Raw genomic sequence first — 72,089 nt, 5'->3', positions numbered from 1 at the left:
TTGGTGGTAAGGGGTTAATGGCGCCGGTAAATGTGCCAGAGCCGTCAACCCCTTACCGCCACATTACGGGTTCTGCTTGCGGGACACGCTAAGGACGCCTGGTAAAGCCAGCCTTAGCGGGTCCCGCAAGCAAACCAGGGTACTAATAATGGGCCCGTTATTAACAGGACTGTTGTTAACACCCTCCCCATTCCCATTGAGCCCTATGCGGGTTCAAATGGGAAAGGGGATGGGTTCCTTGAATGAGAAATTACCTGGCCCTTCAAGGTCAGAATGGCCCGGTAATTCCTCATTCAAGGAACCCGGACCCGGTACCCGTTAAGGGGGTAGCCATGCTGCTAGTAGCGGCATGGTTACCTCCGACCTCTTCATGACCCCCACTGTCTCTGGTCGCCATAGGAGACGAAGCAACTGAGCCCATGGGACCAATTTCAAATAGACAATCCCTCACCTCGTCACAAAGCCCAAGGGTAAGGAATTCAGGCTCTCGGTTTTTAGCTGGTAGTCTCCACCCCCATCCCCCTTTTTACTGGTGGCCATGGACACAGCAGTAAAATTCAGGAGAGGTAATCACCCCCGAGCTTCCAAGGAAGGAAGTCACCTGGAAAGGCCCTAGTGAATCACTCGAGACTCACGTTAAAAAAGACGCCCCACTAGTTTCAGGATTCAACAATCACTGGGGGGTATCACAAGCAGCAGCAAGCAGCAGCGCTCTCTCTCAGGGAGAGCTGTCACAGCCTTGTATACAAAATACAAAAAAGAATAAAGGGAGGACGTTCCTAATATGTCAGTGCTTCCAATAAACAAAAGTGTAGATCTTATTAGGTTATATGGGCAACAAAGGACGGGAGTCTCAACTCTCTAATAGCCCCCAGCCTCCGGCCCAGGGCGAGGTATCCCGCGGCTTGTAGGAGGATTGAATAGGTAAGCAGAATTCCAGAGCCAAGCTCTGAGCTCTGCGATACTGCGCTGGACACTGAGGAATCCCTGGAGGCCCCTGGAGCTGCTAGCGTCTGCGGCTAGCACGCATGGTTTTGAAAATGGTTTCAATGGATCTATTGGCTGCCGTCACTCCGTGGCCACCGTGGACATGGAAGAGGAGCTCCGTATGGAGCCCCAATTTCTATTTCCATGGTGGCCATCTTTGGACAGTATTTTCATTCATTGAATTGGAGGTGCGAAGTGGCCCATTCTATGAATGAAAACACTTTTTTTAGCACCCCGGGTACCGCTTGGGTAACCCAGAGTACTAATGGCCTTAAGACCCTCTCTGGCCAGCAGGATCAGGTCTTATCAGCCCGGGATCCTTGTAAAAAGCCCTTGGTTCGCTTGGGCCTTTAACTCGGGCCCTGGGCCAATAAGACCCGATACATTGATACATTTCTAAAACCTATGAGTACACTCACACCATCCAAACCTTTGAGAACCACGTCTTTGATCATGCCAGCCAGTGGTTAGTCACGGTGCACATAAAATCATAGCACACAAGCATACCGAAGGATCAGGTGATTGAATGCATCAGAGATCACCTTACTCAGTTCAGGCTGCAAGACCATGTGCTGGACAACTTCACTACAACTAATGATTCTGGCTCTATGCTAGAATTACTTTGAATTTAACAGTCAGTATAATTTACAAATAATGGGAACCGCGATGGGCACGGTGCTTGCCCCTGTCTTGCCATCCTTTTCATGTCCAATTTCGAAACAATTAACATTCTTTCTGACACAAACCCCTACAAAAACCACATCTTGAATTGGAAACAATATATTGATAACATCATGTTAATTTGGTATGGGAAAGAGATGGAGATTAAGTCTTTCCTAACATGGCTAAACAATGTAGATACAAATATCCAATTCACAATGGAGTACAGCAATGTACAGGTCCACTTTTTGGACCTCAAAATCCAGCAAGAATCTGGGGTACTCAAATGCTGTCTATACAGAAAAGCAGGGGATAGAAACACCCTATTGTATTTCTCAAGTGATCAACCATGCCACCTCTGTGAGAATTTACCATACGGACCATACCTCCGGATTCGGAGAAACTGTGCAGACCTGGCCGACCTTTACAATCATGCAGATGATCTGGATGCTAGGCTGACAGAAAGAAGTTACCCAAAAAAGCATATTAGCAGATCGACAAAGCAAGCACACTTTACCAATAGAGATACTTTACTAACCCAGAAACAACTGTGAAAAAAATGCCAGATGAGCCTAGAATAACATGTGTCATTACACATGGTCGACATACCTTCCAGGTTAGGAAACTCTTGCAATACTGGCCCATAGCAAGATTGAGTTTACCAGATGAACCAATGTCCAAGTTCACCTTTAAATGTGCAAAAGATCTATGTGACAAATTAGTACGTTCAAGGTTTTGGAGACCTTCACCTCGAGCAGGTCTATAGGATCTGAGAGCTTCTGTTGCCCATTACCCGTGTGGAAATTGCGTAGTACGCAAGTTCACTAAGAAAATTAAACAGTTCAACATTGGAGACTGCATATGGACATTAACTAACTTAACAAACTGTAAAACGAAGCAAGTAATATATTGCATTGAATGGCTCTCTGGCCTAAGAAATGTAGGCCAGACTACCCGGCCAACACACAGCAGGATCTTAGAGCACAGGTCCAGAATACATTGCAAAACCACCCCTTGTCAACCACTACATTGAGTACCAGCACACAGCTAATGACATCTTCTGGTGAGTATTAGGTGTAGTTAAAGAATCACCTAATGTTTTAAGGAGCCTCCTACAAAAAGAACAGAAAAGATGAAAAAACTCCAGGACTCAGCGCCAGTGTAGAGTTGGATTGTTTAATGGCACAATCTGTTTGCACAATCTACTGTGCGAGCCCTCTACTCGATTACGTGTTTCGGCTCCCACGAGCCTTTATCAAATCAGGGCTACATTCATTATACAAACCAAAAAAATGTTTTGTTCATAAAACACACAATATAATAGGCAAATGCATGATTCAATTGCACACATTGTATATACATTGATTTGTCACAAAATATATAGCACATTGTTATTCGACAGAGAAACAGGGGTTGGTGAAAGGGAGGATTGAGTGGGTTGGGAATATTCAAAAATAAAGTCATCATATCAACCATAGTCATATCGTGTTCAATTAATAATCAAAAGAAAAACAAAATACAATTGTTTCAAAAGACGAAAAAACAAAAAAAAGGGGGAAACGGAAAAAAGAAAAAGAAAAGCCAATTAGTTCTGACAACGATGAATACTATTTAGATCTTTCAAGATGGCGCCGGCTGCATCTAACATTCGAGCAGCCGACGCGAGAGACTACAGAGCAGAACAGTGAGTTTCTTCTTACTCTAAAACACTCGTGTATGCGAGGAGTGCTTTATAATGAGCACGGTTTCTTCATGAGAATGCAGTGCGACTAAGCGGCACGCGTTCGTATTGTAATTAAATACTCGCGAAGGCGAGATTCATCTTCAATATATGTTTGTGCATGAATTAGATATAACGGCATAGTGTGATTTTACATTTTTAACACCTGTGAAGGTGAGGTCTATTTTTTGGTAAAGGATACGAGTATACCATGAAATGTAACTTTATACTTTGTTAGTCATACAATCGCGAGGTTGGTTCTTGTTGTGAAAGAAAGGCGCAATGCAGGTTGGAAAATTTGTGAAAGCGCCACTAGATCTTGCTATGTAAGAACCTATAATGGCCTTCCCACAATCCCACTAATACAGGTCATTTTTAATTTTTGTGTTTACAGAATTTCGACTTTGTGATTTGTCCCTATAACTGTTTCAGACAATGTTCCTATGGACCTTTTTGCTACTGGGTAAGCCCCAGGCATGTACCTTATTTGAATTACAGCATTATACTCAGTGATTTGTCTTTGTAGTAACGGAACTAATGGGCTTTTCTTTTTCTTTTTCTTTTTCCGTTTCCCCCTTTTTTTTGTTTTTTCGTCTTTTGAAACAATTGTATTTTGTTTTTCTTTTGATTATTAATTGAACACGATGTGACTATGGTTGATATGATGACTTTGTTTTTGAATATTCCCAACCCACTCAATCCTCCCTTTCACCAACCCCTGTTTCTCTGTCGAATAACAATGTGCTATATGTTTTGTGACAAATCAATGTATATACAATGTGTGCAATTGAATCATGCATTTGCCTATTATATTGTGTGTTTTATGAACAAAACATTTTTTTGGATTTGTATAATGAATGTAGCCCTGATTTGATAAAGGCTCGTGGGAGCCGAAACGCGTAATCGAGTAGAGGGCTCGCACATTAGATTGTGCAAACAGATTGTGCCATTAAACAATCCAACTCTACACTGGCGCTGAGTCCTGGAGTTTTTTCATCTTTTCTGTTATTTGTGTGGACGGTATGGGCTTAGTATCCGTCCAAATCCAGTGACCTGCGACTATTTGGATGACAACAATATCCTAACTAATGCTTTTTCAATAATTAATTTACATAAGGGATTGGAAGGAGTCGCCTGCTGGAGCAACTTCAAACCAAATAAGCCCCATTTTTCTCCTACAAAAAGAAGCCCGCTGGATCCATAGATTGGAAACACACATTAAAGGGCTCAACGAAGAGTTCCTTCCTCCTCTATAAACAGTCCTCTTTTCGAACGACTGCCTCCAGTGGTCTGATGTCCCTGTTTGGATGCACATAACCTACAACCATGTGGACATCTTTTTGCCCTTATTATTAATCTTGACGCCAACAAAATGAGGGCTATTCAGACACTAGCAACTAGTAGCCATCATGGGTGCTACACCACAAACCCACAGCAAGGTCCATCAAAACACTTATTTGAGCCCTGCTCACACCAACAATTTAAGAGCTCTGACTCTCACGTGTCCCCAATTTGGACCAACTTTCGGTACCTCCGTTCAGTACCATGGGTGCTCATAACAAACAGCTAACCATGAGTTGCCATAACACTGGGTTTCACATGTGCCAGCCAACAATCATACTAGGCATGACACAGAGGCAGATGCCAGTTTACAACATGCCGGTCCGTCCACTTAGATCAGGCTACAATTTTATTGTGACCATAGGCCACATCACTCCAGCTCACGTTCGCATTTGGTACGACACAGACGCAGGTGGCTTACACACGACGCAGTCCCGCATCCATCGCTGCCTTCTATGGGCCACAACACAGTGGACTCTGTAATTATGGCAGCTGCAGGCGTAGCTGCGACCTGCTCTTTTCTGCATACACACAGGCGTCCCATTCGCACGTGCCTCTTGTCCTCCCAGAATCACACGTATTACATAGCGATAAAATCAATTGTTCCTTGATGTACGTTTTTTTACTGTATTGAGCTTTACATGACAATGCCTAAACACACCAGCCCGTGATGTCATAATGCATGGAGGCGATGTAACTTTTCAACCAATGAACATGGCCCCTATGGTTATGTTCCAGTTAACGTTTTGCATTCCCATGACAACGGCTACTGACTTGCTATAGTAGCTAGCCGCACGCGGAGATGAGAACTCTGGATGCGCATAATCAGAGACAGGAAGGAAGGTCTGCGCTCACTACTAAAACTTGCTCCAGTAGACAGCTCTTTGAGGCGGATCATTACTGATACCTTTTTATCTCTTTAGTCGACCAATCCCCGGCGACCATGAAATTAACAATCCTATTCCATACAAAAGGAGACCACGTCAACATTATCATGAACTCCTATCTGTCCATGGGAGCATACATCTGGGGAGTCTTGGAGTTACAGAGGTATGATTGCACGCTCTGACTTCACTATTAAGCCTCAATACAATGCCAACAGCACTGTCTGCAAACTGCGACTGTTACAAATGCCACATGCCATTTTCCCATAGGTTTCTATCCATTTAACTGGCTGGACCTGCATGATGAATCCATTTGCCAGGTGGATGCAGAATAATAGACCCCTATCATACAAATCAGGTATGTAGTCCTCCAAATGCGAAATCCCTCTCATTAACATGTGTGTAGTGGAGACAACCACAAACTTTCTACACTATACATTTTGCAGAAACAATGAACATCAGATTATTTTTGACTTCCCAAAAGAATTCCATTTCCCTCTCCCCCTCTGCACTGCGTCCACTGTACTGAAGAGTTCAGCCTTGGAACTCCCCACCCCACATTCCTTACAAATGTAATGAGCACGTTTTTGGGGCATTTGCGAATCCCTGGACAGTGTCTCGAATCTAAACTAGTATCCCTTCACCAGAACACACTCACACGTCCTGACTGGTTTCTTTGTCTGCTTCCCCCTAGGGTCCGGTTCAAATTCGCCCTGGCTCTACTATTTGCCAACCAGCTGGCAAGATACCAAAACGTGTACAAGTGCCCTAAAAACCCATAGGAGCACCCCAATTAAGTTATGATGTGTACATACACATAGGCATACAGACCTGGACATGGATATTCACTTACAATGTCTTTGGTTTAGAGGCACTTCGTACAGCTTGAGATGTCATTACCTGTACCTTTATTACTTTATAGAAAGTATTGATGATTCAAATTGGGTTTTGTTTACCCTCTTTACAGAGATTAGGATGTGTTCCCTGTCTCAATCTAAAATCACTTTTGCTTGTTCTATTTTCTCTTTTCCCATAATTTCAGGATCTGTTTCCTGTTCTCCCTCTCTTTCACCAATTATACCCCCTTTTTTAAATATTGTTTATGTTCTTGAAAGAGTGACCTTTGGGTATTTCCAAAGGTGTTGATGTATTATAATCATGTTTAGCTTTAACCTTTTTTCTTATTATGTGCTTTTCTTATCTTGTTTGAATAACACATTTCAGACTGAGAAATGAAGCGACTGCATTCAGTTTGGTCTTGGGAGACTATAACGTGATATCACGATTGATACGCGTGACAGATGAAAATACAAAGGAATTTATTGATGAATTATTCTAATTGCAGCGTGGACCTTATAACCATTATTTAGGATTGGGTCTTAACGCCATATTATAACCCTCTATGACCCCACAATAGTCACTTCTCTAGTTATGACATCATAGCTGTACCGTTCTATAATGATCCCCTGGTTTAGAACATCTACTGACAGGAAGCATAGCTCAGGAGAGACTGCTGACTTTGGGATTTCACCTTTCTCTCTGTGTAAAAGCTCCCAGGTGCCCAAATCAAATTCCAGCCCTTGTAAGCAGTAACACATGTTCCTCATGTCAAGGCACCTGCCAAATGCTTCAAGATTGAGAATGCCAGTTATTGTGGTGTAGAATAATGTTTCCCATTAAAGGCATTTTAAGGATCTGAAGTCACGTCAGAGCTGTGCTCTATACAAAACTTCTGCTTACTTTAAATATCAGAAACGTCTTTAGTGACTGATGATAATATGCTTACCATGTATAATTTGGAGTACATTATTATGTATAACACAGACAACTGTTGACATCACAGGGCCTCTTGTGCTGCTCCCGCCTAGAGGAAATAACTTTTGTCTCTCATGTGATTGAGCATGAGTGATGGTGCTCAGTACGAATACAGAGATGTTTGGACAAGATAGGGCTATGCTTTTGGAAGGGAAGGCATACGGGCTCCATAAAACAAGCATTGGCAAAGCCAACAATTTTGACTTTTGTGTAGGCATGGGATAGGCATTTGCTAGGCACTGTTATAATGGAACTACCTGGATATAAGATGGCAGCAGCTGGACGGTGGTGCAAATATATCGGCACCTGATCTCCCTGGAAAATGCCTAACTGATACCTTTACACAAGCCACATGTATTGGCTTCACCAATGCTTGTTTGTAACAGAACGTCAATGCAAGGAATGAATGCGAGGAAACACATATTGCTTGTAAATCAAGTGACCAAAGGCCTGATTGGTTAAGTGCATTTTTATCATATCAAGAGCTCATTTACATTGGCCATTGATCCATTAACTATTAGAAAGCTGCTTAGAAATAACGCTGGCAGGACTTATGCAGCACACAGTTTGATTTTACTGCATGCTGAAGCTAGCCCAATGAGATTTCTGAAGAGTGTTTTTTTGGGCAGCAAGCAGTGGTCGAAGTGGGCGGGAGTGGCTGGGAGTGGTGCTCCTCTACTTTTTTTTTTTTTTTTAATGTTACCATTCCTATACTTCTATTTTAAAAAGAAAGCGCTCCGGAGCGGTTCTTTTTAAAACAGCACTTAGAACACCCGCCTCTCAATGTTTGGAAACGGTATTACAGCACATGGTCTGTTTTTTTGTAAAATAAATATCTCCTTGGGTTTATTCACCTCACCCTGTGCATTGTTTCTTGAACGGATCTCATGTAACATCTTTTCACTTTCCTTAATTTCTGATGACAAGCACTTTTCTTCCCAACATGGCTTTGAATAGCCTTTATTCCAAAGCAGGTTATAGTGTTATGCCTTTGAAATTAGAGGATATTCAGGGCAGCACCTTATCTTTAGGATGTTCCTGTGGTACCAATAGATATAACCATAATGGTGCGGCGGGGGCTTTACTGCCTGGTTATGGCACTGTGGTCTATGTTAAGGCCCTTTCTCCTCCACTCTGGCATATAACATGGACCTAGGTCATTATCAGGCAGTAACCACACCCACCCCAAGTCATAGCAGTAGTTCTTAAGTGTACAAAGCGCTCAATTTTAGTTTGTAGCGAGCTTTATTTATACTTGGAACACTATATCTAACCTTGAGGCCTTGCATCACAGTATTTGGAAAACATATCTGTGTGGTTTTGATTTAAAATCAAATTCTTTCCTGCATTGTGATTTTTGAAGCTCTAGTGTCCCTTATTTGGGCATATATTTATACTCCAGTACACTGGCCTTTCACACATTCTTGTCACTTTTAGGTGACCAGCAAATATTTATCTAGATTCCTGTCACGTGTGTGATTTAAAACAGTAATTTCTGCCTTTTGAAAGAATGTTTCTTAAAAGTAATGAGTTAATGGTAATGAATAAGTCTTATCTGATTTAATACGCTTCTTAACCCTTGTATGCAATACAGCCTATATCATACACGCAGCCCAGAGTTAAAGTTCTGGACGTTTGTGTTTTTTCTTTTGTATAAAAATAATTGTAAACATTATTAGTAATATGCAGTGGTCAAAGTGGGCGGCAGCTGTTGAGAGAAGTGCTCCTCTACTTTTTTTTTAAATGTTACTGTACATATACAGTTATTTTAAAAAGAAACCATTCCGGAATAGTTTCGTTTTAAAATAAAATTGTAGGAAAAAGTTTAAACTTGCACTTTATTCCCTTAAACAGCAGTCGCATTTGTTTAGGGGTTTGTGTATTGCGCATGGTGGTAGGAGTGGCGATGAGAGCATAGTTCCAATTTTTCTTTTCGTACACTTCGACCACTGGCAGGAAGGGTCCGTTTCTAAAACGAAATACACAGGAAAAGAGAAAGGAAACAGTATACAGCAAAGTGAATCTCTCCACACAAAGTAGAACTAGGACACAGGAAAATGAAACGGGAGAAAAATAAATGACTGAAGAGAACTGTTGAATAGACTAGCATCCATTAGATGTAGGAAGATTGAAGGGAGAAACAAGTGGGGAAACAGACAAAAGGAGGGAACATAAAAATAATTCAGAAAGGGAACATGCAAAGGCAAAAAAGGGAAAGAGACCTAAAAAGAGAAACTAATGTGGAGATTGATAAGAACACAAGGGAAAGAAAACAACAGACAAGGAAAAAATAGGTGGCAATTTGGGGGTGGGTTAGAAGATGGGCTGATAACCGTGCCTTATAGGAAAGACATTATCCCAGCTTTGTGTAACAAGCATTGGCAGAGCAAACCATGTTGGCTTTTGTAAAGGCATTGGATAGACATGTGCCAGGCGTTGCCATAAATGTACCACCTATCCATAATATGGCAACAGCCTTGCAAATACCCATCTAATACCAATACACAAGACAAAACCGTTGGCCTTTCCCATGCTTATTTTTAACATTACTTCAATGCAAGGAGCAGCTGCAAGGACACACATACTCCTTTCAAATCAAGTGGCTGAAGGCATCCCTGGTTAAGACATTTTATAAAACCAGTAAGTATACTCACAACTGCAATAAAGTAATTAACTCTCAAAGGACTCTTTTTTAATTAATACTGGCTCTCCTTACACAGCCGAAAGTTTAATGTTAGGGAACGCTAATGCTAGCTCAAAGAGACACCAGAAGGCTTTGTTTTGGATGTGAACAGACAGATTGTGGGTGGTAATGGTGATAGAGATGAGTGTGGTCATGGGCAATCAATGGGTGGGTAAATAAATAAACAACACCTGCACGCTGTGTGTCCTTTTTCTCACATCCTGCCTCCCACCTATCTGTACTACAATGAAACCTTTTTCACATATAGCTGATGCTTAAGGTCCATCTAATATACAAAACTAAAAAGAATGGTTTAAGTGACTGCAGAGTTCTGGAGCTTAAGAAAGGCAAACGTCCTGTCTGATCACGACATCATCAGTGAGTTGCTATATTCTTATAATGTATAAAGAGAGGCCCTTTATGCCGTATACATTAAATTCGATGTAAAACCTAGTGTGGATTTCTTGCCTGCAGAATTCACCCTGGTTGCTCCTACATGTTCACAGCTGTCAGCCGTGATCCGCCCTTCTTTTGGTAAACCCTTGGAGTCTGAGCAGGCGGCCATGCCGTTAATCATTGATCATAGGCTGACAGGGGAGCACGCCCCAATCCATTGCAAATGAACGAGAGAGGTCATGCGTTCAACTTCCGGAGACATAATCATGCAGATTGTGAGACCCGCCTTCCCGGCAGAGCACCTGCGGCCATTTGCATCTTCCAAGTGAATGTGGTGGACGGCGGAGATGAAGTCTGTGATACAAATCCAAAGAGGATTTCCTTAGTGCCAGCTGCGTAAATGTGACTCTGTGGATACTCGTAGATCTCGCACAACCCTCTCACACAAATTAACATTCATGACCTGGACCTCATATTTGCACCGTACATAGAAGTCTGTATGCAGAAGCATGTCATTGTGGAGTAATATGCATCAGTTAGTGATCCTGGTAGCAGGGTGGGGGGGTGGGGGGGGGTCACAGTAAATGAATGCCTGGAAACAGTCCTAGGGGGATTGAAGACTGAATCACTCTGTCCACCCAACACATCCGGCCAGAAGTCTGCCATTTGCAGTCAGGATGCATTCACTAAAATGCCTGGGGTAGCGAAAGTGACATTTAACTGATGGTCCATCCCAGGAAATGACATCACATGCATATTATATCACAGGGAGGATGTGACATCGCAAAAGTGTAAAAAAAAAAAAACTACAATGAGGGCTAGATAAATAAACAAATCGTTCTGAATCAGAAAAAAAGGCATTTTAGTGTTCCCCTATGTATTATTTATAGGTGCAGCCATTATATGTAGTGGATGCAGTCATGATTTGTAAACCCAGTCAAGTCATCATAGGAGAAGAGCACTGATGTGTATGCCAGTACAGCCTACTATGGCCAGTTACTGCCATCTTATGTCTTTTGAAGCCTAACATGCCCGGTACATCCATAATATGCTCAATACTGCCTCACAGACCAGACACTGATATACTATGAGAAGTGCAGGCTTCTATATCCAAGTAGTGCCACCATATGCAAGGTTAAGCCTCATACGCTATGTGGTGTCTTTATATGCAAAAGCCAGCCTCACATGGCAAGTGCTTTGATCATATGCCAGATGCAGCCTTTATTGTTCGAATTCTATCCTCTTATAACAGTTAAAACCTAATATGCTAGATAAATGCATCAGCTGGTTTTATTTTGTTTAGTGCAAATTGGACTGAATCACTTTGGGGTCATCTCCATTTTTGAAGTATTGTGATATTAGCCCTTCTGCAGTAAAGTGGTTTGCACTTGATCACACATGTTGGTCAAGTAGAGAAGCCAAGATTTGTACCCATGTGACCTGATTCATTGTCTCCTATATGTCTAGCAGACCACCTCATCTTGTGTTCTTTACTAGGCAGAACCAGTTGTTTGTGTTTAATAAAGCAGAGATGTGAAGCACCAAACAACATTCTAAATCAATCATGAAATATAAAAGAAATCCGAATCAAAACCTATTGGGTAAAACACGTATGATTTATTGTGGTGTGAGGCAGGATGAGCACACAGCAGCAAGAACCTACCTCATTGAGTTATCTCTATCACTTGCTATAAAGTGCACAGATTGATCTGACGTGCCACGCATAAGACACAACTGTCACTCATAAGAAAACTTCAAAAACAGACATGTCACACACTCTCTCACACACACGCAGACTCACTCACATGTGTGCAGAGGAATGCAGCCCCCGATGCAATAATTATTCTGAAGATGCCATGGTAAGTGGTATTGTGTAAAATATTGTGTTTCATTACACCAATAGATACACGTTCATAAATTATTTGTGGTGGTACCTTCTTCCACTATACTGTGAGCCTACAAAAAACACCTCTTGTAGTCATGGATTCACACAGCATGCCGCCTTATGCATCCCTCCCATTTTAATTCCCCCACTATTTTCACCTCTTAAAAGGCAGTAGCCACTGCAAAGTAAGCACTGGCTGCTGAATCTTCAGGCCTCTAACGTTAATTGCACTTTAATGTGCTTAATCTCAAATATGTTTGTTTAAAAAGACAAGCAGGAGCGGAGCTAATGAGCTCAGAATGTGTCACTGCGCCAGGAACATCTGGTTACTGCAGGGGAAATGTATTACGATGGTTTGGGCATGGGCACACTTGTTGGCTGTTTTGCATTGCCTGCATCCCGGCTGTGTTCATTGTTTTCTTCTAGGTTCCCTATTTATTATTTATTTATTTGTATTGTGCTGGAGCCCAAAGGCATCTGGGCGCAGACATTAACACAGAAGAACTCTATACAAACAGATCATGAGATGACAATTAACAAAGATTACATTAAAATAAGGGCCTGAATTAGCTCATGAGTCTATTGTCAAAACTATGTCTTTTATCGAAATAGGTGCATCTTTGCTTTCTTTCGGAAGATATTGTACGAGGGCTCAAGACTAATCTGTGTTGGAAGGTTGTTCCATAGGGAGGCAGCTATAGTATGGAAGGCTTTGCCAAGTCTGTTTGTTTTCCTGTATCTGGTGGTTTCGAGTAAACCCTTGGCTTGAGATCTGAGGGCACGACCTGGTACATACGTGAGCCATTTGGTTTTGAGATAAGCAGGGGCTGTACCGTGAATGCACCGGTGGGTTAAGGTGAGTGCTTTAAATTGAATTCTGTCTTCAATAGTTAGCCAGTGCAGATTTCTCCTGTCCTCGCTAATGTGTTTGGTTTTCCTTTTTACCTTTATGATTCTCACAGCATTATTTTGAATTTTTAGACATTTTGCTATATGTGCTTTGTTAGCCCCCAGCATGAGTGCGTTTCCGTAATCCAACCTGGACAGGATAGTTGCTCTGGCAACTGTGGCACTATTTTCCTCATTCAGGTAGGGACACATTCTATGTAGTAATCTTAAATAGTAGGAGCAGTTCTTATTAAGCTGAGCAACATGTGTTTCTGAGCTCAGAGAGGCCTCCAGGTGCATCCCTAGTATCTTAACCTTTTTCACAACCTTTATTGGGGAGTTATCCCTGGTCGATCGTTCTGTTTGTTGGCGTTTTGCTATCCATAGTTGTTATTGCCTGCATCCCTGCTGTGTTCATTCTTTTCTTCGAGGAGCCCTGTTCGATTGTTCTGTTTATTGTAATTTTTTGTTATCCATTGTTGTTTTCTCACATTGTAGTGCCTGCATCCCTGCCGTGTTCTTCCTTACTTCTAGGCTTCCTAAATGATTGCTTGGTTCTTTCATTCGGTTTCTCCTTGGTAGTTTGCTTACATTGTACTGACTGCATCCCTGCTCTGCCCATTCTTTACTTCTAGGTTCCATTAGCAATTGACTTTGTCTATATATTGCATCTGATTTTCTGTCATTGTTCTGTCCTCTGTGTGCCCCCCTCCTTCTGTGTGTCCCCTGCCCTAGAGTTCCCCCCTGCCTGCCTACTCCCTAGGACACCTCCCCTCCACTATCCACTCTCCCTTCCCTCCCCCTCCTACTCATCCCTCTGCACCCTCTATGGTGCTCTCTGTCTCTCCTATCTTCTATAACTACTTTTCTATTAACTAGCCTATCCTTCTCACTAAGTCTGGCAGAGAGAATTTCGAAAGGGATATCCAACCCAGGCCTCCCTATCATTGATACCTACACCAGTACTTCCTCCAGACAGACACTTACCGACATCCTCTTTGTCGTTCCCTCTCCAGGCCTATGAACCCCCGTATGATGTCTGTTCCCTCTGCTTTTTTCATCTTCACCCATTAATGGTGGAACCGGATGGGAGGCCCTCTTGGCCCCCTTCCACTCCCACTCCGCCAAGACCATCATTAATGTTCACCTAAATGGCACAGTCTTGGTCCATGGCCATCAGGCTTACCTCCTCCTTTGATAGATGCTTCCTGTGCCTCATTAACTTCCTTTCTTCTCCTGCTGTCCCTTCTCTTCCATCTCTGGCTCCTCTGCCTCCTCCAAACTCTGCCACCTCTATGGCTGTCTCTGCTGCTTCTCCAGCCACCCTATTGCAGTGTCTTTCCTCTGCCACCCCTCTGGCACCCACACCCTCCTCCTTGGCTACGTTGCCCTCTCCTCCTTCTCCTCTGCCCATCCTCGGGCACCTACAACACTTCCGCAGGGAGTACCTCTGAACTGTACTCCTCCCTGGAAATTCTTTTAAGGGGGCAACCTTCTCCACATTGCTACTCTCAACTCTCACTCACCGGTCAAACACTCCTCTGACATCTGCCGTCTCCTTGAACAATTTAATCTAGATGTACTCGGTCTCACCGAGACGTGGTTCACGGCCAGCTCTGTCACCAACGTTGACACTCTCATTCCTGATGGGTACAAGATCCTCTCTGTGCCCAGAACTAACCGTCCCAGAAGAGGTGTAGCCTTGATCTTCCCTCTCTATCTCTCTTGGCCTTTATCTCACTGTGGCCACTATCTACTGGACACCCAAGCAGGTAGCCTCGTTCCCCTCTGAGTGGCAAACCTTTCCACCTCCCTCCTCGCCTCTACCTCCTAGGAGCTGGCCAATCCTGCTCCAGTCTCGACCTCTCCTGTTCCCTCCCAGGCCCTCTGTATGGCCTTGGCTTCTCATTTCATCACTAAAACTCAGGACATCCTGTCCACCCTCTATACCTCTTACTCCTACTCCCCCATGAGGTCTAACCTTCCTCCCTCGCTATTCAACTGATACCTGGAACCTCTTGCCCACCTCATTGCCGCTCTCTGCTCCAACTTTCTTTCAGTGTTATGTGGATGACACCCAGCTCTCTTTCAGGCAACCCTCTGCCGCCTCTACTCATTCTCTCATTCCAGACTGTCTGTCCACAATCCAGGAGTGGTGTGCCACCAATGATCTCTGCCTTAATGCCAGTAAGACTGAGATCCTCCTTATCAGAACACCAGCTCACTCCTTTCCTCTCTCTCTCTGGCCCTTACTGTGGGCCCTCTTCCTACTCCTACCTGTGAGGCTAAGAACCTTGCTGTCATCTTCGACTTCACCCTCTCCTTCTCTCCTCATATCTCTGATGTCTCTAAGAAGTCAAACCTCAGAGGTATTCTTCCTTTCCTCACTTTCCCCAGAAACTCTACTGCTCTCTAGGCTGGACTACTGCAACATCCTCTTTCTAAATCATCCGGCCTCTACTCTCCATCCTCTACAACTTATCCAGAACTGGACTGCAAGACTTGTCCTTGGCCTCAAGCCCAGGGATTGTATATCTCCAGCACTGAAATCTCTTCACTGGCTCCCAGTGGTGGCAAGAATCCATGTCAAGCCCCTCTGCATTGTCCACAAGGCTTTCTGGGGCCTGTGACCACGCTACCTCCAACGCTCTCTTCAAAATATCTCCCTTCTCGAGCACTCCGCTCATCCACCTCCAACTTTCTGAGGCTCAGTCGATTTTCCAAGCAGAGAGTTGGAGGCAGATCGCTTTCTTCGGCTGGGGCCTCCGTCTGGAACAGCCTCGCTGCCTCTCTCAAACTTGAGTAGAACCACCTCCAGTTCCGGAAGCAACTCAAGCCCTTCCTCTTCGCTTCCTCTTTCTCTCTTCCTCTCCCATGCTGATGACCCATCTGGTCCATGCACTGGTCACCTGGTCATCCACTGAACTTCGGCCCAGGTCCCTGCATGTCCAGTTGCACCTCGCACTGCCTCTTGGCTCCCCCAGCACGTGTGGTCTGTATCTGTAACCTTACAGTCCCCTCTCTCTGCACTTATGAGCCACCCCTTGGCTGCACTTTCTTTTACCTGCACAGAGCCACCTGCTGGTTGCACTTTGATTACTTGCACTCAGCCACTCCTCACACCCTTTTGGTTCTTCTCCCCATCAACTTCCCTGCACTTGCATGATCTGAATGTCACAAGGCCTAGTAAGATCGTTGTTTTGTCCTCCCTCTGTCTCCCCCTCCTTGTCGCACCTAAGAACACTTGTGTACAGGCACGTTATAAATGCCATATCATATCATGTTTATGTAATCAATTAACATCGGTGTAATTAGCATCTGCTTCCTAATCATGTACACTCTCAACGCTGCCCGCAACATACCTCTCCATCGGCAAAACATTTTCTTTTGATTGTTTCATACTTTGTATCTGAAGGCAAACCACATTAATACGGTTTATAGTCATAATTTCAAGAAAAAAAATGTCGAATTACAAAAATGTCGAAAACCTATACTTATAATGACAAGAGTCAATTTTTAGAAAAAAAATGTTGGAAAAAAAATGTCATTTAGCACTATCAATAAATACATAAACAAGAAGAGTCCCCCAAACCCCCCTCACCCAACACCCTCCTGCCACCCCCCCCACTCCCCCACCACCCTCTCACACCTCATACTCAACACATTTTAATTATATATTTATTGATTTATTTATTTATTTATTCAATAAATAAATAAACAAGAAGAGTATCATTTACTAGGGGTGGGGGGTTCCCCCCAACCCCCCTCACCCAACACCCCCCTGCTACCCCCCCACCACCCTCTCACCCCTCATACTCAACACATTTTAATTATATATTTATTTATTTATTTATTCAATAAATAAATAAACAAGGAAAATATCATTTACTAGGGGGGTTTCCCCCCCAACTCCCCTCACCCAACACCCCCCTGCCATCCCCCCGTCCCCCACCACCCTCTCACCCCTCATACTCAACACATTTTAATTATACATTTATTTTTTTATGTATTCAATAAATAAATAAACAAGGAAAATATCATTTACTAGGGGGGGTTCCCCCCCAACCCCCCTCACCAAACACCCCCCTGCCGCCCCCTCACCACCCTCTCACCCCTCATATTCACCACATTTTAATTATATATATTTATTTATTTTTTTCTAAAAATTCAAAAAAATATAGAAAAAAATTCGACATTATTGCTTTTCTACATTATTTTTTTCGACATTTTTTTTTCGACATTTTGACTGTCGACATTATTGCATTCGACATTATCACTGACCACCCATTAATACATCACTTCATGACCCTTTGATTCCATGTTTATTAGGGCAAATACAGTTTCTAACGTGTACCACTATTATCACTGGCCCTTGGCTTTCCCGTTCCTGAATTATGCTCGTAAAACCTGATTCATGACTTTGAACAGCCTCCTAATAAGCAAGACTCCAAACTGGTATTGATTTGACAGAATCACATTCTCTGGTATCCAGTGGCTTAAGTGACACTGGAAAATGAGCCAGGGCTCATCAAGGGGGCGTGGCCTAACAGCTGAGAGTCGCCTGCCGACTTGTTAGGCCATTCCCCCTTGATGAGCCTTGGCTTAATGGGCTACATCAACCCTGCCAAGCAGCCCTTTGTGGAGATCAGCAACCTCTCCCCTTTCGAGGAGAGATCGCTGATCTCTGCATTTATTACCTAAAGAGGTGCCTGGCGGAGGGCTAGGCTCAACATTTTCAGCATTATTGGTGGCACTGCCACTCGCCAGGCATTCCTTTTTGCAAAGAGATGCAGCGATCACCCCCGGGTGGATGCTGCATCTCTTAGCTAAGGCAATCCCTGGCGTGGGACAGCAGTACCATTAAGGCTTAAAAGGTGAGACCGCTGGAAGCCATGGCCTTTTCTTCTAAAACCTGAAGCTCCTGTGAGGAGCTACAGGCTTTAGAAAAAAGGCCTCAGCTTCAAGCAGCCTCACCTTTTCTTCTAAATGGTGGCACCGGCCCACTGGCATCTCTTGATTAAAGGGATGACTTGCAGTTGCCGGTGCCACTATTATAGACAAAAGGTATTTTTGCTGAAGCATGAAGCTCTAGCACACGAGCGAGAGCTTCAGGCTTTAGAAAAAAAAGCCTTGTCCTCTAGTGGCCATGGATGCCAGGGGACATTAGTGAGCCCCAGCAGGGCCCTGCATCAGAATCATATTTCTGAGTCCTCTGGGGCTTTGCCCCTGCTAGCCCCGGCCTACTTAAAGTCCTGCTGCTATCAGAGGAGCACACCTTATGTTGCCTATATTCAACACTGATCCACTTCCTGCCTTGCCAGTCCTGATCTGGGTATTGAAATATTCAGTTTCCTTGATCAGACCAGTCAGCCAATTGCAATATCCTGGGGATGATTAGAATACAACCGCCTGTTAAATTAGCATTGCCAAAGCCAAAAGGTCTGGCAATGGGTAGAATTTGCTTTTGTTTAAAGCTGCACAGGACAACAACGGCAGACCTTCTGGTATTGCTAATGCATGTTACTTTAGATTTGCCATTGAAGAGAAAGTTTAATGCTTCCACTTCATAATATCTTCTAGTTTACCAAGCTCACTCTTTGGACTCTTTGCTTTGCAGCCTTACACTTCTTTCAATGACTCTGACCAGCATCTCGTATGCAGACTCCAGGAACAGTAAGATTGCACTGCTTTCTTTGTGACAAGACATTTCAAAACTTGTTGTGTAATGCAAACACAGGCTCCTCCCAGCACCTTTTTTAAACAATTACAAATGCAGAGATTCATTCATTCTAACGTGTGTTTGCATAACATGGCCCAAGTCATCCCATACAAGGAAAACCCACAGTCAGTAACATAATTATCCTGGGGCTGACACACCACGCACACACACGCACACACACACGTAAAAACATGTTCTTCAATTCCAAGATGCCACAGTGAAACACTGTAATGGCTAAGATTCAATAGGCTGGTGGGGTACACTATGGTAGACGCTTGCAAAAATCACCTCTGATTCTGGCAACTTCCCCTATTGTCTGACCAATTCCTGATACACCATGTCCATTGCCTGATGAGTAAAGTATGAGCAGGACCTTTGAGCACAGCACCTGATCATGCTAGAGTAAGGTTTGAGACATCTCTTAGCCTGGAAGCCAAAATACTAAGGAAAATAACACGAGTTTCTGGGATTGTCATATTCTAATCATCTTTCTCTGAACCCTCCCATAACCCTAAACCCTTTTTTTAGGGTAGTGAATGAAGTCTTCAGACTGTCCCATCACCTAATCTGCTAATTCTCATATCCTTGCTATACAAATGGCACAATGGGGCTCATATTCCAGTTCCCCATACATTGTCAGAGTGGGAGGACCTTTTACATTTCCACATAAGTGCAAACTGCTCTCCTCCTTGTAATTTTCATCATGTGTACTTAAAAGTGAAAAAGAAAGGTATAAAGAGGTATTTTAAATATATTAGTAATATTCCAAATAAGACTAGATGCAGAGAAGTCTCTAACCAAGGAGGTAAATAGCTTTCTGGGTCTTAGACAAGGCTGTGTATTGGCTGTGTATTGGCCTCCTACCAATTTATTTATACATCTCGGACATACAAAACGCTCTCACAAAGGGCAATGATTTCTCCCCAATATTGGCTCACTGCAAATAGGATGGTTAGGGAATGTTGATGATGTGATCCTGCTCAACTTAGTAACAATTTGAAAATCAATTCCCCAAAAATAAAAATCATTAATTGTGAAGGAAACATGTCATGTGTAATGGCTTCAAAATAAATATTGATCATGTCTTAGCTGAACACGTGAACCAATCCACTTACTTAGGTTCTTAAATTGCCAATAGACGCCAAACAGACTATCAAAATAAAAACAAACTAACTTTAAAGGTTGGTGCTATTATCACACAAATGAAAAACACTTTCGGGACATTATTGACAATATCCAATGCAGCGAACAAATGATTTTTAGAAGGTAAAAATGACCCTCATCATTGTAGGTACCTTAGAAGGTAGACTATGGCGGGCACTTCTGAGTCTTCAGCATTCCTTTCCTAGTTTTAGCACTTAGATTTGACTTATGGTTTCGTCTTTGGTCCCCCATTATTGGATGGAACAAATTAAGCCTTTATCCCAAGATCGGCTGTGCTAGGAAAGGACATCTATTTGCAGAATTTAAAAAGATGCCTCTGCATGAAAATGTTGAGTTAGTTCAATACTTCATGACACATTGGGATGATTGTTTAAGAGAAGCCAATATGAGGAGAACTGCCTCTGAAAACACTAACTCAGCAAAACAGAAAATCAAGCAGTTAGGCACACATTATTGAGTGAATATGCTAAATTTCGTCTTTTAATGACATCAATGATTGCCCATCTGAAAAATTCTTCACCCAGCGTATATAAACTGGTACTTAAGATTTCAGTTGAACTTGTTGTATACACTGGAAGTAGGAGGCACAAGGAGGAATTTGGACCATAATCAATGTAACTGTAGGATTTGTAAGATAAACTATGCAAACTCCTCAGGACATGTGGTCGCAAAGTGTGATGTTTTAATGAATTTTAGGACAACGAATTTGGAAAGTTTTGCTCACTGATCTAACTACCTAGTCTCAGAGTCCTTATAGGCAAGATTGATGTATGGTAAATGGCTATTGTTGATTTTAGCTTTGAATGCATATTGAAGGGAGACATATCTTTTGGGGGAGAACATTTTCGGATACTAGCTTGCTAGCAATGATATATACATCTTATTGATCTGCTTAGTTTTAAGCAAAGGTCTTTAAAAGGTTATAAGTTAAATAAGGTACAAAATGTTTATGTAACTGCACATGCCACTTTGTACGTTCAAGTACTATAGGCTGTGTTCAAGTACTTTAGGCTATTTAACAAAATAAGCACTTGTAATTCATGTTTGCACTCTGAAGTACAAGACACTGACATTTTAAATGAGTTTCATTTTAGTTTTTAATGTAGTACAGTATATTTGTTTACATTTCTATTGATTTACTGTTGAATTTATGATATATTGTGAAGGGTTTAATTTGAAAATCACAACATAATACATACAAACATAAGACAAATAATACATTTAAATACAGCATATATTTGGGCAAATATCAATAAACTATGCAAGGTAGTAAAGGAACTCGTTATTATCCAAGTGAAAAGACGTATGGGTCCAGCCACTCGAGAGTGCGCTATGACCACCTAGAGACCGCAAGCTGTGTAGCCAATTCCATGAAGTCTGCCCATAAGGTCCTCAAGATAAGTGAAACAAATGAATAAGTGGTACTGGCTAGTCATGCTTTGCCTCAGTAATAGTTATTTAACAGAATTATTGTTAGAATGGCTAAACAAGTCTTTTGCAAATCTTCATCTGTTGAGGGTTTATTCTAAAAGAATCAGCCGACACATGTTTCGACCTAAGTCGTCCTCAAGGCCTTTTTCCGGAATACTAATTATATAGGTCCTCAATTATGGTGCGCTGATTAAGTGAGGGAGATCCCTAGAAATGTCGGTTTGAGTTCCTTGCAGTATAAGGTAAATCCTGATAAAATAGGAACTCTTTCTTCTCAGTGTCACCTCAAAGTTTAACATGTGCTACAAATCGTAGGGGTTTGATCCTGAGTACCACTTTTTCATTTGCTAGTAAAGGAATGCTCATGCATGCAACATTCTACATATTCTACACATCTCTCCAAAATTAGATAGTAGACCTGCATTCTTCAAAATGCTCGATTTTATAACAGAGCCTTCACTAAGATACACTCACCAGCCTATTTTCTTAGCCTTCAGTGAGGTTTACAGCCTGATTCATGGAATTATTTGCGCCGGAAACGCAAATTTGCCCTCCTTTCTGCCTGAAAATCCCTGTTTGAAGTATAGGGATTTTCGGGCAGAAAGGAGCGCAAATCGGCATTTTCGGTGCAAATAATTCCATGAATCAGGCAGACAATGTTTCTCCTCAGTGTTGAATGTCACTCTCTTTAACATTAGCAGATGTTCTCACCTGGGGGATGTAAGTGATATTCAATCAACACTACAGCTAAGTCAATGCCTAGTCTGGGATGCTGAGGAAAACCCTTATTGATGTATTTTTATGTCCAGTTCAGTACTCTGGATGACAACCCTTGTATAACAACCCCCTCTTAGAATCCCCCTGACCCCACTGAGCCAAGAAGTAGGTTTGTTTTGCAAATTAAAAGGTTTATTTGGACAATTCAACAATATATATCTATCACACTTTTATAATATATTAATATCTGATAGTACACTGAGACATATGATGTGGATCCACAATGGGTAATGTTACAGTAGTACACTTGATTACTTAGGAGTAGTATAGAGGATGAGGTAGCTGAAAATGCTTTATGGTTTCAAGGAAATGCAATGAGGAATAAAATGCAGTACAGAAATACTTGATATGATTTTAGCAAAAGATAAGATAATCACTTTTTCTCTGGCAATTCACCCCCCTCCCCTATGCAATGTAAGAAATGGAAGGAGATGGAAAGAGGAGCACACAGTTCTCAGGAATGCAATCAAATACAATACGAAATTCAGTTCCCCCCCAGCAAGCTTAGAGGAAACAGGTAGGAGTTTGAAACACAGGCCCAAAATGCTTTTTAAATGTGATGGCAATGGATGGGAAAATGTGCCAACTGATTTTAATTCCCTCTAGAGATTCAGGGTGAGTGGGAGATGCGTGTTGGTATTAGTTCAGGCTCACTTTAGCAATGCTCTATGAGTTATTACCAAGTTGCAAACGGATTTTAACAAAAGAAAGAATGGAGCTGCTATTTTGACAAGTGGAGAAATTGAGCCAAAATCGCAAATCGCGGTAAATTTTGCGAGTGCGTAAATCGTGATTGCAGCAGAAATATAAGGAGTAGGAAGTCGGTTCTAGGTTCATTGGAAAGCCTAGAATCACAGCTTTAAAATGGAAGTTAAACCACGTTCAATAGATACGGAAGATTTAATAAAGGTAGATTTTCGGATTTAAAGTCAAACTCAAAATGACAGGTGACAGCTTGCAGCTGCAGAATTGACAGGTGACAGTTGTGCAGCTTTAAAAATGACAGATGACACGATTTCTAGGAGGCTGTTCTACTTAGGTTAAAATAGTTTGGATTAGATTATTTTAACTAAGAGATTGGTTCTGCACAGTTCTGCTAGGTACTCACAATATCAATTTGAAATAGGCCTCGTCACGGTCTGGTCAGGTTGGACGGGACTTCCGGTGGGTGGTTCTGAAGTCCCGGCTGTCTGGGTCAGCTCTGCTCTCTGGGTCTGTCAAGCACCGGATCTGCTCACAACGGTCTGGTTTGTGGTTCTCTCGGGTTCCGGATACAGCACTGCTTTCTGGATACTGCTACAGGTTCTTGCAAAAATTCTTGGCAAAAATTCAAACAGCTCGCCAGGCTGTTGAATAGTTTGGTTGGTTATGAGGCCTGCTGAAGAGGATTCAGCTGGTGGATTCAGGCCTCTCTGCTACAAATTCTGGAGTTAATTTCTGCTACAGGTTCTGGAGATTGATGGATTTGAAGTCTGGATCTCTGGATGTGAAGTTGTCGGTCAGCATGCTCCGTAGCAAATGGAATTGAATGTCTCTACCTGTCCCAGCAGTCTCTTTTTATGTGTTTTGAAAATGGGTGTGTGCCTGGGCCTAGCTAAGCCTGCCTCTCTACTTGTCATTGGCCCAGCTTTCCTCTCTCCCTTGATTGGGGGAGGAAATGGAGTGTCAGAGTGATGCTGTAGGTTTTATGGTCAGAGGAAGCTCCCCTTGTCAAATTGCACACAAATCTATTTCTGATCCAAATACATATTTATCTATGTACCATTTTTCTCATATTATAGGTCCAGTTTACATATTTTCTGTAGCACCAAACCATCCGATCCCTGTCTTTGTACGATGTCGTGTCCACTGATGACAGAATTCTTCCCTTTTCATCCAGATAACGACCTCTAAACCTTTCCAGATTTTACACAAATGTGCACCAGGGAGATGGGTTTCAGATGATAAAGTGTCAGATTTTTAACATGCAGACATTTGGAGTAACAACCTTTTTTCCGCTACTATCCCCAGGAACATACCACAGGGTCCTAACACCTCTTAGAATGTGCACCGAAAAATCACAAGAATAATGGTATTATTTATATAATTTTGACCAGTCCGCACTATGAATTATCTATCTTTTTAAAATTATGCCCTGGTCAAAAAGGGGTGTGGCTTCCCACATCACAGGGTGGAATAACTGGTTTATCCACTTCCCCCAAGCTCAGCTGGCTTGCAGAGGCACTGCCCCTCCCAGTTTCCCCTAAGAGGAAGCCACTTTACGCCCCCGCCAATATAACATTTGCCTAAGTCCAAGACAGGCCTTTGTTCAACTTTCTGTAGTCCCCAGCTGCCACTCCCCTTTCAATCAACAGGGCCATGTGACCTCCTTTTTGTGGGGCAGCAGAATGCAGCCAGGCCTGGGAACACAGCTGTTGATCCAGTTTCAACTCCTGTCGGGGGTAGTTGTCAGGCAGAATTCAGTTTCATTAAGCCAGGTTTCAGCTAAATGTCACTTTTTGTTCCCAGTTTTCTACATTCAAATCTAACTTACATGCAGCTATTTTTTATATATACATTAAATAATTACTTCCTTCAAGTCATTTCAGAATATAGTTTTACATTGTATCCACCTCTTAGCAAGTCTTTCCTTGGCCTGGTTTCGGTTCATTTGTTCAGTTTTACACAAAAGTCTGGTGGTTTTAAAACGCCGGCTTTCTGATATGGTGAGCACCGGTACTGCATCCATTTTTGTGATTAAGAAAATGAATTCCCCACAATTCTGGGTTGCTTTTGGCAATCAGCATTGCCATTCCCAATGGTTTCAGGCTACTGTGTGTGCAGCCCAATGGTGGTTTTAGGCGGTGCCCTCCTGCGCTCACAACATAGGCAAAAATGGGTGGCAGCCTATTCTTCATGTTTTCCCTGTGCACTCTCTGGGGAGTTCTGGCCATCATGATGTTTTCCATGCCAGTACTGCACAGTTTTATGGTAGGGCTTGGATGCATGGGTAAAAACATCCCACAAGCCCCCCCTCTTGCGATGGCCATTCTGTCCTTTCACTGATGGAACTCGCAAGATCTGGGATGTTCGCCTCCTCTTCTTCCAATTCCATAGATGGCACAGTTCAGCATCTTTTCCTCCCTCAAGTCAATCAATCAGTTCTACTTGCTGGTCCTGATGGGAGGATTGGGCGGCACCCCGGGCCCCTCGGGTCTCTTCTCCTGGTCGTCCTCCTTGGTCAGTCTCCATGGTTTCATCTCTCCTAGGATGATAAAGCAAAGCGGCAATACACATTCCTAGACATTTCTTCCCCACCATTGATATGGTGGGGTGGCATATACATTTTATAGTTAAAACATTTGCGTTCTTATTTTAACCAAAACAAGATACAATTATAAGACATTTTTTTTTTCCAAATCATAATATTTTAGAGACTATATGTGGGATATTTTAGGGTTGGAATTGAATTACTCTGGAGCGGTCCCCTCTGGTATTGCAGAGGACTCCTCCAGTTGTTGCAGAGTGTGCCTGGGATGGCAACACTAGCTGATTTATATGGACCCACTTATCTTCCCCCTCTGCCAAACTGCCTTTGGGGATGCAGATCTTATAGGCAACAGGGGAGATCTTGTCTATAATTTCAAACAGTCCCTTCCATGTAGGCAAGAATTTTCGCTGTTTGGCCTGGTTCCTTTGGAAATTGTATAGATAGAACCGATCACCCACCTTATATTCCTTTCGGGTAGTTTTTAAATCATAGTGGGTCTTCATGCTCTCGGCTGATCTTTCTAGATTCCACTGAGCATAGGCAAAATCATGCTGAAGGTGTTTCCTTAAATTCTCCACATACTCATGAGTTGTGGAGGCATTTATCAACGTTTGCTCTTGGGTTCTGTAGAGCAAATGCTGGGGAAGCACCATCTTGCGTCCAGTCAACAACTCAAATGGTGACATTTTAGTTGCAGATGAAGGGGTAGATCTGATGGGCATTAGGACCAGAGGTAATCGGATATCCCAACTTGGCCCAGAATCTGCCACAAACTTTTTTAATATGCTCACAATGGTTCGGTTGTATCTCTCTACTGCTCCAGAAGAAGCTGGCCTGTAAGCAATGTGTAGCTTCCTTTTAACCCCCAGTATCTCCCACATCTTTGTCATTACTTCACTGGTGAAGTGGCTACCTCTGTCTGACTCAATCCTTTGAGGTAGACCAAAACGGGAAAAGATGTGGTTAATCATCAGGGCAGCTGCTGTTTCTGCCTTGCAGTTTGGGGCTGGGAGACATTCCACCCACTTGGTAAACAAGCATGTAACGGTCAACATGTACTTGTTTCCTCTAGACGAGCGAATTACAGGGCCTATAAAGTCGATTTGTAAATCTGACCATGGCAGTGTCATCCCCCTCTTTTGGAGAGGCACACGGTGTGTGAGGGATGATGGCTGAAATTGTGCACACACAAGACAACCCTTCAAGTATTGGTCGAGGTCCTGCTCCATGTGTGGCCAGTATTCAACCTCTCTTAAGATTTCCAGTGTTGTGTAAAACCCCCTATGACCGGCGGTGGCCGCATCATGGGCGTGACTTAACATCAGGCTTCGGAATGAGGTAGGGACCACCCACTGATCATGGCCAGCTTGGAATTTCCTTACCAACAAACCGTCTTGGATTCGGAACCTTTTTGGATATTTCATCAACACTCTTAGGTCCTCTTTCCCAATGTAATCGGTATCTGTCAGGGGAAAGTTCTCAGGGTCCTCAATGTGTTGGTAAAACTTACCAATTATTGGATCCCCCTTCTGAGCTGTAATCAAATCAGCATCAGGGGTCTCCTTACTCCATTGTGCAGTTGAAAGATCATTGTGAGCATTGGTCTGGGACCTAGTGATGGCAGTGACCTGTATTTCCCCCAACAGGGGCTCTATCTCTTTTAGATCCCCTTGGATGGCCCCGGTTTTAGCCAGCTGATCAGCTAAGTCATTTCCAGTTTTGTCTGGTCCCTCTACTTTGGAATGACCCTTGATCTTTTTCCAGTAGATGGTCATCCCATTCGATGTGACCAGATCATCAATGTTTGAATTAACTTCCCATGTTTCAAGGGTTTGTTATTAGCACATAACATGCCTCTGGTTTTCCAGTTAACCAGGTGCTCCACGAACCCGTTCCATACATAATCTGAATCTGTCATTATGACCAGTTCGTGGAGTTGATGTTGGACAGCAGTGAGGATGGCCTGATGCACAGCGATCAATTCTGCCACCTGACTACTTCGGGGACCAATTTTGTACCCAGCGGAGGGTTCAGGAAACTCTTTCACCCATGCATTCCCTACGCCGGCCACCAGTTCTTTCTCCCCATTGTTGTCAACATGGTAAGAGCATCCATCCACATAGACAGTGGGCATTCCCTCACACTTGTCTTCTTCAAAGACTTTGTGGGGGGAATCAAGGTATGCCTCCATGTTGTCCTTGATTTTTAGACTTTCGTCCTCGAGACAGTTTTCTCTGGCACAATCATGCAAGTCAGCCAGACCTTGCGCGAGGGGACTCTTCTTGTTTTGGCCATATCTGACCTCTACGGGAAAGCCTTGCATTGACAGAATCCAGGAAGTAATTCGGGAATTACTCACATTTCCGGCCCGGATTCTGTCACTTTGGAGGTATTGCAGAGGCTGGTGTGGAGTCTCCACTATGATGTGTTCCCCCTGGATAAACGGGCGGTAATTCTTCAATGCCCACACCGCGTTGCCAGGAGTGCCTTCTCACAATCGTTGAATTTTTCCTCCACAGAGGATAAAGTTTTGCTTGCATAGGAGATTACTTTATTGACCTTGTCATGCTTTTGGTATAATACTGCCGTCAAGCACGTATTAGAGAACCCTGTCTCCAGGAAGAACTCCTTGTTTCTGACAGGGTAAGCTAGGCAAAGCGCTTGTGAGAGGCTTCTTTTGAGTTGTCTTACTGCCTCGGATTGTTCTGGACCCCATTCCCACTTGACCCCCCCCTTCAGGAGATGAATCAGGGGTCTAGTGATCTCTGCGTAGCCCTCAATGAACTTTCTGCTGTAATTAGTCAGTCCAAGGAGACTCCTTAGTTCCCGCAGAGTTGTGGGATCCTTCAGTTTCTGAAGTGCTTCCACTTTCTTTTCTTGGGGACAGAGACCCTGAGGAGTAATCACATGCCCCAAGAAATTAACACGGGTTCTAAACCACTGTGCTTTCTGAAAGGAAAGTTTTGCTCCGGCGGCCCTCCACTGCGTCAGAACATAACGGATCTCTGCTATGTGTTCTTCCACAGATGAACTTTTGATGAGGACATCATCTACATAAGCCTGGTTACCCCTCGCACCCAGGTCGGGCATGGCCTTATGTAGGAAAATGTTGAATTCATTGCCGGAGTTGAGGTATCCGAAGGGAGTCCGGGTCCATGTGTACTGCTGGCCCCCAAAGGTAAAAGCCAGTTTGTATTGGTCCTCACTACTGACAGGCACGGTCCAGTATCCATTGGTCAGGTCTATTGCTGTGAATACCTGTGACCCCTGAATCTGGGCCAGCCCTTGGTCAATGTAGGGCAGAGGCCATCGGGAAGTATGGACCTGTTTGTTGAGCTCCCTAAGGTCGGCGCAGAGTCTCCACTGACCGTTTGGCTTCAATATTCCCTGCACCGGATTATTGAAGGTGCTGTGTACTGGATGGATTATTCCCCGGGACTCAAGGTTCTTAATTATTTCAGTAAGGGACTCCATGGATGTGAGAGGCAAACGATATTGCTTCACAAACACTGGAATCATTCCAGGGTCCATGGGAATTGTTGTTGTGTGGATGTCGGTGCGACCACAGTCATATGAGTCTACCGCAAAGAGATCTTGAAAATCCAAGAAAACTTGTTTCAACTTTTGCTTCTGTTCCAGAGTCACACAGGCATCAGCTAGGTTGACTCTCTCTTCCATCATCTGCCTGAAGCCTGGAAAGACTTCCGGTTTGGCTATCTCAGCGGCCTCCTCCAGCTGGGTGGAGAAGTCCCTGGTCAGAGTGCTGATTTGGACTGGAGGCTTCATGTCGGGAAAGGCAGCCCTCATGGACCTGGAAAATCAACTCATCCCTCCTGAAGTCACAAGTCACATCTTCCTTACCATAAGGGCAAGAAGTGTACACCAGGAAGTTCCCCCCGGGTGAAAATCCTGTCTGGTGTTGTATTGTCCTCACTGTCACTGTCAAAACAGTCCTTGGGGATCGGTCCTAACAGTTAATTTCCTAAATCAATGGAGAAATGTCGGTCATCAACCGCCATTCCAATAATGGTGCCTGCGGCTAGAGTAATACTCTTTAAGTCGCTGTTATCCACCTCTATTGGAATGGTGTCATGTTCTATGTTGACTAATGGTGTTGGGTTTACCCCTAACCCTTGTTGTTGGAGAGAAGCATTTAGATGAATATAAGCATCAGGATTTTTCAATTTTTGTCCTCTTTTAACCTTCACTTCCAGGGAGAATTGTCGGGTCCTTTCTGGGATGGTGACTTCCTCTTTAATCTGAATTTCAACTGCATAAGGTAGCAATTGAGCTGACCTAAATGCTTTTTCCGGATCATCAAAGCCGATGGGATTATCCGCTAATCGTGACCAAACTTTGAAGTTTATTAGGTCCAAACTAATGGCAAAGCGATTGAGAATGTCACTGCCTAAGTAAAAGGCGGCAGTGACGTCTCGCACGATCCAACAATTATGGACTATGCTCTTGTTGCCAATGGAGATTTTGAGCATACACCTGCTTGGCAGGAGATGTTTGGAATTAGGTGCTTCCAGGTCCATTTCCCATTTGTCTATCAGTTTGAATGTGGGAATGGCTGGATCTTTTGGGAGTTGGCGGAACATGGCTTCGCTGATGAAGCTCTTACCGTTGTTCACACACACTCGGGCGAGAACAGAGTCATTCCCATCATTTAACTGAACAGGGATGAACAACTGCTCTCCAATTTGCTGAATATCAGCCAGGCTGTGAGCTGATTTCACCTCTTTCTGGACTATAGGAGTGGGAGTGTCTGATTGTGGATTGGTAAAGAATTTCAGAGTATTTCCTTCCAGTGTGGAATACCACCTTAAACTGGAAGGAAGGTTGATTTTCAGAAATAGAGAGGACCCCCCACCACCAGTCTGTTGTCCTACTGCTATTACTGTCACGTCTGGAATTTGGTTGTTCTGGAAGTGAAATTCTACTTGATCAGATTTTTGTTCAACCATGTGGCAGGTGCCGTTTAAACTAACATGGTTGACACTCTGTTTTAATTTTATTGGTCGGCTAGTCTGGATCCAGAGAACCTTGTTTACGCAATCTATTAGGGGTGACAACCTTCTCAGGAGGTCATTCCCTAGTAAACAAGGGGTGCCCTCTGGAGTCACTACTATGACCGGGTGTTTCACCTTGTGTCGCCCAATTTTGATTTCCAAATCTGCAGTCCCCTCGACAGGAATTTCCTTCCCATCAAAGTTCTGGAGTTGTCCAGGAATAGAGGTGAGAGGAATACGGTAATTCTCCCCCCTTCCTGCATTTAGTTCCTCAAAGGCCCCTTTGGACAGAAGGGTAGCTTGGGATCCAGCGTCCACCAGTGCCAAAATTGTACCCTGCCCCTGTACTTGTAACGGGGCATAATATCTTCCCTCCTTCTCCTCAAGGGGGCACAGATAATGCACATTTTTGGACAACTGGTGGGCTAACTTTCTGGTTTTGGACATGGCGAGAGAAGAGATTTGGGCAGAATTCTGTGGAGAGTCTTGGGAATCTGAAAGAAAAAGTTGGCAACTGGAGATCTGAGCCATTGTGGGTTCCCCTGGTTCCGGTTCTGGGCCGCCCCCCCCCCTTTTTGGAGGCAGTCACCAGGATGGGTTTGAACCAGGGGATTTCGGTATTGTGTGTTCTGGGATGAGATTATGGGCGGCGGTAGCTCAGTCTCCATATCTCCCCAGTCTGGATTGGAATCCCTTGGGACCCATTTTTCCTTGGGAGGAGTTCCCTCATCTCTGAATGAGAAGATCCTTTTCCCAGGATCTTCTGAGGATCCCTCTCCCTCAAATTGGAATACCTGTACCTCCTCCACAAAGTGGGTCTGTTTGGGTCCTTTGTTTCTCCTACCCCCCCCTCTGCTCCTTGGGAGGCAGGCTTTCATGGGGCAGGAGATTTTGTTTCCGGTTCCTGGTTTTCCAGGGGCTGTTTACAAGTTGGGAAGGAAGCTTCCTCCAATGCTTTACACCCCCCTTCCCCTTGTGCCTCCTCCCTGGGAACCGGTGGGTTATCGGGGTGCTGCCCCCGTCATTGTTCTGGAACACCAGGTCCAGAGTTTGGGGCATTCTGCGGTGGCATGCTCATCTGAGGGTTCTGTTGAGCCCTCAGTATGTGACCCAGATCCCGTGCCATATTTTGGACCTGGCGCTCAAGTTGTGAAACCCGCTCAGGCTGATACGGGACTCTATTTTCTCCCCTGGGCTGATCCCGGGAAGGGTAGCTATCCCTTCTCTGGTAGTACCCCTGGTTGGGAAGATTTTGGTACCCCTCCACCCTTGGCCTCCCCTCTCCCGGGTTAGGTTGTCTGGGCTCAGGGAATTGGGGAAAGAAGGATGGATGATTTTGGGGCTGGAAATTGGGTGGATACCTGGGGAAAAAGTTCTGCCCAGGATTTGGAGAATTTCTGCCATCCTGTGGGAAGTTGGGAGGGAAGTTCCCTGGGTTAGGTGCTTGGCTGGATCCCGCCCATGGGCTGGATGAGTCCACACATAAGCCAGGATTGGTCGGTTTCCCTTGTAGCGGGGACTTACATAGTCAGGGGAGCGGGGGACCCCATTTGTGGGACTTCCTCCTCGACTCCCTGTCTGTGACTGGCCCGAGGGCCTTCTGGGCTGTGAATTATTTGGTGTAGGCAGGTTTTTAGGCCCCCCATCTCCAAATCTAAAACGGGGGCAACCTTTACCTCTGCCACCTTGGCAGCAGCAGGGGTGCTGTTGGTTTTGGGGTTTTTCGGCATATTATTTTTATTTTCGATGGGCTTATGCACCTCATAGATCCGGGTAGCCTGTTCAATGACCGAGTCTAAAGATCTTTTCTCATGAAAATCTCTCACGAGCTGGGTCATTATGTATTTGGGTAAGGCATGGAAAAAAGTATTGATAAATTCTCTGCTATCCGTGCGCACCCTTCTGGTGGTCTGCGCAAAAGCACGCTTTAATTCTTGCACAAACTCTTGTTGGGCCTGATCCTCCCCACATTGCAAATTGTAGGCTGCCTTGCGAGCCTCTTGAGGATTTCTGTGCACAGAAAAATGTTTCAAGATGGCCGCCCTGTATGTGGACCACCTTGAATGGTTTTGATCCTCCAGCCCAGCAAAGAAACTGGAGTATTCAGGGGAGAATGTCCATTTGACGTACTGGATGCAGCTACTGCTGTCCTTCAAATGGAAAGTCGCCATCATTTGCTCATAGAGCTCCAAGTGTTCCCAAACAGAATACTTGGCGTTCTTATGATAAGGCGTGATGACACTCCTTATTGCCTTTATTTGTTTCAATGGGTCCTTAAGCAAGGCCCTTTTTGCCTTATTGGCCTTTTTGGTTCGGGTAACCCTGGTCCATTCATCCTCTGACTCAGAAGCACTGCTCCCAGAGGTGCCCGTCTGATCTTCCAGGTTTTCCTGGATTCTGCGAACCTGGGAATGGCTGGCAGAATGTGGGGACCTGGTCTCCTGTGTCCTGTAATGCTCAGAGGAGTCTTCAGACCCCTCCTTGCTGCCAGGATTTGATGGGTACCCCCCCCCCCCACTGACCTAACTGCGCAGAGGTTTTCAGGATGCCCTTAATGGACCTACTCTACTTAGGTTCCCCACTAAATTGCACTGTGCTTGGGTGCCCATACCCGGATGCCCGCCCATCCATTCCTGGGAGGTACTGGCCTATGAGCCCTATACTTCTAGCTGGATAGTAATCTGCCATCCCCGTGACCCTGGGCTCATGTGCGCGAGGGGACATGGGGTGGCAGAGTCCAGGGACTGGGAGAGATGAAGGCCTCTGGTACCAGGGCTCCTGAGGTTATGCTCAGGCGTTTCCCTTTCCCAGCGAACCTCATCTCTATCAGCCCCTGCTCCCTGTTGCAATGCAAGAGCCTGCGCTTTCAGTTCCTCAGTTAAGGCCTTACTAGACTCTATCAGTCTCTCCTGCATGGCTACCTGTTGCTGGAGCCTATCATTGTGCTGACAGAGAGCCTCATTTTCTCTCTGAGCCTCCTGATTGGTCCTGGAGTACTGGGCCAGTCTCTGCTGCAGGAGGGTTACCTCCTCAGTCCCATCCCTACTGACCTGCTCCTTTCTTGCCAGAGCCTCCTCCACCCTCCTGGTGTGATCTAGCAAGTCCTGATGCTCTTTTTGGAGGTCACCCAGCCCCTGGAGGGCCAAGTGATTTTCTTCAATTTTTCTTTTTAAATGGCAGACTTCCTGGCCTAAGGTATCCCTTTCCTGACCAAGAGCCTGCATTTGTGACGCCAGGTCATCCCTCTGCCTTTGAAAGGCACCAGCTTTCTGGCGTTCTTCATCAAACTCTGCCTGGGTATCCAGGTCTTTCAAAATCAATTTATTGCTTTCCTCTTTCTCTCTGTCTAGTTGGATTTGCAGGGTGGCTACCTGCTCTGTGCATGCCCTGTTGAAATTGATCTGTTGCTCCAGCTTTTTCTGGCTCTGAGTCCAGACTGTCTTGGTGCTCCTTCTGCAAAGACAGAATTCTGGTATCCTGGTCTGTCTTTTCCTGTTGCAGTATATCCATGTCCTCTTTTATTTTAATGATATACTGCCTACTATCATTTTCTGACTCCTGGCTCCTCTGCAGCCTCTGCTCAGAAGAGACCAGGTCAGATTGGGCCTTTTCTAACGCCATCTGTTGCCTATTTGGCAGATCTTGGCCTTCAGCAAATTTGTCCTGCATGGCTCCCATATATAGATACAAATATGCTGCTATCCTAACCATCTTGTCGTGTTCATCTTTAGCTTTAGGAGCCATATATAATTCACTCAGGGCCACATGTAATGGACCCTGATCTCTCCATATATCTGACCCTGTTTCAGTGACCTGTTGCGTGATTGCCTGCAACCAGACCGTTTGGTCCTGATGAGTCCACTCACCTCTCACAAATAGCTTATGTAAGAAGTGCTCTCTGGCTATTTTCATATCTACCAAGGTCGTCATTCTGGAATTTGAGTTCCTTCCTGAATTACAGAGGTTTGTATTTTATTTTGCAAAACAGACTGTTTCCTTAGAGCGTTCTTTTGAGGGGTGCTTTCACAGTGTAAAACAGCGTGGTGATCTAACCGGATATGTGTATCTGGTCAGTTGGCACACTGTATTAATCTGCACAAGTGGTAAATCTAACCCAGAATATCCCGGCTCCGAGCCTCCACTTTTGTAAACAATATTCAATCAACACTACAGCTAAATCAATGCCTAGTCTGGGATGCTGAGGAAAACCCTTATTGATGTATTTTTATGTCCAGTTCAGTCAGTACTCTGGATGACAACCCTTGTATAACACCCCCCTCTTAGAATCCCCCTGACCCCACTGAGCCAAGAAGTAGGTTTTTTTTGCAAATTAAAAGGTTTATTTGGACAATTCAACAATATATATCTATCACACTTTTATAATATATTGATATCTGATAGTACACTGAGACATATGATGTGGATCCACAATGGGTAATGTTACAGTGGTACACTTGATTACTTAGGAGTAGTATAGAGGATGAGGTAGCTGAAAATGCTTTATGGTTTCAAGGAAATGCAATGAGGAATAAAATGCAGTACATAAATACTTTATATGATTTTAGCAAAAGATAAGATAATCACCTTTTCTCTGGCAATTCACCCCCCTCCCATATGCAATGTAAGAAATGGAAGGAGATAGAAAGAGGAGCACACAGTTCTCAGGAATGCAATCAAATACAATACGAAATTCAGTTCCCCCCCAGCAAGCTTAGAGGAAACAGGTAGGAGTTTGAAACACAGGCCCTAAATGCTTTTTAAATGTGATGGCAATGGATGGGAAAATGTGCTAACTGATTTTAATTCCCTCTAGAGATTCAGGGTGAGTGTGAGATGCGTGTTGGTATTAGTTCAGGCTCACTTTAGCAATGTTCTATGAGTTATTACCAAGTTGCAAACGGATTTTAACAAAAGAAAGAATGGAGCTGCTATTTTGACAAGTGGAGAAATTGAGCCAAATCGCGGTAAATTTTGTGAGTGCGTAAATCGTGATTGCGGCAAAAGTATAAGGTTCATTGGAAAGCCTAGAATCACAGCTTTAAAATGAAAGTTAAACCACGTTCCTAGCCCAAACGGTTCAAGAGATACGGACGATTTAATAAAGGTAGATTTTCGGATTTAAAGTAAAACTCAAAATGACAGGTGACAGCTTGCAGCTGCAGAATTGACAGGTGACAGTTGTGCAGCTTTAAAAATGACAGATGACACGATTTCTAGGAGGCTGTTCTACTTAGGTTAAAATAGTTTGGCATACTTCTAGCTGGATAGTAATCTGCCATCCCCGTGGCCCTGGGCTCATGTGCGTGAGGGGACATGGGGGTGGCAGAGTCCAGGGACTGGGAGAGATGAAGGCCTCTGGTACCAGGGCTCCTGAGGTTATGCTCAGGCGTTTCCCCTTCCCAGTTCTGAAGTCCTGGCTATCTGGGTCAGCTCTGCTCTCTGGGTCTGTCAAGCACCGGATCTGCTCACAACGGTCTGGTTTGTGGTTCTCTCGGGTTCCGGATACAGCACTGCTTTCTGGATACTGCTACAGGTTCTTGCAAAAATTCTTGGCGAAAATTCAAACAGCTCGCCCGGCTGTTGAATAGTTTGGTTGGTTATGAGGCCTGCTGAAGAGGATTCAGCTGGTGGATTCAGACCTCTCTGCTACAAATTCTGGAGTTAATTTCTGCTACAGGTTCTGGAGATTGATGGATTTGAAGTCTGGATCTCTGGATGTGAAGTCGTCGGTCAGCATGCTCCGCAGAAAATGGAATTGAATGTCTCTACCTGTCCCAGCAGTCTCTTTTTATGTGTTTTGAAAATGGGTGTGTGCCTGGGCCTAGCTAAGCCTGCCCCTCTCTACTTGTCATTGGCCCAGATTTCCTTTCTCCCTTGATTGGGGGAGGAAATGGAGTGTCAGAGTGATGGTGTAGGTTTTATGGTCAGAGGAAGCTCCCCTTGTCAAATTGCACACAAATCTATTTCTGATCCAAATACATATTTATCTATGTACCATTTTTCTCATATTATAGGTCCAGTTTACATATTTTCTGTAGCACCAAACCATCCGATCCCTGTCTTTGTACGATGTCGTGTCCACTGATGACAGAATTCTCCCCTTTTCATCCAGATAACGACCTCTAAACCTTTCCAGATTTTACACAAATGTGCACCAGGGAGATGGGTTTCAGATGATAAAGTGTCAGATTTTTAACATGCAGACATTTGGAGTAACAACCTTTTTTCCGCTACTATCCCCAGGAACATACCACAGGGTCCTAACACCTCTTAAAATGTGCACCGCAAAATCACAAGAATAATGGTATTATTTATATGTTTTTGACCAGTCCGCACTATGAGTTATCTATCTTTTTAAAATTATGCCCTGGTCAAAAAGGGGTGTGGCTTCCCACATCACAGGGTGGAATAACTGGTTTATCCACTTCCCCCAAGCTCAGCTGGCTTGCAGAGGCACTGCCCCTCCCAGTTTCCCCTAAGAGGAAGCCACTTTATGGCCCCCCCAATATAACATTTGCCTAAGTCCAGGACAGGCCTTTGTTCAACTTTCTGTAGTCCCCAGCTGCCACTCCCCTTTCAATCAACAGGGCCATGTGACCTCCTTTTTGTGGGGCAGCAGAATGCAGCCAGGCCTGGGAACACAGCTGTTGATCCAGTTTCAACTCCTGTCGGGGGTAGTTGTCAGGCAGAATTCAGTTTCATTAAGCCAGGTTTCAGCTAAATGTCACTTTTTGTTCCCAGTTTTCTACATTCAAATCCAACTTACATGCAGCTATTTTTTATATATACATTAAATAATTACTTCCTTCAAGTCATTTCAAAATATAGTTTTACATTGTATCCACCTCTTCGCAAGTCTTTCCTTGGCCTGGTTTCGGTTCATTTGTTCAGTTTTACACAAAAGTCTGGTGGTTTTAAAACGCCGGCTTTCTGACATGGTGAGCACCGGTACTGCATCCATTTTTGTGATTAAGAAAATTAATTCCCCAGAATTCTGGGTTGCTTTTGGCAATCAGCATTGCCATTCCCAATGGTTTCAGGCTACTGTATGTGTAGCCCAATGGTGGTTTTAGGCGGTGCCCTCCTGCGCTCACAACATAGGCAAAAATGGGTGGCAGCCTATTCTTCATGTTTTCCCTGTGCACTCTCTGGGGAGTTCTGGCCATCATGATGTTTTCCATGCCAGTACTGCACAGTTTTATGGTAGGGCTTGGATGCATGGGTAAAAACATCCCACAGGGAGAGGGAAGGTTAGTGTTTAGCATTGTATCACCCTGCCTTTACAAAGGAATACAAAGGGTATATATATATATATATATATATATATATATATATATATATATATATATATATAGGTGTGTGAAACATACAATTGCACTGGCAGGATAGTCAAAAGGGGGATTTTACAGGCAACATTCATCAACTCCTTCCCAAATAATTAACACAGTGGCCCTGGATCCTACGAAATGGTCAATCCTATAGCAAAGTGATCATCATGGTACAATCACTAGCAGTTTTACCCACTTTTGAAGGTGTTTGCATTCGTTCTCTCTGGGTTGCATGCCTCCCTCTTAAATTTAGAAGATGTTCTAACTTGTGCTGAAGAGGAGACAATCTTGCATCATTTCCTTGGCTCAAAGAACCGTGTCAGTGATTATTTATGCACCATAGAAGAGCCTTCTCCCTTTACGAGAGAAAATAAGAATACATGTAAACACATCACTTAGATGGAAATATCAGTACACTAGGCAAGGTAATCTAGACAACAGACGCTCATACAGGAAATATTCTACAACTCTTCCCCCAACTAATACATTACCTTTGGATTCTACAAAATGGCAGATGCTTTGACAGAAACTTCACCATGATGCGCTCACTTGCTGTTTACCTCATTTTCATGGGGGTGTAATGGTTCTCCTCCTCTTTGTAGATTACAGTCCAAAACCTCTGCAGGCTTTCCAGGTTGCAGTGGGAGGAGGGTTTGGTGCATTGTTCTTTGGTCCATAAATGATGTCTGTGTTTTGCTATGACTCATGTAACAGCTTGCTTCAGTTACAAAAAAACAGAATAATACGTATAAATGACCCCAATAGCAATTCAATAGCAAGGGTGGATATAAGTAGCAACATTCTAGAAATCTTCCCTAGATCTACAATAATAGCGCTGCCTGCTGCAATATGGTCATTTCCCTCGAGTTTAGGGAGATGTAATGCTTGTCTTCTGTGTTGCATGCCTCACCTTTTAACTTTAGCAGATGTTCTGTGTTGTGCTGAAGGGGGGAAAATGTTACATGTTTTGTTTTGTTTGGGCCAAAAAATAAAATTGTCTTTATATTGTATTTGTTTGTGTTGAGTTCATAGAACTTTCACAATCTTTATTTTTATTTTTTATATATCAATATAAATAAGTACATAAAGAAGAAAATAACTTTACAATATCAACTTATACTCACACACATTCCAAAACATACAATTAATAACATATAAAAATAGAAAACCATCCATATACATCCTTCAATCCAATTAATCATGGTATCGTACAATTTACACCAAGCTAATCATACATTGGGCCTCATTACGAGTTTGGCGGCAGCCATGGAGCTATTAGCTCCATGGCTGCCGCCAAACCGGGCTCCTTTACCGGGTTCCCTGAATGGGTAATTACCAGGCCATTCCGAGTTCGGAGGGCCGGTAATTCCTCCCTCTGGGAACCCGGACCTTCCCCATTCCCATTTGAGCCCCCGTAGGGCTCAATGGGAATGGGAGAGGGAGCTAACAACAGGCCGATTATGAGCGGCCCGTTGTTAGCTCCCTCTTCCCCTCGCGGGACCCGGTAACGACACCTGGTTTTACCAGGCGTCCTTACCGGGTCCCGCAAGGGGACCTCGTAATCAGGCAGAATGGTTTTAATGGGCCCGCCACCATTAGCGGAGCCCGTTAACCCATTCCGCCTGACTTGTATTGAGGCCCATTGTCTTTAGCCATTCATCATGGCACAAGTAGTTCCATTTACAAATATATGCTGAGAAATAGAAATGCTGGACCTTTATGGACTAGGCTGTGTGGAGAAATGTAGCTATTACTGAAAGGTTCTCAACTTACACATTAGCCCTAGATCCTGCAAAATGGCTGATGAAATAATGGAGTTTTCACCATGATAGATTAATCAGTAGTCTCAATCATTTTCAGGGTCATTTAATGCTGCGCCTGTGTTGCATTTCTCCTCCCTCTTGAATATTAGCAGATGTTCTAGCTTGAAGTAGAAGTGGAATGTACCTTTACTTTTTTTGGCCATAACAAAAAATTGTGATCTGTGTTTTTGTGATGCATCATGGACCAGCTTGCACCCTTTACAAAAAAATATGCATTAATTTAAATGCGCATTGAGCTGGCAATTATAAAAATGCACTAAGCACGAGAAAATAAAGGAGCTCTTATGGGCAGCATTCTACTACTCTTCTCCAACGAACAGCCCACACTTCTACAAAATGGCCAGTCCGATAACAGAGTCATCACCACAATCCACTTACTAGATGCTTTACCCAGTTTCAGGGATTTCCTATTCTTCTTTGCTATGTTGCGGGTTTCCCCCATTAAACTGTGCAGATGATATAATGATCTCTTATGGGCAATATTCTACAATTCTTCCCCCAGTGTACAGAGTAGCTCAGACTTCAACAAAGGGCCTGATTCAATTCACAGAACGTTTCCAATGGGGATTTGCCATTATAACACGCTTCTGTGAACTAGGCCTGTGTATCTGCTTCTAAAACAAGGCCTTTACCATGATGCACATACCAAATATGTAGCTTCATTTCAGGGAGATTGCATGCTCCCCCCTCTGTGTTAAAAGTCTTCCTCTTTACATTTGGGTGGAGGGAGGGGGATGTTGCATCATGGTGCTGCATGCTCTCTTTACAAAGTAATATGGAAAATAGATGTAAATGCAGCAAACAGGTGGAGGAAAAGCAATCCAATAGTCAGGGTAAACAAAATAGGCTCCTTCCAACCACCTGCAAAGTAGCTCTGGCCTCTTCAAGATGGCGGATCCACAACAGAGGCTTCACCATGACCCACTGTGACATGTCTGGAGGAGAACCTGATTGGCCCCAGAGTCCCTCTCTGGCAGAGAGCCAACACTCTGTCAAGCCATTTCTAAAACGGTGTGCTACCCCTTCGAGGGCAGGCACAATGTAACAGCTCACTATTAACATGCACACTCACAGCATTTCATTTGCGTTGTTTATGGTACATATACTCAATTGGACTCTTTCTAGCATTAAAAGACCTGGTGCCCATCCTCCCCCAGCTTGTGACTATGTTCCTATGAGTATGATTAGACATGTTATTCATTTCTCGCCTCGCTACACAGATCACTCCTGCTAGCAGATTGTAATTCACATTCTATTAAATTATGTCCAAAATGCATTCACTTGTTCCAACTCCATATGCTGTTTTCTGCATTGCAGCATTGATATGCCAAGTGTCTTGACTGCCTTTTTCGTGGGTCATTGTTAGAGTCCCTGACGCCATTTGCTTTATTTCTGGTTGGTAATATTCCAGAGAACTGTCACATATTAATGATTATCTTGTAGTGGTTTCAGTGCCAGATCCCTGAAAAAACCTGATCCAGTGTCAGCAGAAGCAAGCTCTTCTTTGGAAATAAGCCATATATGCTAAGCCTAATTGAAAGCACTGCAGAGTCAGCTTGCACAGCAGTTGACTGTTCATTATAGTGAGATGTTATCACCCGCACCACTTTTAGGTTGTCTGATTAGAAAAGAAATAGTGTTGCTTTTGGTATCCAGTGATAACAGAGAATACAATTACAGAGCATGTTATAACAGAGAAACAAAAACAGAGAAAAAACATCAAACATTTTTAAAAATAGATATGGGCAGTGAGGTAAGGGGTTAAAATGAGCGGGATTGGGGTTGGTGGTTGATTTAAGCACTCAGTGAAACCGGAGGTTTGTTATTGTGTTGGCTGAAAAGGCATTCTCTGTTATGTATTCTCTGTAATCACAGAGATCCGTCGCTTTTCCCCACAAGATTGGTATGACTATTGTAGGGGGCAGCTTGCCCCTTAACTGATGTTATTGCCTCTGTCAGTCAAGGTGTTGATCACAACTGGGTGCCCAGAGTTCTATGCATCATCTGCAAGGGTTCCATGTGTTAAAATTGTGGAAAAAATGGCCGTTTACACAAAACATTGCAGCAAAAAAGCAGTGGTTTTGCTGCCGCAATCCATGTAAAGGATGCGGGGGACACCCTCGCAACCCGCAACCCATGCTCGCCTTAAATGGTATTATGGGGTACACCTTTACCGGGTCAAACACAGCATTTTTGCTGCGATTTATTGTAAAGGCGATATTTCTTGCAGCGATTTTATTACTGCATACCTCTGCAAGTGATTGCAACCCTACTTTTAATGCAGCTTTCTCTTGACAGATCTAGATTCCATTTCAATGGGAAAAAAATTGATAGACATTCGACGTTAGCTTGATCTTGATTCATTCTGGCTATTGAGATGCACAATATCATGATATTACTGTATCAGGAACACATTTGTCCGCTCTTTGCATGCTGAGGACTGTAAACCCATACATTATGGGAAAGGGAAAACTACAAATCACAGCATGCAACGTGCTATTGGTTACCAAACCAGGAGCGGAGAAAGATGCTCCAGTGTACAGGAGTATAGCTGGCATCTCCCAAAATCATAACAATAAACGTTGCTATATGCATTTATTGTTTTGTCTGCCTCTTCACATTTGACAGACTTATTGTTTGTTCTGCAGTGCATTCCAACATTCCTTGAATCTTTACAAATCTTCCTCATACCCTCGAGTAGGAAGCCTAAGAGTTCTTAAAATTGCAGTGTCAGAACCACCTAGATATGGGAAATATTCAAACCCTATTGCGGCAGGAAATTCAACTTTTTGCAGTATAAAAAAGAGAATTTTGTGGCACAAAAAATCTTATTTATGTAATATTCTCATTGCTGATCATTATCACTTGTAATGGTGCAGATATTGCTGTTCTATTTTCTCCTAATTCCCCAGTCACCAACACCCCTCACTCTTCCCAATTTTTCATCGCAACCTACACTCCCAAACGTTTATGGCTGTCATGTGCATACTCACTAACACTGTCAGACTGCCAAATCACTACCTGCACTTCCTAGTTCCTTCCACACTCCCAACCAGGCTCCAAACTCACACATTACACTCTCCAATTCTTCTTGTACTCTCCAGTCCTTCATTTGTTTGCAATATCTTTTTGCCCCACTCTTCCCTTTATTCTCCCAATCACTCATTCTACATCTCACATCCTTTCTCCCTTTCTATTGAGTTCTCCATCCTCTCCCCTCTCCCAATCTTGCGCTGACCTTAGATGATACTTAGATGGTATATTGGAAAAATATGTTCAACACGTATATGAGGTTCTTTAATATCCTTGGCCACATGTCCTTTAGGCAAATGTGGAAAAACATTAATTCAACTGCTTTTCCAGAGAAATTCTTTGGGATATTTTGTCGGTCATAAGTTAAAAAATCAAAAATCGTTTTTTTAAAAACTATGAAAAAGACAGATTTAGAAAGACCGCTCTGTGACCGCACAGAGCGGTCTTTCTAAATCAAACTGTCACGCCCCTGCCGCACACAAGTGCACCCAAAGGCTGACAGGCACGCCAATACCCAGAAGCGCCGTTGGGGGAAAACGGGTAAGTGTATGTGTGTGTGTTGTGTGTCTGTGTGTGTTTTGGTCTTGGGTGGGGAGGGAGTTGGTGCGGGCTGAGGTAGGGTTGACTGGTGGTGAAAGCCCTGAGTTCTAACAAATCCCGCCAGAGAGGGTGGAGGGAAAAACAACGTTGTCTTTTCGCTTTTTGTAGGCCACCTAAAATCGGCTGATAAAAATCTGTCTTTTTGTTAGGCGACCTACAAAAAGCAAAAATAAGACATAGAACCATTTTGTCACCTATTGGCATTAATAATGATTAATATTAATATGGCGGAGAGGCAAAGAGAGGCAGTATGAGCAAGACACTCTCCTGGATTTTGGTCTGTTTGCTGTTTCTTTGCTGAGAGGTGGAGCTACCGTTTAAAACCCCTTGTCTGCCGCACAGCGGCAGGGAGAGGCGAAGAGAGGCAGTCTGAGCAAAACACTCTCCTGGAATGCTGTTTCTCTGCAGATAGGTGGAGCTACAATTGAAAACCCCTTGCCTGCCACAAAGCAGCGAGTCAGCTGTCAGCTCAGTGCCTCCTACCGCATCTTTCACCGGCTCCATCGCTCAACCCACAGAATGTACTGAGTCACTTCTCCTATCAAATTCGCTGACCTACTCAACTCTACTCTGACCCACAAAACTATTTCTGACTCGATCCTAAGTGGGGGCGGTGACTGCAGGCACGTGCCTTTGAGCCACCTCTGAGTGCTGAACTGGTGACTGCGGGCAGCTTTATGCCGAACCCAGCTCGCTGAGTCGGTGACTGTGGGCTTCTAAAACCTTTGAACTGCCTCTGAGTGCTGGGCTGGTGACTGCAGGCAGATTTTCGCCTTTGAGCGAACCCATCCTGCTGAGTTGGTGACTACGGGCTCTAAGCTTTTGAACTGTCTCAACCGACTAAACTGGGATTTGTAAGCAACTGAGTACTGGTGACACTCTTTTTTTACTCATGCTTTTATTCAATTATAGACCTAGCTATGTCGTATGCCTATACGCTTAAATCAGCGATGCCACGCAAACATTTTCTGGGTCCTACTTCATCTAGACTGTGCCATGCAAAATCCTACTGGCCATCCTCAGAAAGCCTTGGCTGCCCTGAGAAACAAAAAACCTCTACCAGACATTTGATCTCTCTGGGGGAAACTTGCAGAAAAAAAGAAACAACAACCCATCCCTAATATGGTGGGTCTACCGTCAACATCTATATCGATCCATGCCCTGGGAAATCAGGAAGCAGCACTAATTAATCTGGATGACATCCCAGACTCAGCACTTTTAGAGAACGCATTACAAATGGAAACTGTCCCGCTCCTGTTGGACCGTTGCGTGCATCTCATGGACCAAGATCTTGAAGTGACCACTGCTACAGTCAGGGAATTTATGCCCAGGACGGAGGTCCAAGTTCACTTTGATCAAATGGCAGAAAGATCACTTCTAGTGACCTTGATCTCTCAAATCTTAGAACCTGCACAAACATTAACATCCCCACTATAGCTGCACAAGATCAGAGTCCCTTAGTAGCATTGAATGTCGCCCCCCCTTTTGTTTCTCAAAATGACCCCATTGTGAATCATGATTTACAAATGTTAACCATTCAGCAATTAAACCTTTCAGCCTCTCTGGCCTTATATTGGGAAACGTTCAATTCTACAATGAATTCATCATCGTCTTCTGCACTATCTTTTGTGAATCCAACTCCTAGACGATCCTTTGGTCTCACGACCTAGGGACCGTCCTTATTTGAAATTTCACTGACAGCTATTAACAATGGCATTCTGGTCTTCTCCAAAATATTTCAAACAATGGAGCTAAAATGGTTACTCAAACGCTCCATTTGAATACCCTAATGGACAAAATTTCGGGAATAGAGGTCACTATACACCAAATGAATACCAAATATATTAACATCCCTAGCTCACCTCACAAGCGTAATAAAATAAATGAACCTATTTCGGTAACTTCTCTTAATATCTCTGTACTGGAGGTGGCCCTAAGCCAAAACAATGTTGCTGAGAAAGATACTGAGAATATTCCCTCGCCTAGGACACTTCCGCTTGATGCAGAGACTTCCTATGATGCAGCTCATCACCGAAACCACCAATGAATAAGCAGACCAGCAGACTCAAGTCATTGAAGAGCACTCTTCCAGATTTTCATCAGCAAAAAAAAAGCGAAAGAAAGCTAAATTAGAGTAGAAAGTAAAGAAAAAAAAGAACCAACCATTGTTGATAAAATCACTACAACTTGTTTCAAAAAAATGTCTGGGTTCACTTTCAGCTCCTACTCAAAATCAAGCCCCATAAAACTAGGTAATAAGAAAAGTAAAAGGAAAAAAAAAACTTCAATGACTCTAACTGATAGGAAACTCGACACTGAGGTTATAGTCTAAAGTGAGCCTGGTCCAAATGCAGACATTTGTTCACTGAATGGTCACCCAGTAGCAACTCTTCGTCCTGAATCTCTGAGTCCTTCAATTAATGACGACTTGTGTAACCTATCTACATACTCAATCTCAACTCACTCAGACTCTATGAGGTCCCCTCTAGGAACTGAGAAGAATAATATGCCCTTGATCATCCAGATTCCCCAATTTAAAGACCCAAAACTAAGATATGACCTTCTTCCTTGTAGAAGCGACTTTACTATGCTTAAACAAAAAAGAATTCAAACTCTAAAGAATCAAGAAAAACAGTCAGTAAGTTTTATTTCTAGCCCTAACGAATATCAAGGCCCCCCAAAGAAGGCTAGACTATCTAGAATGACAAATCCCTCCCACAAAGAATCACGTATGATTCTCAAAGAGAAATGGGAAGACATTTAAATTTGTCCACTGTCAAAAAATCTGAACTTATCTCGAGTAAGAAGGGCCATCATTCGGATGACTATTGCTCCTTGTACCTACAGATGCAAGATAGATCGAGAAGAGACCCTTACCCTAATAGAACTAATATTCTAAGATGTATGACATCAATTCCGGGCCTTGAATCAATTCTTTCAAGAGATATTGAGTTTCTACAATTTATCGGCTACCATTTTATTGATACAATGAAACTCTTTCAAGCCGTCCAAACTGATTAGAGAAACGATATGGGCAGCAAAGCACCATTTAAATTTAAACCCAAATACATTTAAACCCAAATACAAAATCTGCGTCCCCCTTACCCTTTTGCCAAGTCAATTTGCCTTTACAAATCTCTTGTCAGGGTGCCCACGGCAGCCTAACAAGGGAAGTGGCCATTATGCATCATATACCCACAAATGATTCCCCTGATTGGTCCTGGATGCATGGAGCCCGGACAAAATGAAAATCAGTTCCTCGGATATAACTCCAACATCTGTCAGCAAAAGGGAAATTCACACCAGCCTCATGGAATATTAGAGGCTTTATGCAGCTGCTATCGGGAAAGAACCTGAAGTTGGCAGAGGCAGACATAATTATTCTCAAAGAAACATGGCTGTGTGAACTTCTGATATGGGATAACCATGCTGTGTGCTGGGTCCCAGCTATTGAACTCCAGAAAGGGAGCCTTCGTCTGGTTTGCTAACTGCCTGCAAAATGGACATAGGGCTAACCCTAGAGCCATGGGCAGCTCCTAATCCCTTTATTCAGTTTACCAGATTATACAGTTCTCAATTGGGAAACTTGCCAAGAGCCCGCCGGCCCTTCTTAATCTATATTGGAACCTGATGGCGATTACGGAAAATTATTTTATTAATGCAGTCGACAATATGCTGGATCTCTGTCCAGCTGATGATCATACTTTAACTATTTCTATCGCAGGGTACTTAAATATTGAAATAAAAGAAAATACTATCCTCGAGAGCAAAGAGATGGATGCAGTTAATGCATTCTAGGAATTTCTTAATGTTAAATGGAGCATTTAAGGGGATACCCCATATAACATGGAGCAGCTCTGAACATAAAGCTGTAATTGCCTATATATTTGTGCCCACAGATGCTTCCTCGCAATATCTGCTTTCAAAGTGATCCCCCAACAAACTAGTGACCATGCCATCTTAACAGTAGAATGGGAAAAATCACTCCCCATCTACACCAGATATATTGCAATCACAAAATTGTGATCGAAACTGGGAGGAATCGATTGAAATGGACAGAACCCAGATTGGGAAAACTAAGGGACTATCTTAATAATAGCAATTATCATCTACTAGAGAGAAAAGACAAAGATTATCAGATACTCTGAACCTCTTCACACAAAAAACTCTTTATTTTCTCACCCGACTTTTAAACACAAACATGTATTTGATCCAGAAATAAAAATAAGAAAGACCCAAATGAGGAGAGAAGTCGTCTACTGAAAAGTGCAAATAGCTCCAAATGGCCCATGTTAAAAAAGATAAAACAGAAACATAAGAATTGTCTCAAAATGCATAAGCATTTACTTATACAGCAGGATGGTGAAGCAATGCTATCGGCCATTAGCTCCAAATCAAGCACCCAAATATGGTCATACTTGAAATTGCCTCAAATGACTTGCCTCTTCCGTTGATGGTAAATACTATCCAAGAGAAGGAATGGATAGCCCAGTTTGGCAAGATATATGAACTGGCTCAGACCCAATATCAATTTTTATAACAATCAATTGACAATTTGCAGAAATTCTCATTTGATAGTGAAGACATCAGACATGAAATGATCTTCTTCGCGTGCACGAGGCCCAAATGGTTTATCCATCTTAATGCTTAAAACACGCCCAGACCACTGGGCTTCAATATTGTGGTGTATTTTTTTAAAAAGTTCTCCATGAGGGGATAATCCACCAGACTTGCAAACATTCTATCATTATTCCAATCTTTAAAAAGGGGGATAGATCCAATCCCCTAAACTATTGCCCCATAGCCCTGTTGGATGTCCCTGGCAAATTGTTTGCAAAGCTTCATAATACAAAGGTTTTCTAAATGGGTCATTGAAATCTCACAGTTTGATATCTGCCAATCGTGTTTTATGCCTGGTGTAGGTACAGCCCAATATCTTCTAATGTTATCACCTATAAAGAAGAGAGTTATTCAAAGAGGGCAGCAGGTTTATTTGGCATTCATCAATTTCAAGATGGCGTTCGACTCAATCCCGAGAGAGCTCCTGTTGACCAAGCTGATGCAGGCAGGATGTCCAGATTACATCCTGAATCTAATTAGACAGTTATACACAAAAACTAAATAAAGATGGCCTTCTAACCACCGCAATGTTTTCCTATCAGGGCCTTAAATAGGGCTGCATGCTGGCCCATGCCCTCTTTATTATTTTTATAAAGGATATGGGACTTAGTCTCTCTAAGGTTATCTCCTTCCCACCTAAATTGGGCTTGGTGCCTCCTATACGTTGATGAATTAGTCCTCCTGGAGAAAACACCTATAGGGCTCTAGCGGAAACTACAGGTGCTAAAATGTTATGCAGCCAAAGATAGTTTAAAAAATAACATAACAAAGTCCAAAATATTGATTTTTACACCAAACGAATCCCTAAAAAAAAACCTGCTTTTTTTTGGAGAATATGTGATCAGACCCTAGATATACTTAAATACTTAAAGAATACACTTATCTAGGACTAAACATAATTACTAACCCCTCAGAAATGTCTTATGAATCGATTGTGAAAGAAAAAATGCAGACAATGACAACTTAAGCCTCCCTAGTTTACAAAAAGTATTGTGCTTATTCAATCGTGCCAGTGATTACTTTCTGTAAACAGAAAGTGACCCCGGTAGTACTCTATGGAGCTGAGAAAATATTAATGCTGAATATACCTAATTGGGAGAAGCTGGAAGGCCTGTATTGGAAGAGAATATTATCATTGCCTCTGAGCTGGCCTATGCATCTAATTCGCTTTGAATTCAGCCTTTCATCATTAAGAGGAATAGTGAAATGGCGAATCGAATATTAGCACTTTACAGAAAATGCGGTATCGATCGCCTCTCTAAATCTTCACTTTTCCAGTGCCAGCGCAGCTTTTAATCCCACAAATTGACACCTCATTAAACTCCCGGGAAATTGAAAATCAGAAGTTGATGCAAAGGGCTGATATTATCATTGATTTATTATTAAATGACCCCAGTTGTGCGGAAAAATAAAAACACTTCATTAATGATTGGATAAGAACCTGAGAATCATGCACTACTTTTAAAGCAAGGTAGTTTCTTGCCTAAATCACTCAACCAACTCCCTACCTACCTGCAAAATTTCCCCAGCGCAAGTTGCAGAAATCTGTTTTTGAGACTCCGCCTAAATGTCTCACAAGATAAATTTCTGGGATTTATTTGAAGCTGCCAGTGGATGATAGAGCATGTAGATATTGTAAAGAATCTAAAGAACCAGAAACCCTGAAACATATCTTTTTGCTATGTCCAAATCTAATAATGCAGAGAAAATAATATCTTCACTGGTATTTTAAGAATTACGTAGCATTATCAGCTGATAGCACATGGGAAATGATCTTCAACTCCCAATCCCCTTTGCTAATTCTGGCGGTAATCAACTACATGTTTCTTCTAAAATTTCTCCCCAATGAGATAGAGTTGTTATAGGAGTCACAAATGGGGGAGCTTCTATTGAATATACATACAGTCTGTTGGGAAGCAACTGCTTTTTTTTTTCTTCAGATCTGCACTTTATATATGGTAAATCTGAAATTGGATCTACATGTAGGTTTATTGGGAAGGAAATGCCCTTGGTCTTAAATTTGCACCTTGCACATGTTAATCTGAAACTTTTATCTTGAAAGAAACAAACTGGATAGGCCCATCTCACATACATTATTCTTACATTTCAATGATACAGTGTTTTGTTTTTAAAGGATTTTAGCTCTTTGTTAAATGCCAATAGTCGTACATTGCACTCTTTTTCTTTGGATCTTTTTGAATGTTATTTTTTAACATCTGTTTCGTTTCTTTTTTTCGTTTATCTTCCCATCCCAAATTATGTATGTATGTAATTCCCAAATTTCATATGCTTTTTACAGTTTTGTAATGCATATTGAAAAGCTGTAAATTAACAGCTAAACAAAAATAACAATAAAAAATGTAAAAAAAATGTATATGAACACAAGTAAGGCCAGGCCACCAGAGACTCTCCTGCTTTATCAACTGTAAAATGTCTTCATCAAATCCTGGGTTTCGCCAGCTACTGTTGGCTTTTTATCCATCACCTTTACTCTAAGATTGCTCCAATGACAAATCTTCTCAAAAAGTAATTTCTCTGATGGGTCAGTAAAGGCAAAAGAGGTGTTTCAGGAACTTGAGAATGCATTTTGCATGACTCGAATTCTTTCACATCCTGATGTCGGACGACTATTTATTGTTTAAACTGATGACTTTAAAATCACTGGACGATCTTTTTAATCCCAAACATATCCAAAGACAGGAATAGTGCACCCCATTGCCTACTGCTCTGTATCTTTGATGTAAGTGGGGTCAGTTACATGAGGATCAAAACATACCTTCTGGTTGTCAAAGAAGCATTTTTAAATTGGAGCTATTACGTTAAAGAAGTAATCCACCCTGTACCGGTCATAACAATCAACCTAACCTCCTTTACCTCAAGACCACTATGTGTCTGAGTAACAGTAAAAACTGTAGTTTGGGATTTTTGTTTTATTCAACTTCAATTTCACTTACCATCCAGGAACTCAAAATCCCCAAGCTGGTTCTCTGTCATGGAGCATTGGACCTATGGCAGTATCTGAACAACCATTGCTCATTTTCCCTTAACAATTCACTCTAAAAACTGCCAATCAAATTACTAATTTCTTGCAGGAATTGTAGTCTAAAATATCATCCTGGCTACAAGCCTATATATCATGACTTTGCTTGGAAAAATAATTGCTGATTTTCCACAAAGATAAATTGGTTTTACTAGCCAAAGAACACCAGAAGTATGTCATGTCACGGTGCTATGATCAATGTACAGCTCTGAAATGCTGTTATCAGTAAAACCTTATATCTACCTGGTGTATAGAAGCATGCATTCAAACATTTTCAAGAAGCACAACACCTCATCCAAAAACATGGCAAAAAACATGGACTGTCGATTATCTCTGTGGCCAATATGGTCAGCTTGCCACAAAACATCTAAGCTTACCTGAGAGAGGAAAATTCACCATTTAATTTGTAGGGCATATTGTAGGGCATGTTGGTATCAAAAATATCTTCAAACCTGTATTGATTGTTTAACCTCTCCCACCTCAGTGGTGGCTCCAAAAAGCCTTCCATGCTTCTTTTGAAATCTGCCAGGCATCCTCTCTACCAAAATCCACTCCTCGTCCAGTCGTTTGTTCTGATCAAAAAGAGTATGTAGTACAAGCCATATTGGAGCACCCTGAGGAGAATTCCCTGGTTGAAATATATGCACTGAAATTCACTAAGGCATTTCATACCCATTTCCCATCCAGCCTTATTCCACATCAGATTTTGTGTGGGGGTACTGTCAGGATTAGACACAGTGGACCTCATTACAAGTTTGTCGGTCTGGTAGTAACGGTCCTGGTAAGCTACCAGCACCGTTGCTACTGGACTGGCAAGCTACGAGTTGTACTCGCGTGTACCTTTAAGTCAGCCAGGTCTGACCTGGTAGGCATAAAGGCACTCGAGAGTACAACTTGACGGATGCACCGGCACCATTCTGAATGGTGCCGGTGCATCCGGGCTCCCCATTCCCATTCGAGCCCTATGCGGCTCGAATGGGAATGGGGAGAATTTTTTACCAGCACCCGTGAATGGTTAATTACCGGGTCTGGCTGGGCCGTAATGACCCGGTACTTGGCCATTCGTGGGTGCCGGTAAAATAATGATACTGGCGGCAGCCATGCCTGTTTTACAGGCACGGCTACCGATAGGGTCATAATGACCCCCAGTGTTGGCACCCCTGTGGATGCTCATCAAATACCTGCAGGCATTTAGGTGGGCACAGGGCTTCAAACTACTATATCAGACCCCATGTGTGCCCTTTACCTCCCCTGGCACATTCTCCAGTCACTGGTCATGCTTCTGCTCTAGGCCCTTCATCCACTGTAGGGTTTTCATGGCACCCATTGTTTCTTAGGATTGGCTTGCATGCTGATTAGGGGGTCCTTGCTCCCTTGAACATATTGGTTCTCTTCTTCTGGGTGTTATCCAGTTCATACAAAGGCCTACACATATGGCTGCTAGTAGTATGGATAACTGCACTGGGTAGGATTTTTTTTAGTGTCACAATAGAATACATGTAAGTTCTGCTCATTATTATTGTTTCTCAAACTGTGTTAGTAGAGGCCTGGCATTTCCTCCACTCTTCTGTGGCCCTTCTTGGAAAATTCACTTCCCAGCCTCCTGCTCCTTCCACCCTGACCCATAAATGGCCTTTTCTGTTTTCTAGCCAGAGCTTGTCCTCCAATTCACCAAGCCTCCCCTGGTTTGGGCTTTGGTAGCTGAGCATCACTGCCACTCCTTCAACTATACCGACTACACCCATACCAGGTTGCAGGACACCTGTGAAAGTTCTTGACAGAGTTTATTACTAGACAGGGGCAGGCACCTTATTCATGGTGCAAGATAAACAGGGTAATTCATGGAATTAATGTGCGCTGAAAATGGGAGCGCAAGCATGAAAATCGCAGCGCACGTGTGGCAAAGCCGTGCACGCAGCCGTTTGTCGATTCATGGAATGCGCTGCGTGTGTTTTCCCCGGGATGTGCGCCAAATCCACGGGTGGCGCACACGAGCACACACATCACAGAACGCTGTGTGCGATGCGCACAACGAAAGCACACAACGTGTGACGCACACACCAAAAGGGGGTGGAACATGCGGAATGGGGAACAATGCGTGAAAATGTGGGCGTTACAGGGAAAGTACCGCAGCTAAATCCTTGCAACGCCCACACGCCCACATGTGTGCTAACAGCACATATTCATGGAATCGAACAGGGGAAACCCACCCACCACAAAAGACGCGCTAATCCAGAAACACGTATGCCAGTAGGAAGCAGGCATAAGCGGCCCCGCACAGAATAAAAGTGTGCGCAAAGAGCAAACAAGCTCATATGCTACGATGAATATACCATTCCTCACATCACCCAACCTGTGCTCCCAAGCACTGAGTCCCTTGGAAAAGGTGCTCAATGTACTGCATTTCTTGGCTAATGGGTCATTCCAGCAGACAAGTGCCATAGTTGGGGGCGTCTCACAGGCCACCCAGTCACGCTGCCTACACCAGGTGTTGGCGATCATGACTGCACGCCACTCAGTCTGCAGGCACATATACATGCCCAGAACACCTGCAGAAAGGCAGGCCATGGTCCAGGACTTTCACGGGGTGGCACACTTCCCCAACGTGCTAGGTACCATTGACTGCACCCATGTGGCTCTACGTCCTCCCAGGGCCACTGAGCACATCTATTGAAACCGCAAGCACTGGCATTCCATCAACATGCAGGTTGTATGTGATGCCAAGGGAATCATCACCTCAGTATATGCCAAATATCGGGGTCCAGCCATGATAGTTTTATATTCAGAATGTCACCCCTAAACTGGGACATAGAAGCTGGGAGACATGGCGACACATGGCTCATTGGTGAGTACAAATGCCTCTGCACATGCATGCATGTCAGACACTGAGAAATGGGAAAACCGAACTAATGACAACCATTATCACCTCCGCAGGGGACTACCCTCTGAGCACCTACATTGATTGATATTTTATTTCTATCGCGCTCGAACACTAGTGTTTCAGAACGCGACAAGGCAAGGGAGGGGAACAGTGGAGAACAAAACAGCGATCTGACTGGGCCCAGTGACATTGAGAACACGCAAGTGCATGGGAGAGGGGAAGGGTAAAAATGCATGGAAGGAGGGAGAAGTGGAAAGTGCGAAGCAGAGGAGAAACAGATAAATAACAATAAATAAATAATAAAGGCAACAAACAGTGGTAATGCAGCCAGCAATTTGCAAGTGCTAGGTTTAAGGCAGCAGACAGGGTAGGTCTGATAAGTGCAGGAAGAAAAAAGGGGGGGCTGTATGGGTACAGATACAGACCCCAGTGCAAGGGGTGGCCCGGAGGCAGTGCAGGAGGGTAGCAGGGTGAGCAGGTACCTGGGCCCGAAGGACAGAGGGTGGCCAGGTGCACAGTGCCAAGAGAGAACAGATCAGCAGGGGAGAGGGGGAGCGAAGGCAGAAGAAAAGAGGAAGGTCTTGAGGTGCTTCCAGAACCGGAGATGGTTCTCCTCAAGTTTTACATGATGACGCCAATACGGAACCCCACCACACCACCCGAGGTAAGATACAACACAGCCCATATTGCAACCCGGGGCATAGTGGAACGCACATTCGGAGTGCTGAAGTCACATTTTCGCTCCCTTGACCGGTTGGACGGCCAGCTGCTATATGCGCCCCAGTAGTGTGCAGTATCATAGTGGCAGCATGTGTCCTGCACAACGTTGCAACCCGGCGGGGCGTGCTGGTGGACATGGTGGTGCCCCCTCATCCACAACCACATGCACAGCCGCTGCGCATGGGAGGGGAAAGGGCACGTTGTGAGGCAGCCAGAACCCAGCTTGTGGCAAATTCTGCACCTAAACTCCCACCACTGCGGAGTGCACACAGGCCTGGCACATACCAGCTGACAATTGATGATGATGACACAAGGGACAGTCAACTGTCACATCCATACCACCCTGAGATTGTTTTCCTGGAAGTGATACATTGTGTGCATCCCTAGCTACTTAAACAGACCCAATGCTGTATCAGTAAAAGGCACACATTCATGCAGCATGAAGGACTACCCCCTTGCAAAATAGTACACCCAAATAGTGGCATGTCACCCAACCCCTCCCTAACCCCATCTCAGCTACCCAACACACCATGGCATTGCATGCTATGTGAAAGCAACCAAATGAATGCACAACACATGACACATGTGTCACAAAGTGCACCGTCCCAAATGGAAACAGGCCAGAGACAATTCCCTCTCACTAATGAAAAAGAAACAGCACACATGAACAAGTGTATATAACCTAACAAAGGCAGCACATCAACCCCTTCAATCTCCAGTGTGTTGGTGGTAGGTAAATGTGGCAGTGTACTGCATACAACATTAACTGCATCTACAATGGAGACAGGCTCATTAAGACATGAAGAAGCTACATGGAAATATGAAAAATGCCCTGTATGGAATAGAATATACAAATCAACCATGCAGTGGAGAAATCATCACCAATCCCCACTAGGGGTGTATACATAGTTTGGACTACAGACTGCCCACGCAACTTATGGGAGCCCAATGCCTCTGTGTAAGTTACTGTCACACCCTTGCAAGCCCATGGAAAGGGGAAGCAGGAGTGGCATATGTGTCAGGAACCCAAGTTAGAACCCAAACACAGGACAACCCTGCATGTGCCCAGCTGGTACACACAGTGGATGCCTACGGGAGCCACACAACGCAACACACTGTAACATTGATATACAATCTGAAAGAAAATAGTTATCAACAAAAAAAGGAAATGTAACTTTAAAAATACATTAAAAATAAGAAAAAAATGAAAATGAAAAGTATAAAAAACAAATCAAATAAAAAATGAAAATTTAAAATACAAATTAAAATGAAAAAAATCAAAAGAAAATGAAAAAATCTAATGAAACATGAAAAGAACATGAAAATAATAAACTGAAAAAATCAAAACAAAAAAATAACAATAAAGAATTCTATTAATAAATTTCCAATCTGAATAAAATATGAAAAAAAAACTGTCAAAAAGAAAAATTAAAAAGAAAAATCAAAAATGGCCATGTGTCGACCGGGGGGGGTGCGGCCACCCAGGAGGGAGAGGAGGTACAGGGTGCATCCCAACACCCACATCGTGGATGTTGAGGAAAAAATAAACCCTCCATGGGCTCATGGCCTGCACGGCTACCATATAGTGGGAGAACTGCAGTCGCTGTCATCACCCTCTGGTGGTACATTAGAAGGTGTGTGTGGTATGGGAGGCAAAGCCCTGGCATGCTCCACCATGGCAGCAAGCATGCGGGTCTGAAAGGTTTAGTTCTGCGGGATGATGGTCTCTAGATCCCCATGCAGCAGCCGTCCGGGTAGCACAGACTTCTGCTTGCAAGGCCTCGTGTGATGCCCGGATCTCAACACGGGTTACCTGGAGCTCAGCTGAGATTGTGCGTGTTAGCTGCTCCAGCTGCTGTTCCGACTTTGTACTCTGGGATACCTCAAGAGCACCCAGAGTATCTCTGAGGGACCTGTGTTCTAACCTCAGGGCATCCCTGTGGGCCTGTGACTCTGCAGATATGTCTGTGTGCATAGTCTCCAGTTCAGCCCATCGGTCCCTGTTGGACGCCAATATGTCCTCCCTGTGTGAGCGCCACGTGGACTCTGTTGCCTGCTGCTGGAGCTCCACCTGCCTTTCAGGAGGGAGAATGGAAGTGGCCACCCTATCCATGGCCTGAGCCATCATCTCACATAATGCCCCCTGTTGTGCAGCAATAGTATACATGGAGTTCTCCCACACAGTATTGCCTTGTGGCGCACGGACAGCGCGTTGGCGGGCACCACACCAGTTTGGGCCAAGGTAATGTGCACCTTGCTGTTCTGGCACTGAGGCTGCAGGACTGCATTCCTCCTTTGATCTGCTGGCCCAGGAACAGGAGCAAATATAGTGGAGTGTGACCCTGCATCCGTAACCGCCACAGGCAGACATTCCAACATTGAATGCCCCATTGAGGGGCCTACCCACAGTGCAGGTGGGTTGGACAGAACAGCATCCCTGCCAGAAACACTCATCTGCGACGGGACATTTGTCTTAATGTCAGATTCAGCACCTGAGGCAAAGAGGTCTTTGGAGTTGCACCCAGAGACACCTGTTGACAGGATGGTCTGTAGGACTAATGGATTTTCCTGCATCAGCACCCCACGTCCTACACTGGTGCCTTTTTGGGGCTCTGAGTACTCCTGTGCCATCTCCTCCTCCTCAACAGCATCTAGTGCCTCATCACCTGCACAAACATACAAACATAAAAAAAAAAGTAATGAAGACAGGCATGAAGAGCATAGCCGACAGACATAGACATCACAATCTACACATTGAATACATTAAAGACACATGTCACACATGACACTAACTCCGGCATGCATGTACTGGCAATGAAGTGGAAGCAGACCCTAAAAGCAGACACTGAGGACTCCAAAATGGAAAGGCAACACATGTGCTGCAAGGTGCATAGCACCTGCATCACACATTAGCCTGTGAGTGGCATGGACAATCCACAAACATGACACATGCCAGCACACAGATGGCACGTAGCATAGCCATGGCAGAATTGACAAGGACACCCAGATGGTAGTAAATCACTACTGTCCCCCATCCATGTGAGACGCACATCATGAAATAGAACATACAAAAGAGTCTGACAGAACACACATGTGTCACACGCTGCAACAAAGCCAGTGTTTACTAATACAGTGATGGTAGGCACATGGATACATCAATGGTAGGTCACTTGGACATGGCACAAGTCAATTGTCATGTTGAACATTCAAACAGGGCTCCGAAGTGATCGAGTGCACCGCATGTGTAGGTGCACAAAAGTCAATCAGCCTGATAGATGAAATAATTCCCATGAAAAGTAAACAAATGCGGGGCATTGTGGGGTGAAATCTATGTCTGAAGTATGGTGAATTTGGGGCAGAACGGCAAAAAAATGTCTTCATCATGCAAATGATCCCATGAATCAGGCAGAATGAACAGGCAAACAGTATTAACAATGTTGTGGCATGATGCCAGTTAAAGGGCAAGTGCAGTAATCAGGTGCTAAGTGTTTACTGCAGTCAGAAGGGATACTGTGAAACCCAAACCCAAGGGCAGGGGATGGCTTGGAGGCACCACATGGGTGACCTATAGCAGTCATGACACACAGCCTGACCTGGCACTCAATCAGAACACATCTCCCAAGCAACATACACATGGTTTGCAGACACACGCATGGCCACTCACCGGACATTGCCTCAAGATCCGGTAGGTCTCCCACGCCGTGGATCTGATACTCTGTGATGAACCCTCCAGCGATTGCCTCATGTTCTGTGAGTTCATCCTCCTCTGCTGGAGACCCACTACCAGTCACCAGAGTAGAGGCATAATTGGAAGCCAGCTTGTTTTTTGCTCAGCGTTTGAGGTCATTCCACCGCTTTGAGCAATCATCAGCTGTGCGCCTCACAAATCCAAGGGAACAAATCTGGTCCGCGATGCACCGCCAGTGGCCCCTACGTTGAGCAGTCATAGTCTTGCACCCTGCAGTCACCAGCATTTTGCAGCCATGGGCCAACACGTAGCCCACAAGTGCGTCTGGTTCCACATCATTGAAACTCAAAACATTGCAGCAAAATGTTGACGTGCCGGAGGGGCGAGCCGTGTCTGGGGTCCCAGCCTGTTCTGCAAGAACACGCTTCTTCCTCTCGAGAGGTGGTGCGGACCCCGTGTGGCTTACACCGCTCTGGTCGGATAGGGGCTGAAGCGCAGGTGGACTGGGCACTAGAAGCAGACAATGGCACGATGACCAAAGGTAACACTGCAGGCATTGGCTTCTGGGTGCTGTTGCCAGGACCAAGTGGCACAACTGCCTTGGTGTGATGGTCTGAGACCAACACTGTGCCGGCTGGGTGACTCAGAGCTGGGGTGGATTGAGCTGCAGCTGCCCCTGCAGCCTCCTCACACTGGCTACTTGGGGCAGCAGATGACATTGCTGCCCCAGTTCCACATGGCCTGGTGACAGCAACTTTCACCGCCACACGTGGCTTTGACTTTGTGACACGGAAGTTGGCCTGTGAGTCATCCCGTGCCAGTTCTGTGACCAATCTGGGCTGTGTTAACAGGGCCTGAACTGGGATGGTGTCAGCTGCATCTCCCTGACCTATTGGGGGGGGGCATAGGTGTCCCTGTTTGGTCCTCCACACACTGGCCTCTTGGCCCACCCTGCTCATCCTGGCCACATCCCCTACTGCGGACACCTCTTGGAGGTCGGCCACCTTTGCCTTCCTTACCACTTGGTCACCTCCCAACCATGGCAATGATGTTCTTGTGCGAAGGGGAGGTGCAGTAAACAATTGTCCTCTGCAATTGGGGTGAAGGGACCAGGGTACTAGATGGAATACGTACCCGTGTGCTCTACCAAGGCTGTCTGTGACCCCTGGGGGAAGATGATGGGTCATGCAACGCTCAGGCACCCTGAAAACAAAATTTAACATGCACGTGACTCCTGCTAGCCCACGTGCATGAAATAAAGGACCTGCACTAAGCTGTGGCACCCAGAAACACAAAAATAAGCATACGCGTGGTACACACAGGCTACAATGACCTCTGAAGGGGTACGCGACACACAGGGGCAACCACAGTGGAAAAATACATGCGCGACTCACCATCTGCCTGGAAAAAGAACGTGAAAAAGAGGTGCATGCGCGGGTTGGCAACACCCCCACTAAAAGAATTGAACGCTGTCTGAGTAAACAAGGAGTACGAACTGCAACCATTGTGAAGTAATCGCGTGTGAATTGGCAAGAAGTACAAGAATCACCCGCTCGCTCTCCACAAAATGCACATACAAGAAAATGGCGTCCTACGTGTACCTTTTAACCCTGCCCACAGAAATGCCCATGCATGCTACGTCACTTAAGCGCTTACACGCTAAGGGCCTTTCCTCCAAATACACGCAGTGCCACCCAGACGTGCAGTTTTTGCACGTGCGGATTCACTATGAACCCTTGCCGAGGGAAATGCCTGCGTACGTCACGTCACTTACGCACTTACACGCTAAGGGCCGTTCCTTGAATTACACGCTGATGTGCTATTTTTTCATGTGCAAAATCACTCCGTATCAAGCTGGCCACGCGACAACACACGGAAGACCACGCTCCTGCCCAGAAGGCCATTTTCCAGCCCCCCAGAGCCCCGAGCAGACTCCCACCAGCCATCTGCTGCTGCCTGCCTGCTGGCCACGTGCCCTGCTATTTGGTGCCTGCCTGTCAGCCATCTTCAGAGGTCCAGTTGCTGTGACCACCCCTGCTGGAAGAGAAGACTCCCGACTGAAGTTCCATCGCTCCACAGCCACCAGGACCCAGTTGCCCACCCACACCTGGCTCGGGGTTGCCATGTTGGGGGAAACACCATCAGACACCACTGGCAACCCCCAGCCAGAGAGGCAGAGGGCTGCCAGCTTCTCAGCAGGAGAGGTTGGCATCCTGGTGGAGCAAGTCCTGGTACATTATGATGCCCTCTACGGAAGAAGATGCACCAACAAGGATGGAAGGGAGAGAATGTGCCTGGATATCGTGGTTGCCATCAACGCAGAGGGGGTGGAAACCCGCGACATACAATACGTCCGTAAGCGCTGGGAGGACTTTAGGTCCAGGACCCTCAGGAAGGCCCGGTGCCTCTTGGAAGCAGCGGATGCAGTGAGGTGCCGGCTCCACCTTACCACCGACGACATGAGTGTCCTGGAACGCATTAACCCAGTACTTCACCGCCAGGTCCTCGAGAGGGAGACCGGCCCGGAGTTGAGCAGTAAGTGTCCATGCATACTTATTGGACGCAGTGCATGTTGAGGTGTGTATGTGCAGGGACATGACCGTGCTGCATGTGAGTCCTGTGATGTGTGATGCACATCAATGGTGTATGTGTTCCAAAGCATGATGCACAACTGCATGTGGAGATGCACGCATCTTAGTATTTCTGGGTATGTACTATGGCATGGTTGGGGTGTGACACATGGATGATGGTTCCCCCTTCATGTATGTGCACGCCATACATGTGCATGTGCGTATTTCACACGTGTGCGACAGTGATACACCACGGATGCATGTGACACAGACATGTAGGAACCCGATTGGCAGATGTGACATAGTTGCCGATGATTGCACTGTGACAGGTGGTGGAGATGTACAGATGCATGTATGTCTGTTGGAGTGTGTGCATGTGTTCGGCACTCCCCATGTTGCTTGTGACATCATGCCAAGCTTCAGATGTTCATGCTGGTGTGTATGTATGGATGCTGCTGCCTGCTGCATGATTCCTTTCCTTTTGTACATGTGTGTGGGTTCAAATGAAATGAGTGTTGGGGAGTGTGATGCCATCTGTGAAGTTTGACACTGTCACTCATGTGCAACTGTCACGTGTGTATCGACCATTTTACAGTGCCCTGATGCCTGTGTTCTGTCTCTCCCTGTCTGCAGTGTCGACTGATGAAGGGGGTGGAGACGGTGCTGTGGAGCACAGAGGCAGTGATCCCACCGCCAGCTGGAGATGAAAGGACCAGCTCTCCTCCCACTTTGTCATCTGTTCCGGGAATGAGTAGTCTGGTGCTGCGTCCATGGCCGCAGCTGCCGAGGGAAGGTCCAAGAGGCGGAGGTTGGATGTGGACTCCTCGGCAGCAGTAGGGGCAGCTGAGTCCCCACAGGAGCCTATGGAGGAAGATGACACGGAGTTATCGAGGTTGGTGGGGTGTTTGGTTGAGGAGGAGGCCGTGGAAGGCCCACGCACGGGACCTGGAGGGGGGATTCCACTGGTGCTAGTGGTGCAGTACATGGGCAGGGACAGGAGGTAGCACAGGCTGCCACGCAGGTGCCTGTGTGTAATCCTGTCGCCGATCCTGTGACTGCATCATCCCGCACCAGCAGGGATGCCATCGTCCAGACCCGTTTTCAGGGAGGGGATGCGCGAACAACAACTGGCCTTCCTCTCCATGTGAACGTGGCAATCTGTGACCGGATTGTGCCTGTTGTAGCTGGGGTGGTGATGCGTCAACGTGGTATTCGGGATGACGTGCAGAGTTCTCGTGTGGACAATGCACGTCATTTTGAATACCTCATTGACCACGTCAGCCTACTAGGACGGGTCACCAGCGCTGGGTTCCTCCGTGTGCTGGATCTTCTAGTGACCCTCTCCTCAACTGAACCCCCTATGTGCTAGTCATCCTCCATGCCATCTTCCTGCCCAAGTATCACCTGGGCACTCTGTGGAGCTGCCACTGACCCAGAGGCCAGGCTGGTGGAGGACGCATCCCTGCCACAGTCGGGAGTCGGCAGTCCAGCAGGGGTGGCCACCCCACCAACTGGACCCCAGCAAGAGGAGGACGTGCAGGCATCAACAAGCAGGGAACATGCACGGCAGCAGCAGGCTCATGGTGGGAGCGATGATGGCTCAGGGCCAACAACATCACAGGTGCAGGCATCGGCCGGAGGGCAGGAGGACCCTGGATTGGGAGTGTCTTCCATGTGGCAGCGGTTGGGCCAGGAAATAGATGCGGAACAGCGGCGGGCGGAGGAGGCACGGCTCACTATGGTCAGGGTGGAGAAGTCCATGCGCAGGGCATTTAGGCAGGCTGAGTGCCTCGAGGCAACTTGCAGGGAGTTGGAGGAGGCCATGGCTGTATCCCTGCGAGACCTCGAGGCCAGGGAAGAGGCCCGCCTCCGGAACATCGCCGTGGAGTTCGATGATGCGCTGGCCTGGAACATCAAGTGAGCCGTTGGATTTGCCCGCCGCTTTTGTACATAGTTTTTTAGGGTTAGGTTTCCTTTGTTTTTTCTTTTTGTTTGGAGTTCATGGACTTTGCTCCACTTCAAGTATATAGTTTTATTTTTCATCAGACTTTTTTGCAGGTGTCATTTGGTTTGGGGATCATAGACCCTTTGGACTTGGATTGTATATAGTTGAAGACTTGTACATACTTTCTTTTTTAACATTTCCCATGGATCAATTGTTTTCTTTTTTTTTATTATTTAATTCATTTTGACATTGGCGATGGACCACTTTTTTTGGTAATAGCTTTCATTATTTATTCATTTGCAAGTTTGATTTTCTTTATGTTATTTTACTATTCGAACTTCATGATTGATGTTGTGTACTATCATTGGTTTTGTGCATGTCTCAATGTACATTGCCTCAGTCATGTGTTGCCACTGTGTGGCTCTGTTGTGAATTTATGCCTGGCATGGTGGTTCTTTTAAGACTGTCATGGCATGGGTAATTTGGGAGTGGGTGCAGTGGATGGTTGCATGCTTGTACTGGCGGGCAAGGGGGATTTGGGTTGGCATTAGGGCCATGGGTCTGTTTTGTTAGGACATGTTGTTTGGTCGGCCATGTGTCGGGGCCTGCTGGCAGGTGCCCGTCAATGAGGGTGGTTGGGGGAGTGGGGGGACATGAGTCGGGGCCTGCTGGCAGGTGCACGTTAATGGGGGCATGGGGGGGCATGAGTCGGGGCCTGATGGCAGGTGCCCGTCAATGGGGGTGGTTGGAGGGGTGGGGGGACATGAGTCAGGGCCTGCTGGCAGGTTCCCATCAATGGGGGTGGTTGGGGGGTGGGGGGACATGAGTCGGGGCCTGATGACAGGTGCCGTCAATGGGGGTGGTTGGGTGGGCGGGGGAACATGAGTCGGGCCTGCTGGAAGGTGCCTGTCAATGGGGTGGTTGGGGGGGATTGGGGGGACATGAGTCGGGGCCTGCTGACAGGTGCCGTCAATGGGGGTTGGGGTGGACATGTGTTGGTGCTCCTGAGTGCATGGTGCCATGTGTCCTGCCTGTGGGGCATGGTCTGGGGTGATGGGCTGCCTGTGGGGCATGGGGTGGGGGGGCACACCCGGGAGGGCACACTGCCAAATTGCACGTGAAAGTCCACAAGCATCCCCGGAATACACGTAACCCCCTCGCACTAGCGAAAATGCATGTAAATCTCCCTGTGCACCCCTCGGAATATGCGTACCCCACTCGCGCTAGCGAAAACGCGTGTAAAAGTCCCTGCGCACTCCTCGGGAGCGGGGTACATGTATTCCGGGGGTGCGCGTGGACTTTCACATGCATGTCGCTGCACCACTCTGCGCCACGGCTGGTTATGGATGTAAGTATACATGAATACACTGTGCGCTAAAATGGGTTTTGGCGCATGCGGTTGGCGCAGACTGCTGCACGCGCACTATGTGTGCCAGCTGCGTGTGCGACTTGTGCGCTAAATTCTATGAATTCCCCTGAAAATATTGCTGACCTCTGAAACTCTCCCCTGCTAATCATCTGTCCAAAACACGTGTACCAACTCCATTGTGTACTTTTTGTGTCGAACGCCACACGATTTTGAACTAACTAAATGTGCACAAGACCTCATACCACGTTGGCAAGTGCCTGTCTAATACTCCACCAGTGGCCAGATTACAGAAAACTTGCACTGGTGCAAGATTACATGGTATTATCACTAGGCCAAAGTTTGCCCTTATTTTAAAAACACTGGGACATATTAGAAAACCATTGCACCATGACAAGTACAATTTTGGCATGGTATAAGAACAAGAGCAAAAATTGTCCCAGTGCAAAAAGATATATTTTCACTGCATTTTTTGCACCAGGGCAAAGTTTGCCCTAGTGTAATACGGAATGGTATTATCACTAGGGTTCACACATTTTTCTTTTTTGCACTAGAGCAATTTCTACTCTGATGCTTATAACAACTGCACTTGTCTAGGTGCAATGGTTTTCTAATGTGTCTCAGTGTTTTTAAATATAGGGCAAAATGTGCCCTAGTGCTAATTCCGTGCAAATTTGCACTTGCACAGCTGCAAAGGTTCTGTGATCTAGCCCCAGATTGGTTCACGTGAGTGTGTGCAGTCTTGTGAAACATCGAAGCAAGAACTATGGAGAAACAGTAGGTGGCAAAAAAAACATCAGATCACAAATTTAAATTCATTGAAAAAATATTGGCAAAATAAAAGGATAAGACAACATAAGAACATGCAGTTGCAATGAAAAACAGATTGACCACCCAACGAGTGAGTCCTTCGTAATGGAAAGGGGAGGAGGGATTAATCAAAGTTACCATAAATGCTTCCAACTACGAAAACGAAGATAACATAAAATGGCATCAGAGCTTGCCAGTAGAAAGAAGCATTCTACAAACATATGGCAATTGAGTATTCTTTCAAAATAAAATGTCAGTTCAACCAGCCAATTACCAAACAACATGTCATTTAGAAAGTGCTGTGTGTAAATAGCGTCGAACTTAGTTTTCATCAAGATCTCATTCTTCGGGTAGACATAGAGACATCCCTTCAGCATACCCCGAATACGGCCTTTGTGTATAGATTAATAACACACGGAACTACTCTTGCAACAGCACCCCCAAAGCCTCTACCTAAAACTCGACAGCTGACAGAAGCACAGCCAAGAGAGACATGAATGCGCCATGCTGCTACAGTGATTTCCACTAGTCAAGAACCCCCTGTACAGCACCCCCAAAGCTCGACAGCTGACAGCAGCACAGCCAAGAGGAGAGACTGTAATGCGCCATGCTGCTACAGTGATTGCCACTAGTCAAGAACCCCCTGTACAGCACCCCCAAAACCTCTGCCCAAAGCTCGACAGCTGATAGCAGCACAGCCAAGAGGAGAGACTGTAATGCTCCATGCTGCTACAGTGATTGCCACTAGTCAAGAACCCCCTGTACAGCACCCCCAAAGCCTCTGCCCAAAGCTCAACAGCTGACAGCAGCACAGCCAAGAGGAGAAACTATAATGCTCCATGCTGCTACAGTGATTTCCACGAGTGAATAAAGACTGTAATGCTCCATGCTGCTAGAGTGATTTCCACAAGTAAAGAAAGACTGTAATTCTCCATGCTGCTACAATGATTTCCACTAGTCAAGAGCCCTCTGTTTCTGAAACTAATTCACATTACATATTGTCCTATTCTCCTGCCCAGAAAACTCACGTTGGTCGATATCGGAGGAGAATAATTGTTTCCGGGCTGATATGCCTTGCCGCAGTTTATTTGTGTTTTTTTATTATAAACGTTATTTGGCAGAGAGGCATAGGGGCCGATTCATGGAACAAACGTGCACTGAAAATCCCAGCGCAAGCTGGCGCAAGGTGACACAAGCGTGCGATTCAAGGAAGGCGCAGCGCGTGTTATCCACTGGTTGTGCGCCAAATCCGTGCGTGGCGCACACGGGCGCACACGTCATTGCAACAACCCGACAGTGCACAACGTCCGCGCACACACCAAAAAGCGGGCGGGACACGGGCCGTAACATGTGGAATGGGGAACAACGCATGAAAAAGAAGGCGTAACTGGGGAAGTACTGCAGGGAAATACACGGAACGCCCACACGCACGCGAACAACTCGTATTCATGGATTCGAATACGGGAAAGAAGCGCACGCTAAAAGACGCGCACAGGCATCAACACGTCCGCCACAGGAAGGCAGGCGTAAGCGTCCCCGCGCACAGTATAAAAGTGCGCACAAACAACAAACACGTATATACCGCTATGATGAATGCCCCATTTGTCGCAGAACTGATCGAGGGACACCGCAGGAGGAGGAGAATAGCCAGGGCCTGCATTTTCTCCCCCCGGACTAGCCTTTTTGGGATGCCTGACGACCAGGTCTACGGCAGGTATAGGTTTCCACCTCATATCATCCCAGACCTGGTCAGGGAGTGGGAAGATGACCTTACATCCCCCACCCTCTGCTCCCAAGCATTGAGCCCCTTGGAGAAGGTGCTCAATGTCCTGCATTTTTTGGCCACTGGGTCATTTCAGCGGACTACTGCCATAGTGGGGGAGGGTCTCACAGGCCACGCAGTCACGCTGCCTACACTAGGTGTTGGCAATCATGACTGCACGCCCCTCAGTCCGCAGGCACATATACATGCGCAGAACACCCGCAGAAAGGCAGGCCATTGTCCAGGACCTTTACAGGGTGGCACACTTCCCCAAAGTGCTCGGTGCCATAGATTGCACCCATGTGGCCCTACGTCCACCTAGGGCCACTGAGCACATCTACCGAAACCGCAAGCACTGGCATTCCATCAAATGTGCAGGTGGTATGCAATGCCAAGGGAATCATCACCTCTGTCTATGCAAACTACCCTGGCTCCACCCATGACAGTTTCATATACAGAATGTCTGCCCTGAGCCGGGCCCTGGAAGCTGGGCAACATGGCGACCCATGGCTCCTAGGTGAGTACAAATGCCCATGCACATGAATGCATGTCACACACAGACAAATACACAAACCCCAATAATCACAACCATTATCACATCTCCAGGGGGACAGTGCCTACCCTCTGAGCAACCACATGATGATGCCAATCCAGAACCCCACCAAACCACCCCAGGTAAAATACAACGCTGCCCATATTGCAACCAGGGGCATAGTGGAGCGCACATTCGGAGTGCTCAAGTCATGCTTCCTCTCCCTTGACCGCTCTGGTGGGAAGCTACTCTATGCACCCCCAGTAGTGTGCAGGATCATTGTGGCAGCATGTGTCCTGTACAATGTTGCAACACGGCAGGGCGTACCGGTGGACATGGTGGTGCCCCCACATCCCCAACCACAGGCATAGGCGCTGGCTATGGGAGGAGATAGGGCATGTGGCGAGGCAGCCCGGACCCAGCTTGTGGCCACATTTTTCACCTAAACTCCCACCCCTGCGGAGTGCACACAGGCCTGGAACATACCAGGTGACAATCGATGATGACAAAGAGACAGTCAACTGTCACAGCCCTACCACCCTGAGAATGTTGCCATCGAAGTGTCACATTGTGTGCATCCCTAGCTACTCAAACCTAACTAATCCTGTGTGACTAAAAGGTACACATGCAAGGTGTGTATCACACAGACCTGCAATACAGGCCATGACAATCACTGGAATGTCACCCAAAGCCTCCAAAACAACAGCATGACATGGCAAGCAATAGCAAAACACCAACACAGTACCAATAATGTACACATTGACATGTGAAAAATGTAAAGTGTCAGACAATGATGCCTGACATGGAATCAGATGAAATGACTGACCAACAACCTCCCACACAAAGCAAGTCATACCGAAATGCATACCAACAGGTGTAGAACATAACAATCAATGCCTGTTTACATGCACATTGTGCATGGCAAAATCAACACTGCATAATCCGTGTGCTGTGTCCATCTCCTGCAACACACTGCTCAGCACACAGCATAGTGACGAGCCATTGTGTGTGACGCACACCTTGAGCATCACATGAAAACGACAAACTAAATAAAAAACAAATCACGCATGTACAGGATCCATAAATGGTCATAGATCATGTGCTGCAGGGACACAGTGGGCCCCAGAAGGCAAACTGAGTGCACATGTGGACATGGAAGGGTGGTTGTACATGCTGTGGATCATAGTGCGAGTGTGTGTGTCAGTAGGGACATGCACTCAATACATGTATGTGCAAACAAGTGACCATCAGTGTCCTCTACACATCACATGTGAACATTGCCCAAGTGTACACCCCAGCATGTCAAACCACAACTATCCCCGCACACCTGAAAGGTAAACACAACACATGAACAGGCATTGATCAGCAGAATACATCATGTACATAAGATACCACAATTACAATGTCAGGGTGCCCATCACACTGTGGGGCAAGGCAACTGTCCACCAACAGAATACCCCCCTCCCTCACATATCACCATGACCCACTGAACAACTGCGCCTGGGTTATGTAGCATTTTTCCTTGAAGTCTACCTGGCCACAGGACCACCCTTCCCCTTTGTCTCCATCTTCCACCTTGCGTGTAAAAAGTGTCCAGCGTCCTCAGAGGCCACCTTGACTTGCAAAAATACCAAATCAAAGAGAACCAAAAGCAGGCAAACACACAAGCCAAGCAAAAAGCCTGCAGGCAGCAAAATACACCAGAAGAGTCTCCAGTAGATGTCTTGAAGTAGCAGTACATCACAAAGCACAAGTACAAGCACAATGATCGAACAACCAAGGTAGCACAGTAAAACAATGTCACAACAGGATGTGTACCATGTTTGGTACATAATATACAATGATGCACCACGAACTGATGTGTACTGTCACAGCTCCCGTGTACAGGTGCAGGAGTGGCACGAACCAACCACCCCCACCGTGGTCTGGGTGCCTGCAAGGTCAAACTTACACAGGCCTCCGAGACCCTGGTGGGGAAGGAGGGTCAGGGATATGCAGTTGGGACAGGCATTGGTATTCTGGATAACCGGAAAGAGGGGCAGGAGAGGGGAGTAGGTTTGACAAGGGAAAGTAGGGAATGTACAAAAATATACTAATCACATTAACACATACACAATCAGACCAAACGTGTACATCATGCACATAGTACCAAATTACTCAAATGGAAGTCAAAGAGAAACTTATCTCTGGGGTGAGTGCTGGCCTCCTGCCTGCGCACTCTCAGGTCCGGTAACAGGAGCAGTTCAATGCTGCAAAGAGAGCCAGAGTCACTAATCTGTGCATGCCCATAACACACACACACACCACCATACATGCCCCAAAGTAGCAAACTACTCTACAAACAAACAATCTGGTGTGGTGCTTCGTACCCATACGTAAGATTCCCCCCGTGATGCTTCATACACAGTCAATGCAGTAAGTAAGGCGCCGGTGGGTGCGTGGCAAATGGAAGACCAATGTGTCAAGATTTACACAACATCCAATGTTCCCTGTGTAAGCAGCCAGACGCATTTAGCAAGGTACGACTTCAGTACAAGTCGTGTTCCAGCATAACCCAAATAAAGTAGGTAGTGCATGTGTCAATTTCAACATGAAAATGAAATGCACTGCACACTAGTCTGTCCCACGCTGTCTGTCCCTATGAGCTGCTTCTTTCCCTGTCTTGGAACGCTACATGCCTAATACAAGTGCCTCAATGGACCAGGGTGGACGGAGGATATGTGCCGCTGCCCCTGCATGTGCCCCTGACAAATTTCCCATCAACTAGCCATTAGTCCACCAACGTATCTTAGCTGTACTGTGCGCTTCAACACCAATATCTGTCCAAGCTCACCGTCAGTGGTGCTACTTAGCATGCATGTGCAACTGGCCTGGTAGAAGGCTGGCTGCGGTGTGGCCTCCTTGTGCTGCTCACCTTGCCTGGAGTTCCTTGAAACACGTCAGCTTCTTTTGGATGTATGAGTGCAATCCCTGTGGCTCTGCTTGCGCACACATGCGCCTGTCTGCACCACCGAACGTGTCCAGCTTCCAGACGTCCAATGGGCCATGTCTGCTGGCAAAGGTGGTCTGGAGGCTCATCCCCCTGCAGAAAGGGCAGAAAACACATGATTAATGCTTGAAATTCCCCTGAGTGTGTCTCTTCAGGCATGTCATGACTGGACCATGTCAGAGACGTACATCAGAAATTACACCATCAGTGAGACTTTCACAGGCAAAGTGTGGTAGCCACTGACTACAGCATGAATTGCATCAAGCACATGTACAGTAAAGATAAGAAACATAATACACAATGTATAGCAATTAATGTACACATGAATCATGAAACCACCCATCTAGCAAAGGAAGAACTGTGGTCAATATCACCCCTATCATCCCCACTAGGGGTGTTAACACAAGTAGTACAGCAGCAGACATGCCACAGATATGACAGTCCAAAGCCATTGTGTAATAGGCTGTAACACCGAACAATCCTTGCGATCCCATGGATAAGGGAAGCAGGAGTGGCATATGTGAGTCAGGACTCCAAGCTGCAAACACATACACGAGACAAGCTTGAAAGGACCAGCTGGAACAGACAGTGGATGCTTTCAAAAGCACTGCACCGTCACATGAAAGCACCATAGACAAGCAATTTTAAACTATATTAACTAATTGCACTAACTATGAAAAACCTACATTACCTGATTAAACTAACTATCAAATTGAAAGTTAACTAACTAAACTAAAATAAAAATAAAAAATGGCCACATACGACCCGGGGGGGAGGCACCCAGGAGTGGGGAGGTACAGGGTGCAGCTCAACACCCACATGCGATGATGTTGAGGAAAAAAAAAACCTCCATGGGCTCAACGCCTGCACAGCCCGAACTGTGTGGGAGATACCTCATCGTCTGAGTCGGGCTCTTCCTGAAAAGGAGGACGTGGCACAGGAGCCTGACCACGCCTAGCCGCAGCTTGCCCCTCGTCGGTAGCAAATCTGCCGGACGGGTGAGCCTGGTTCTGTGCAGCGATGACACGTAGGTCTGCATGCATAACCTCCCGTGATACGCGTGCTTCTCTTGCAAGGTAACACATGTAACACAGAGTTCTTCCTGCAAGGCCTGGCTGGACAACTGATGCACCTCCCGGCAAGCACGTAGCTCAGCCGAGATGGTATGCTCAAGCTGCTCCAACCTCTCCTCTGACCGCGTCCTCTGGGACATCATGAGGACACCCAGAGTGGATCTGAGGGACTCATACTCAGCCCTCAGGGCCTCCATGTGTGCCTATGCATGAGCAGCAATTGCTTGATGCAGAGACAACATTTCAGCCTGGCGTGCCCTGTCTGAGGCCACCATGCCCAGCCTGAGCGAGCGGGCCATGGACCGTGCCGCCCGCTGCTGGAGAAGCACCTGTCTAGCAGGGGGGAGCACGGATTGGGCCACACACTCCATGCTCACAGCGATGTTCTCCATTGCTGCCCCCTGGCGTTCAGAATTGGCAGTCATGTCTTGCTCCCACTCAGTATACCGCGGTTGCGCTCAGCCACCACATTGCTGGGCTTGACACCAGCGTGACCCAAGGACCGGCCGTCCTCGTTGGGTTGGCACCACCCGCGGCTGCACGGCTTCATGCCCCCGTGGACGTGATGGCCCAGGCACATAAGCGACTGGTGTGGAGGGTGACCCTGTGTCCCGATCCACCACAGGCAGAGGTTCCACCACTGTCTGACCCCTCAGTGCAGGTGTCGTGGACATAGGAGTGTCCACATCAGAATCCC

This window comes from Ambystoma mexicanum, chromosome 2q (genome assembly GCF_040938575.1).
Source record: "Ambystoma mexicanum isolate Mex_15411 chromosome 2q, UKY_AmexF1_1, whole genome shotgun sequence".
NCBI classification, from domain to species: Eukaryota; Metazoa; Chordata; class Amphibia; order Caudata; family Ambystomatidae; genus Ambystoma; species Ambystoma mexicanum.
Note: the sequence above shows the minus strand (reverse complement) of the source record.